The 72,089-nt window shown below is 37.3% G+C and overlaps 6 protein-coding genes and 1 non-coding gene across 7 annotated transcripts; 6 read left to right on the top strand and 1 right to left on the bottom strand.

Annotated features, from left to right (window-relative positions):
* The first annotated feature begins 15,891 nt into the window (after positions 1–15,891).
* LOC141680440 (uncharacterized) lies at positions 15,892–16,353 on the top strand. The gene has a single exon (XM_074486667.1). The coding sequence runs from the start codon at positions 15,892–15,894 to the stop codon at positions 16,351–16,353; it is 462 nt and encodes a 153-aa protein (XP_074342768.1).
* A 4,895-nt stretch (positions 16,354–21,248) lies between these two features.
* Positions 21,249–22,553, top strand: LOC141680442 (uncharacterized). Its single transcript, XM_074486668.1, has 2 exons — positions 21,249–21,296; positions 22,050–22,553. Exons 1-2 carry the CDS (start codon positions 21,249–21,251, stop codon positions 22,551–22,553), a joined length of 552 nt encoding a protein of 183 aa, XP_074342769.1.
* Positions 22,554–23,696: 1,143 nt separating this feature from the next.
* LOC141677239 (cullin-1-like) lies at positions 23,697–30,570 on the bottom strand. Its single transcript, XM_074483067.1, has 20 exons — positions 30,418–30,570; positions 29,793–29,950; positions 29,546–29,645; positions 28,412–28,597; positions 28,189–28,236; positions 27,899–28,102; positions 27,735–27,812; positions 27,383–27,472; positions 27,213–27,293; positions 27,035–27,097; positions 26,095–26,130; positions 25,931–26,017; positions 25,687–25,836; positions 25,554–25,609; positions 25,352–25,472; positions 25,106–25,267; positions 24,849–24,992; positions 24,549–24,767; positions 24,294–24,461; positions 23,697–24,105 (listed from the first exon to the last, which is right to left on the bottom strand). The coding sequence occupies exons 2-20, from the start codon at positions 29,924–29,926 to the stop codon at positions 24,004–24,006; spliced, it is 2,229 nt and encodes a 742-aa protein (XP_074339168.1). The 5' UTR covers positions 29,927–29,950; positions 30,418–30,570; the 3' UTR covers positions 23,697–24,003.
* An 846-nt stretch (positions 30,571–31,416) lies between these two features.
* On the top strand, positions 31,417–31,842 carry LOC141680443 (uncharacterized). Its single transcript, XM_074486669.1, has one exon. The coding sequence runs from the start codon at positions 31,417–31,419 to the stop codon at positions 31,840–31,842; it is 426 nt and encodes a 141-aa protein (XP_074342770.1).
* Positions 31,843–34,502: 2,660 nt separating this feature from the next.
* Positions 34,503–34,967, top strand: LOC141680444 (uncharacterized). Its single transcript, XM_074486670.1, has one exon. The coding sequence runs from the start codon at positions 34,503–34,505 to the stop codon at positions 34,965–34,967; it is 465 nt and encodes a 154-aa protein (XP_074342771.1).
* A 1,090-nt stretch (positions 34,968–36,057) lies between these two features.
* Positions 36,058–36,462, top strand: LOC141680445 (uncharacterized). Its single transcript, XM_074486671.1, has one exon. The coding sequence runs from the start codon at positions 36,058–36,060 to the stop codon at positions 36,460–36,462; it is 405 nt and encodes a 134-aa protein (XP_074342772.1).
* Positions 36,463–67,003: 30,541 nt separating this feature from the next.
* On the top strand, positions 67,004–67,110 carry LOC141681754 (small nucleolar RNA R71). Its single transcript, XR_012559177.1, has one exon. It is a non-coding gene; the product is annotated as a small nucleolar RNA R71 (small nucleolar RNA).
* The last annotated feature ends 4,979 nt before the right edge of the window (positions 67,111–72,089 follow it).

The following is a 72,089-nucleotide window of genomic DNA, read 5'->3' on the forward strand; positions in this document are numbered from 1 at the left end:
AGGATGGGATCTTAGATGAAAGCCATGGTTCGAGGAATAAGATTTAGGGCAAACCCTGAATATGATAGTCAGGGAGGTCGCCATCAGAAAAGAGGGAACCCATAACATAATGAAGTGGAAAACAAGGATTTTAACGTATAAGATAACCCTGATTATGGGAGAAGGATGAAACATTTCATATCGAGAATACAGTAGTCGGGCAAGATAGGGGAATCGGGACGGTACTCCTATGGGGCAATTCATGGACCTGCCTAAGAAAAACTTATACTTTATCTCCAACCACCACCCTGAGGGAACAATGCGATGGGAAATTTTTTCAGGACCTTTAAGTTGCTAAGCTCTCCGAGGTTCAAGGAACAAGCTGACCCAGTCGAGGCAAGAGCCTGGCTAAAGGAAAGAGAGTAATCATTTGAGATTTTAAATGATTGACAAAGTGCAAAAGACTATTTTTTTTGCCACTTACCTTTCTAAGAGAGAGGACACCCGCTGGTGGAAGGCTTAAGAAGATAGAGATATAGTGTAGAAGTTTTAGAACAAGACCAGAGGCGGATAAGTATGATGAATCATGAATCTAGGTTATGAAAGTCATTAAGGTTCGTCTAAAGGACACGAATCCAGATTGACGGGATGTTTGAAATCAATGCTTATGTTGTGTTGGTTCATGAAATGGTTGTAATAAAAATGAAAATAAAAAGACTAAAAGGGGAAGGAATATAAAGGAAATAGAGTTTGAGGAATGATAAGGGAGTTGGGTAAGTGGAAACCCTAAAGACCCGTAGCAATAGAGATAGAAAATTATGTAATCATCAGGATGAAAGTGATTAACCATGAGTTAAAGTTGATGGTTGAAGGCATAAGTGATACATATATTTTATCCCCTTTAAGTTGGGAGGATTCGAGGAAACCTTGAGATATTTTGAGGGATAAATAAGGAAACACGGATGGATTGAGACGATAGGAAAGTAAGAAATTAGGAAATTGGATGAAGGAAGTGACCTTCAAGAATGTGAAGTGTATGTAACACCTGTGACCTGATATCTAAAAAGGGAGACTCCAGGTATAAAGGATATCCCAATATTGAGATGACTGTTGAGATAAACAACAAAAGTAAATGAGGATTTAGTAAAAAGAAGTTCACGTTGAACATGACCAATATTTTCCATAACATCCATGTTATCATTACCAAATCAGGCAAGAAAAGTGGATAACCGTTGTTATCTTTTGGAGGCCATATGGATTGACCTCAGTTTGAATAAGGATGCTATTGTGGATTAGGTATAGACTGTCGAGGTGGGAATGATTGAATAAGATACCCTGATCAGGGATATATGACTTGATTTATCCATGGAAGGATGCAAGTACCTTTTTAAGGGTAGAATTAAGGATAAAACCTCGATAACTTGAGATGAACCATGGGGGAATGCATAAAGGTTGGCATTTCACCCTTAATAAGGACAGTATGAGTGTCGAAGTATGAATTGGGAAGAATTAAAGTAACAACAATCTTTAGAGATTAGTGGAGAAAGTTTTTCAGAACTATATAGACAATGGTTCTAGTATTAGTAAATGGTATCTTGATATGCCCTGTACCTAGGGAGTACAGGAGAAATGATTTAAGAATAACCTTGGAGAAGTTACAAAAAGAGTGGTGATATTTAAGTTTTTACAAATAGAAACTTTGGTAAAGGAAATATGACGTAATAATAATAATGCCAAGTGGGGCATGTGTTAAACCATGAGCAAGTATGGATCGAACCAGTAAAGGTCGAAATTGTTTGAGGCAGTTAGGACCCAAGATAAGAGATGTCCTAAGTATGATCGAGAGCCAGTCGTGACAATGTTAACCTCTAAAAAACCGAGACAATAACTTATGGAAGATATTTTTTTTCACCAAAGCGTAAGGAAGAGCATTTTCACATAAGTAGTAATTAGAAATGAGGTAGAAAATTTAGTTGAAGGTGGTTCAAAAGACATTGATTATAAGGAACTATTACTATCAGGAAAGGCCAATGAGGTGGCCGACACTCTAAGTGTAAGAGAGCAATTATAGGCGCTCGTGCCAGAGGAATACAGCATTGATGGTTAAAGCCGTGAAGGTTGTATTATGGTTTGAAAGATTGACATTCCTTCTGATGATTGTGTGATACTCGACCGTAATAGTAGTTTGGTAAAGATTTAATTCATGTTATCGCTGTGAGCGAGCTACCTATCTTAAAAGGTACTATCTTGAGATTAGCCAGGACCATGTTACGAAAGGACTATATGAACCTTTGAGCTTCATGTCTCCCAATAAAGACATATGGTTAATTATGGTATTAATCTGCTATCGTTGGTTTCATTGAAACTCTTCCTGCAATTTTATCTGCTTCATGTCATATATGTACGTCAGGATCAAGAGTGTTCTTCATGAATCGTGAATGGTGATTGTGTTACCTTCTTAGAAGAAATTTATATGACAGATATGGACTCCGTATGGTTAGCTATTAAGATTCCAAGGAAAATGAATGACTACCGTAGGTCCACGATGGACTATAGTAATGCAGCAATGATTCTGCGAATAATGAGATGATAATAACCGGGAGAGTTGTATTATAATGGATGTTGAGATTGAGTACCACTAATCGGGTCGTGGTGATGTATAAGTTATCACTGATAGACTAACTAGTGGATTATCTACCTATTAAATATTTATTCTTTCTTATCGACAGAGAATCGTATTACTATACGAGGAAGGTTGTGGGGAAAGCGTAGAATTTTAGTATCGATGATGTCTAGAATGAAATCCCAGATTCAATTTTTGTTGTCAAGGGAGTTTCAACGGTGATTGTTTATAAGCTCGAGCAAGAGCATGGGTCCATAGAATGATAGATGGAATAGCAAAAATATTTAGGCATGTGAAATGCGATGCTATAATACTTAATGTTGATATATATACATTTATTTTTGTTCTCCTATGACAAACCTCTATAGTTCAGAGGTAGATTCCAAGCCAGTTATTTTGTGACAGTATTTTTTTATACAATTCTCTTAAATTCGTTCTTTTCTCTCCTTTTCATTTCATGTAAGCTGAGAAGAACTACCCTTTCAGAAGGGGGGTATTGTCGAATGACTATCTATCTGTGTGATAGAAGCCTAGTAGGATACCACATGTTATTTAATTGCTTGTCAAGTACTAAAGGCTGGCCACCTTCTGTACTAACTATGCGATGTAACAAGTGTTCATAATCATAGTGATCTCTCAATAAATTCTTTTACTTCTATATGATGGATCAAGCTTTCGAAGATAGAAGCAGCTAGAAAGGAAGTAGTATCAGTACGGTGGTATTCCGAATCTAACGCGTTCGTGATACTAAGGTTGACGCGGTTATTAAAAGGTTATACAACGCTAACGAGCAAAAGTATAAGCAGTATAATATTAGGTACGGGAGATAGTACGATTACGAACTAGAAAAGAGTGGGTCTTGAGAAGCAAAAGCTATAACGCTGGAAGCTATGATGAGAGTCTTTGCAATAGACTTGAAAGAATTTGGAATGATCACTTAACACGGATTGAGTTTTCTTACGATAATAGATCGTATGTCAGTATCGAGATGTCGCCTTATGAGACCCTTGAGGGAAGACAATGTCGATCTCCCTTATGTTAGGATGAAGTTGTAGAGTGCAAGATGCTCGGATCAGCAGTGGTCCAAAGGACCAAGGATATAATAGATCTAATCAGTCTGATTAAATCAGAGGACGGATGGTAGTAGCCCAAGATGGACATAAGAAGTAAGCTGATTTGACAACGAAAGGATAAAGAGTATGAAGTAGGGAACCTATTATTGTTAAAGGTATTCCCTTGGAGAGGATTGATGAGGTTCGGAAAGGATGGAAAGTTAAGTCCACAATTTGTTGGACCCTTGGCTATATTAAGATGTATTGGGAAGCTGTCAAATAAACTGGCCCTACCCCGGAACCTGTAGGAAGTCCATAACATGTTCCACATATCAATATTAAGGACGGATAATCTAAATGTCAGACATATAAGGGAATACGAGCGCATAGGCATGCAACCAAACTTGACCTATATGGAGCAACCAATAAGGGTTATGGATTGAAAGGAGCAAGTGCTTAGCAACAGGGTTATCACACTAGTTAGGGTTTTTTTGGTAAAACCACAATGTAGGAAGAATTGACTTGAGCTAAAAAGTGTAATGCTAGAAAAGTATCCCTATTCATTTTCTATCTGATTCTGGGACATAATTCTTTTAAGGAGGGGAGACTGTAATAACCCCAAATTTTGGAATTTTTGAGATACTGATGAATAGTAACTTTTGTTGATTATGCTGATTAAGGAAAATTATCAGACCACGCTATATAGGAGTGCTGTTATGGAAATTCTAAGATCGTATTAGTATTCCATAAAGTAAATGAGTGTATGTAAAGGTCGTTAGAATTCGGATCTGGACACTTTGATTTTTCCCGAAAATCAACCAGATACCGAAAGAATTGAGTATAAGGTAAGATGATTAAAAAGATTTAAATTCAAGGATTATAAGAGAGGATAAAAAAGAGGAATTTAAGATATTGAGAGAGGTTTAGGGGAACCCAAGTAATAAGATCCCGGATATGATCCCTCAAATGATGAACGGAAACGAAAGTTAAGCGAACCATAAAATAAATGAACGATCAAGAGACAATCTTGTACAAGAAGCCAAGGAGTATGACATAATCAAACCACAAGGAAGAGACATGTGTTAAAAGATGACACAAACAAGATGACAAAATCAAGATGACATAAGCATGACAAATGGATATGTTTAGTTGGTTGAATGTGATCCAAGTATTATTTACCATGGTAAAATTTTAATTAACAAAGCAAGAGAAGCAACCAAGTAAAATCATAACACACAAAAATTGGAAGTTGACTTCGCCTTCCAAGAAGAAAGCTCTCGGCCAAAACAAACCCAGCAACTTCAAACTGCCATATCTCCTTAAATACTCACTCAAATGTTGTGTTCTATAGCTCGTTGGAAAGGTATTGAGATGGCCTACAACTCTTGTTCACAAGTCTTGTCCAAATAAGCATGGTAAGACCCTCATTTTTGCAGTTCTTTAAATCGGACTTTTAGAAACTTTAAAATCTAACTTTGTGTTTTCTTGATTGGTTGTGAGATCCAAGCTTGTATAAGGATTAATCAAGGTTTTAAGGCTTCCTAGCAATTTCCCCTCACAAATAAAGGTATAAAACTTCTGGACCTTTAAGTACTAATTTTGTTGCTTGAATTTTGGGATGGTTTGGATGGATAAGTAGTTGTTTGAATGATTAAGTTTGAATTTAACTTTGGTTGCTAAGTAGATTAGTTGATTATGGACATGGTATAATATTGAATTGGAATTATATTCTTGACCTTGTTTTGGCTAAGATCAGTATCCTAGGTTTGAATCTTGAAGTTGTGGATGGATTGTACTTGGAAGGGATTGATTTGGAGTGGTAAAAATATTGTAAATCGCTAAGTTCTAGCCGTCATAATGCCCGATTTTCCTTAACTGTTTCCATGATTAACTTTAGGACCCGTGAACTTACTGTAAGATTATGACCTTTGCCAAGTTTAGATAGTTCATATTACGAGCTTCGTTTTGATATGTCGTTCGCCTAAATCCGAGTTACGAGCGATGAGAAAGGACCATTTCAAGTAACGGTGTTTCGCGAGCGAACCACGAAACCTCGAGTAACTTTGAGACCATAATTGAGACCCTTAAATGATTAATCGAAACACGAGAGAATTATGTCAAGTAAATAAGGCAGTTAGTAAAGTTCTCGTAAAAGATTTTCCTTGAAATTTGTAACGGTTAATTTATTAAAATTAGTGGAGTCGAGGGTACGCGAGCGATTAACGCAAATCGTTAAGCGTATAAGCGACTGTAAGCGACCGTTAGGGTATGAGTGAGTTTTGACTAGTTTCTTAAGCGATCGTGGTCTAATTCCGGCTTATGTTGTTGTTAATAGGTTACTGGACCCACTCTAAGCTTAAGTCTATCCCGGAACACTCAGGCAAGTTTTCTACCCGTATAACTGTTGTTGTGATGTATATATGTATATGCATTGTCTTGAGATAAGTGCATGGTTATTATTAGCAAAGTCTTGCGATATATTGAAGCATGTGATATGACATTTATATGCATGCCTGTTTCGTAGTCTTGATATTCTATTATCAATTCAAATGTTTATAAACTGCATAATACCTATGCTAGAGATAAGCAGTAGTTGCGTATACCCTTAGTATAGGGGACCCAAAGGTGAACATTTTTCCAAACCGGGAGTCGATGTTCCCGAGTATGACATATATATATATATCTAATATATATATAGTTTCTATAACTATTAATTGAATACGTTATATTCGATAGTTTGAATACTAATCAAACTTATTTTCGATTATTCAAATAAAGATCGTACTTTCGTATAAGTATATCTTTGGTTATTTATTATTCATTTCAAGTAGGAGTTTTAAAACTTCTACTTCAATTATTTTTATAAAGATTATCCTTATGGGAATATTATTTAAATAATAATATTCAAATATTTTCTAATATATCGGGATTGATTTATTTTATTAAATCATCATTACTCTAACCATTCTTTAAAATGTTTTCGAGTCTTCAAAATGATTTTAAAAGTTAGAGTGGATCCCAAAACTCATTTTTAGATTTAATATCTTCCTTTCGAAGGGGATTTAAATACTCGCTCAAAACCTGAGGGATCCAACTCTGTGGTGTATTTTATATTCACAACGAGGTTGCTGTTTTGAGAAAACATTTTGATTACTTGCCCAATGTTCGGTAAGTAAGTCCATCTATTTGAGTCGGCATAAGCAACAAGGGCTCAGTGGGCGTCCATGAAAGTGTAAGTGCTCAGTGGGAGTCCATCAATGCGTAAGTGGCTGAGTGGCAATCCAGCATAGGTCTTAATGCGGCCAGGGTGATGACCAGTGGGGAATTCGTCCATCTACTAGTAGAAAAGGTGACTTAATTGGTATCTTTTCCTGATCAGCAAGATATCAGGCATATGCCAAGGTTTTCTCCTTTCCAAATTCATTAGATATTGCAACTCTGTTTATAATTTTCATAACTGAGGTTTTCAAGGAGTGTATGAAATGTATATATAGGTGTATATATATACCGGGACTTAATGAAGTATCTCGTAACTTCATTCTTTATAATGATATTTCAAAGATTGAATCTATTCAAGTCTTATCTTGTAGTCTCATCTATGTGATGAACTTTTGAAACTGATTATACCTTGAACAGTGGTAGTTCAAGTAGTATTCGGAAAAGATATAAGTATATTGGAGTATCTTGTAACTTCATCTTTTCAACTTATATCTGGTTAATGATTATCTTATGCATGACAAAGATTTTTAGAAAAACGTTGAGACAAGGTTAGATATATGAGATCACCTTGCAACGATATCTTTATACAGTTATAAACTGGAACTCTGTGTATATTATGCATGGAAGAGGATTTCCAAAATTTCGAAAAGTATATATATATACTGAATATTTTGCGACTTGGTCGCGTTAAGATATCAAAATTAGTTCATATCTGCTTGACTAAGACTTTCATGAGTACTATGAGAATGCTCACATATTGTAAATCATTATACATATTATTTTGAAGGGTTTGTTGCTCACCCTTGCTTTCTTCTTTCATCACACAACAACAGATAGACAAAATGAACATGACCAAGCTCCCAATTCATGAGCGGATAGGAAACATTCCGCAGTTTCCTGTAGGCGTTGATGTCATTGTAGCTGAGGTAGAAACTACCAATAGGCTAGGCTTTCAACTTTTGATGTACCAGACTTATGTATACTTATGAATTTTAATAATGGCAAAGAATATGTAAATTTATTCAGAAACCCTTTTGAGGTGTAATGACTTATCATTTTAGAATAAAATGACTTGTGTTATTTTTGGATATTCATCTCTGAGACTATAACTTGTGGTGTGTGTGTACATTATGGGGGTCACAGTACGCAGGAGTTAGTTGATTATTAAGATTAAGTATTATTAAGGGAAATGGAACTCGTGACAACCGGGATCCCTGACCCCGGATTTGGGGGTGTTACAAGAAGGATGCTTCTAAAGGATGAGTTTGATGATAAGGAGGAAGCACAGGTTCATGTATCAGAACCTGTGATAGTTGAAGCTGAAATCGTGGATTCTCATAAAGCAACTGCAGCTGAAGGTTCTGATACCTTAAAGAGAAAGAGAACTGTAAACTCTGATGATAAAGTAACTCCTTCATTTGTAAGGAGATTAAAGAAAATGAGGGCTAAGAGGCATTTGGCTAAGCCTCCATCATAGAATACTGAAGAAGCTGAGGAAAGGGATCAGGATTCTCTGATCTCAAATCCAGCTATGATTGAATCTCTACCACCTCCAGCTACAGCCCAAGACACTGTTCCTGATACAGTGGTTACACCTCCAGTCTCTCCTCTTCATGAAGATATTACAGTTGAAGATTCAGGCTTAAGTCCTGAAATTGACATCAATAGGCTGCACATTCCTACTATTCTGTATTTAGAAGCTCCTACAGCAGCTCAGACATCTCTAACTCATTCTCCAATTTTAAATGTTGATGTTGAGATACCATATACTCCAACAACACCTATTCTGGAGATAAATTCTGATGCTCAGAATCCAGATGAAGTCATTCCTCAATCTCCAGTTGCTTAACACACTCTTGTGTTGACAGAACATACTGAGTCTTCAACAAGTTCTGAAGACAGTGTTTCTGTTCATACTCCAGCTCCTGTACTAGGAAAGGAGGCACTAATTGAGAAGTTTATTGAGCAAGTTGCTCCTATTCCTGGGGAAGATACTCACAGAGGTGTAGAGTGGACCAAGAAGTGGAATGACACTGATTTCATTCCAAGCTTCAAAGTACTGACAGACCATACTGGTAAAGCTGATGAGTTGCTCACTAATGCTGATTTTAAGATACAACTCAAAGTCACAGCTCTATCCACCAAAAATCTTCAAGGTCTACACTATGATACTTAAGAAAAGGTTGACAAACTTCTAGAAAAGGCTGAAAAGCTGGATATGGAGACCAAGATTGATAAAAAGAGGTTTATCAGACCTATTTCTGAAAAGGTAGAAGCAATTGAGAAAGCTCAAGAGAAGCAACAGGCCCAAATCTCTGAGGTCCTGACTAATCAAGCTTCTCAACAGGCTCAATTGAATGATATTCAATCTTCAGTTGAACTTCTTCTCTCACTCCTACTATCAGATGATGCCAAAAAGGGGGAGAAGATAGTTAAGTCTAAATGCTCTAATGATCAAATACTGAAGAAGAAAGATGATGAAGCTGATGACCAGGGAAACCCTAGCAAGGGTAGAGGTCAAGTTCAAAGTAAAGGGCAAAGCAGCAAGGTTTCTTCAAGGAAACTAATTACTGAAGCAAGCAAATCTTCTACTCAAAAGAAGACAAGTTTTGAAGCTGCTCAAACTCAAAATCTGATAGCAAGTACTGAAACTCAAAATCTGATATCAAGTTCTGATGAGCAAAGTCTGATGACAAAGCCTAATGTTCTAAAACAAGGTGGAAGTCAAGATTCTCAAAGGTTTATGCAAACTCTGAAGCTCAAGGGAAAGCAGACTACTGTCTACTACAAGGATCCCAAGATTCAGACACTTGATGAGGAAATTGCTAGAAGATTATTTCTGAAGCATAATCCAGGAATGGATTTATAAAATCTCAAGGAGGAAGAAGCTAGATTTAAAGTTGAAAAGAAAAAATCTAAAGCCAAAAGCTTCTGTTGCAAAGAAACCTCCAAGGCCTAAGGTAAAAGGCATTGTGATCAAGGAGAAGTCACATACTGAGGCATCAAAGCCCAAGATAAGATCACAGTCTGAGATTGATCCCAAAGACAAAGGGAAAGGAAAAATTGATAAGCCAACCAAGCCACTGGAGATGAAAATTCCTCAAATTCTGATAAAGCCAGTGTGCAAAATGGTTCAAGTTACTGATGATAATCTTGTTGAAGATAAAGATGTTAAAACTATGAAAAGAAAGAAGATTTATGAAGAATCAAAGACAACCTCTGACAAGGCTCAAGTTATTCAGAGTGAAGAACAGCAAGCTAAACTGAAACAGCAAGTTCTGATAAAGTCATCAAGTCAACCTCTAACAGTGCTCAAGTTGATTTAGACAAGATGGAAGTAGCTGATAAAAAGAAACTTTTGTGGAAAAATGTCGAACCATCAGATCCAAAGAAAAGCCAATTGCTGTCTACTTTCATGACTATTGGGTTAAATGCTAGAGAACCAAGAGACAGAGCTGGACTAGGTTCTGATGAAGCTAAGATCAAAATAAGAGTTGAAGTTGCTACTAGATATCCTTTTCTATTGACTGACAAACCTCTTGAAGATGTTACACAGAAACACCTTGATAAGGTTATCTATGTTCAAGTGGTACTGGATGCTCATGACAAGCACAATGTCAAGGAAAATCTGATTCTATTTCTTGAATATGGAAGGACATATCAGATGTCAGAATCAGATGTGCTGAACAAATCATTGAAAGAACTTCAATTCTTTCATTACCTTTTAGAGGTAAAGTCTGATATTACCAGGAGATGGTCAAAGTTCATATTGAAGACCATCAGAGATAAAGCAAGAATTTCTGGTTCAAGGATTACAGAATTCATTCCTAATATTGTTGAAAATGATGGAAATGAAACTCCAATGAAGAAGGATTCTGCTAAGCTTGAAGTGTTACTGAATGAGAAATGTCTATGCTACAATGAAGATTCTTCTCATCCTAGGGTAATAAGACTGAATGATGATTTAGAAAGAAACCATATCTCTGCTTTAAGGACTGCAATCTATCAGATTTGGAGTCGGAATGAAGAGATAAAGCAAGTTAAGACTACACTCTCTCAAGTCCTGAGAATTAAAGAAGAAAAGTTAATATCAAGTTTTGTCAAAAATCATTATGGATTCAGATTGACTCAGTGAGATTGGTAAAAGCTACAAGGACTATAAGTTATAGTTAGTTATCTAGTTAAACTCTTATTGCATTTGTACTTAAATATTTTTGACATCATCAAATCTATTAACTTGTATATTTTGCATAATTTACAAGTTGGGGGAGATTGTTAGATATATTTGAGATGTCATGTCTAATATAATTCATGTTTAGTTTTCAGATCTTAACAAAAAGGACATATCAGGACTTACTGAAATCAGGACTTACTGGAAGTCAGAACTTAATATCAGAACTTAAGGTCATATCAGAACTTAAGTGCGGGAAGACTTTCATATAAGGAAGGAAGCTGATTTACAGTAGAAGATCGAGATTAAAACAAAAGAAGATATGCATGGAAAGAGTTAGAAGACTGGAAGACTTGTAGAAGATATCTGATTGATATATTTTAGGAGACAGAATTGTATTCCATATCAATTAGAAGTTATCTTGTAATTGTGTACTATATAAACACAGACTTAGGGTTTACACTATATGTATTATCATTATCGAGAAGATTATACATTGTAACCTAGAAGCTCTTAGTGATATTTATTCATCACTAAGAGAGAATAACAGTTCTTATTATAACAGAGTTTATTCAATATACTTGATATTTGTTACATACTTGTGTTAAATCGATTTTATTGTGAAAACACTGTATTCAACCCCCTTCTACAGTGTTGTGTGACCTAACAGGAACAGATTTCTGGAAGCACCTACAAGGGAAGGACCCTATGTCGTTAGCTGATGTACTTGCGTAGGCGGAATCGTTTAAAATGATTGAGCAGTCGCTTGCAGAAACAAAAAAGAATGATAACACCCACAACTCCAAGGGGCGAGCCAAGAGAAGAGATAGATCCGTGAGCCCGAATTATTGGCGGAATGCCAGAAGCCCTAATAGGGTGAACACCGTGAACACGCGGAGAGAATGGAGACTGCCATCAAACTATGAAAGGAGAGTAAGCAACTACACTCCACTGGCAGCGTCCATTGATCATATCTTCGAGGTTAATAAGGATAGAGGAATCTTCAAGAAACCATACCGTCTGACTTCATGGCAGAGTAGAGATAAGAAGAAGTATTGTGATTACCATGAGTCTACCAGTCATGACACCCATGAGTGTCGTCACCTGAAAGATGAGATTGAAAAATTGATCAAGGCGGGATACATGGGAGAATGGATTGACAGGTGAAACGACGCAGGGGAAATGATGACAAGGGGAAAGATGAAAGGCAGCCCCCGCGGGAAGAGGACGCTGAAAAGACAGCAGAGGTTAAGTTCCAAAGAGCTGGTAGTATCAGGGCAATTTTTGGAAGACACCCCTTTGTCGGTGATAGTAATCAGGCGTTGGAAAGAAATGCAAGAGAAGCACGACACCCGCCACTGACCAACATTCATAGTTTCGAAGATATACCTCCAAAAATATTCAAAGGGGAATCAGCTGATATTACGTTCAGGGAGAGAGATTCAAGATGGGTACATCATCCCCATAATGATGCACTGGTAATAACTATGATTATTGGGGCAATGAACGTGCATCGGGTCTTCTTGGACAATGGGAGCTCTGCGAACATCTTGTATTACAGCATGTACAAAAAATTGGGTTTCCCGGATAGCGACATGTATTTTAAAGATGCACACATCTATGTCTTTACTGGAGAAGCAGTGAGAGTTATAGGTTCAGTTAGGCTTCCCGTCACACTTGGGGAAGGAGCTCTGTATGTCACTCAAATGATAGATTTCAAAGTGTTGGATCAGGACTCTGCGCACAATGTGCTGGTGGGCAGACCTTGGTTGCGGGCGTTCAGGGTGATAACCTCAATACCTCACTTGATGATAAAGTTCCCAACACCTAACGGAGTGGGCAGTCTGAGAGGGTCGTAATACGATTTACGCGATTGCTATCACAAGGCTGTTAAGGAATTCCGCAGAAGAAGATATAAGGTAAAAAGTCTTCCATTTCAGGGTGCAGAGGACATTTATACAAAACCAAGTGGAGAGGTTCATGCCCTCCGAGAAGACGGGGCCGAGGACCCCCGTGACTTTGATTTTGATCTGGATCCCAGGATCCCTATGCTCGCCGAGAAAACGGGGCCGACTGAAGACACAATATATGTTCCAGTCGACAAGGGTGACCCGAGCAAGGTTTTAAAAGTGGGATCTCAGCTAAGTGATGAAATGAAAGAAAGACTTACTCATTTTCTGATTAAAAATCTCGATGTCTTCGCATGGAGTCATTCGGACATGGTGGGAATCGACCCCGGAGTAATGTGGCATCGGTTAGATATTCTCCCTAATTACACGGGCGTGCGACAAAAGTGTCGCCCAGTGAGCGGGGAATGGATGATAGCGTTAAAAGAAGAGGTTGACCGACTGTTGGAAGTGGGGTTGATCAAAGAATCTTACTACCCCGAGTGGCTTGCAAATCCAGTGCTCGTAAAAAAATCGAACGAAAAGTGGAGGACGTGTGTAGATTTCACAGATCTCAACAAGGCATGTCTGAAGGATAGTTTCCCGCTCCCACGAATTGATCAGTTGGTTGACGCGACGGCAAGGCATGCCTTGCTAAGTTTCATGGATGCATACTCTGGTTATAATCAGATTCCCATGTATGGTCCCGATCAAGAGCATACATCCTTCATCACTGACAGGGGGCTGTACTGCTACATATGAATATCGTTTGGATTGATTAACGTTGGCGCAACCTATCAGTGGTTGGTGAATATGATGTTCAAAAACCAGATTGGGAGAACCATGGAGGTATATGTGGATGATATGTTGGTAAAATCCAAGGAGGCGAATGACCATATCGAGCACTTTATGGAAATGTTTAACATTCTAAGGAGGTTTCGCATGAAGTTGAATCCATAAAAGTGCGTGTTTGGCGTGAAGTCGGGCAAGTTTCTTGGATTCATTGTCAACCATAGAGGAATTGAAGCTAACCCCGCAAAGATCAAGGCATTGTTGGATATGAAATCACCCACCAATGTAAAACAAGTGCAGAGCTTAACTGGAAGGATCGCCGTGCTAAATCGATTTATTTCCAAATCGTCCGACAGATGCAAGGAATTCTTTAAGGCGATTAAGTTGGTAGGGAAAGATTTTGTATGGACGTCAGAATTTGAAGAGACTTTTAGAAGGATCAAGGAACAACTGGGAAACCCTCCCATATTGTCAAAACCGTTAGATGGAGAATCACTAATACTGTACCTTGCAGTGTCGGAGTATTCAATCAGCGATGTTCTAGTAAGGGAGGAAGATGAGAAACAGTCACCAGTGTATTATGTGAGCAAGCGATTACACAACGCTGAGACTCGCTACACAAGTATGGAGAAACTGGTTTATGCCTTGATCCTTGCGTCAAGGAAGTTACGGCCGTACTTCCGGGCCCATAGAATCGAAGTCCCACGGCATATCCACTACGGCAAGTCCTTCACAAACCAAAATCATCGGGGAGGATGTTGAAATGGGCCGTAGAGTTGGGACAGTTTGACTTGGAATACATGCCCCGTGCAGTAATTAAAGGATAAGCCTTAGCCGATTTTTTGTTGGAATTTGATTCTGCTGTTGATGATAAGGCTTTGGTAGTGCTCCAGCCCCCACGTAATGAAGAAACTTTAGAAAAGTTCCCACATCCCTGGTGGATCTTACATGTAGATGGGGCAGTTAACAATGGAGGAGCAGGTGCAGACATAGTACTCGTGTCTCCATGAGTCCATCATCTGATGAGCGTAATTCACTTCAAATTTTATGCAACGAATAATGATGCGGAGTATGAAGAATTTGGAAATGGGGGTGCAAAACCTAATTGCAAGGAGTGATTCGGAGCTGTTGGTGAATCAGGTGAATGGGGGGTTTCAAGCGCGAGGCCCGCGAACAGAATTATACTTGAGATGCACGCAGCGCCTGATCGGAAAGTTCAAAGAGGTTAGGTTGGAATGTGTACCGTGGGAAAAGAACAGCAACGTTGATGCTTTAGCAAAAATGGGGTCGCAACAAGAGGCTGTGTTATTGGGATCCATACCTTTAGAGATCCAGGAAATTCCTAGTATCCCGGAGATCGAGGCAATGTAAGTAGATGAGGCTCCCAAGGAAACATGGGTGATGCCCCTCCTTGCTTACATTCACAAGGGAACACTCCCCGGAGATAAGTTCAAGGCTCGGCGACTCCGCTACCAGGCTGCGAGGTATGTGGTGTACGCTGAAGTTCTGTATAAGAGAGGCTTTAATCAACCGCTGCTCAGATGTGTTGATGAAGAAGAAGGAAATTACATCGTAAGGGAGGTGCATGAAGGAATTTATGGTAATCACTCGGGGGGTAACTCGCTAGCAATGAAAGTTTTGCGCCAAGGATATTACTGGCCTACGATGAAAGAAGATGCGGTGAATTTCGTCAGAGCATGCGATCGCTGCCAACGTTTTGCAAACTACTCATCTATGCCAGCGACGCTCTTGACATCTATGGTAAGCCCGTGGCCATTTACCATGTGGGGAATAGATCTTATTGGCGAGCTCCCCAAGGCTAAAGGGGATGTCAAGTATGCGGTAGTCGCGGTTGATTACTTTACTAAATGGGCGGAAGCAATGTCATTGGCAACTATCACTGCAAAGAAAATCAGAGACTTTGTTTTCAACTCCATCGTGTATAGGTTTGGAATCTCTTACAAGCTTGTGTCGGATAACGAAAAGCAGTTTGACAGCAAAGAATTGTGACAACTATGTGAGGAACTGAAAATAAAGAAGGAATTTGCAGCGGTCTATCATCCTCAAAACAATGGGCAGACAGAGGTCGTGAATAAAATAATAAAGCATACCCTCAAGGCCAAATTGGAAGATCGTAAAGGGAATTGTCCGGAAGAACTCCCAAAAGTAATGTGGTCCTACAACACTACTCCACAATCTACTACGGGAGAAACTCCATTTATGCTGACTTATGACTATGAAGCTATGGTTCCTGTGGAAGTTGGTTCGGGATCGCTTCACAGAGCTCGTTACATGGAAGAAGATGCAGAGGTTAATCAAAGGCTACATTTGGATCTCTTGGAAGAAACAAGGGAAAATTCTCAGTTGAGGCTTGCAGCGTATCAACAACGTGCCGCCAGATATTATAACAAGAAGGTGAAGGGACAGCTGCTGAAGGTAGGGGATTTGGTGCTTAGGAAGGTGATGTCAAACATGAAGAATTCCCAACATGGAGTTTTTGGAGCTAATTGGGAAGGACCATACAAGATAAAAGCAATATTGTGGAAAGGGACTTATCATCTTGAGGATATGGAAGGAAAGCTGGTTCCGCGAGCGTGGAACGCAGAACATCTCCGAAAGTATTATCAGTAAGGCGCGGCTTTGGCCCCTTACGTATCTCTTTTATTATATATTTAGGGTTATGCCCAGACTATAAACTAGAATTAAATAAATTCCTCCTAGCCTAGAGCATAGTAGCCGTGGGACTGGTGCACTTTTGACACCAGAGCGCATTATTAATGAAAACTTTGAAATTTTCCAAAGGCTATTTAACTTGCTTGGTTGTATGACACGTCCTAACCATAGGATGCGCCCTGAGTAGTAGTTATATACAGATGTTAATAGGAGCAGTAACTGTCAAAAGGAACAACAAAACTCAAGTAAAAATGGAACTAAGACGCGTACTATTTCCAAGGACACATCCAAGTTATCTTGGTTGATGCTCCTTTAGTTTTATATTTCTTTGGTTTCAACATTTCATAACTAAAAAGGAAGACACGTCCTTACTAAGGACGCGTCCAGTTTGAGGGGTTAAATATATCTTTAAAATAAAGGGTAGACGCGTCAAGACATTACGACGCGCCCCCTCGTGCTTTGTGCCTTATCTAAATACACAAGTGCAGCATGGTATCATGCTCGTTAAAAATATACTATCCGGATGATTCAAGGACGCGCCCAATTAAAGAGGACGCGCCCATTAGGAACAATTACTTAACATATAACAGTAGAGGGAATAACAACAAGATTCCAAAGGCGACGCGTCCTAATCATAGGACGCGCCCATATCCATGACAAAGCAAGATTAAGAAAGTAAAGCGATATGCATTAAAGTAATTAAAGAGAAATATCATAAAAAGTGCAAGCAAAAGGAGTTCAAAGATAATCATTACAATTTGCAAGGCTTGAAGGGGCCCGCGCCCTTAAAGTAGTTCAGATAAAATTGCATGAGTAAACATAAGACGCGTTCCTAAGCAGGAGGCGCGTCCTGTTTTTTTTCCTGGTCCTTTGCAGGAGAAGGCTGAGGTTGTACTTCCTGAGGCTGAGCTTGGTGTGGAGAAGGAGCAGGGGTTGCGCCATCTTCTTCTAGGCCAAGGAAGATCCTCTTGTTTTTTATGGAATCCGCAGCTCTGATCTTGAAGTCATTTACCCATTTCTGGGTATCTTCATCAAACTTGGGGAAACAATACCCTGGGTCATTTGTAATAAACCCAGAGCACCATTCCTCGAACCCAGCTGTGAAACCATTCTGATAGACTAGTTTCCTCTCATCTTTCTCTCCATGCAGTCTGTCATCGTTCAGAGTGTCAATCTCTAGCTGCATGGTGGAATTTAAAGTGATTGCACTCTCCATCGCTTTCTCCATAGAGGAGACATTACCTTCCAGCACAGCTTTCTCCCCCTCAAGACTCGTCCTGTCCTCCTGCAGGCGCTTGATCTCGGCATCTTTCTCTTGGCCAAGCAAGTTGATGTACTTTTCCAATAATTTGATCTTGTCTTCAGCTTGGGTTTTAGCAGTGTCAGTAACGGCAAGACGCGCCCTGAGTCTAGCAGCCATGTTGGCACTTTGTCTGGCGTGCAAATGAAGCTCAGCTGTAGCCCTCACCATGGCTTCTTCTGTCTGTTCCTCGGTCCTGAACGTCCAGCCTCGAACTTCATCTTCAGTGAAGTAACCAGCTGAGAACGCGCCCAGATATCGGAGAACAAAGGATTGTTCATCTGGCACTATTTTCTGACGCTTTGAGGGCGCGTCCTCCTTCTCAGGGATGTCCAGCACCGTAGTGTCAATGATTTTTGGTGGAGGGGAAGGAGTCACAACAGGGGTAGGGTTCTTAACCTTTGGATCAGGCTTCACAGGGGCCTGTTTCCTGGCTCTCAGCTTCTTGGAAGCCCCAATGGCAAATCCCTTGGGAAGGGAAGTCATATATGTGACATGAACAAAGAAAAAGGATTAGTCATGGATAGCAGAACGCGTCCTAATAGCAAGACGCGTCAAAAGAATAATATAAAGGCATGGAGATATGTTAAGTAAATGTATGCAAAGACAGGAAGAATGCATATATGACGCATCCAAAACATATGACGTGTCCTATGTAGAGGACACAACAGCTATAGCATGGATTATGAGAATAGTATAAGTGACAAACAAACAATAAAAGAGGACGCGCCCCAGGGATAAGACGCGTCCAAAGCCGTAAATTAGGATAGGGGAAACATCTACAAGTTAGATTAAGGTTATGCATGTAAGAGAAAGGGCGAACATAAGCATGACGCGTCATGAACGAAGGACGCGTCCAAATGATTCTTACCTTGTTCTAGATCCACTTGTCTACTAATGTCCAGTTGGACAAGTTCTGTTATATTGAGTCCTCTAGCTTTCTCAGAAGCAGTTAGGACAGGTTTGCCATTGTAAAAATCACGGTATTTATAAATGGAACCAACCCTTGCAGACAAAGCCCCAATCTTTTTGAGATTAGCCTCTGTGATCATATCCTTGAGGTAAAAATGCTTCTCAGCATACTTCAACACCTTCTCTGCTCTCTTTCTCTTTCTTCCTGTCATCTCTTTCTGGGTTCTTTTATCTAAGAAAGAGAAATGAAGGTTACAAAAGGAAAAAAGAGAAAGATTACGAAAGAGAAGACGCGCCCTGTAGGAGAGGACGCGTCATTGTACTTACTTGGCTCTAAGTTGAAACGAATGCGAGTCCTTTTGACATCATAGATATAGAAAAATGGCTCCTTCCAGTCTCATTCATGACTGATCTTGCCTTCATTAAATTCCTTATTGTTCAACCATTTGTTGACAACCAGGAAGTGGTAGTCAGGGATAGATTTTCTGATGCTGAAAAAATAACTGAATTCTTTCATGGAGGGCGCGCCCAACTCTAAGTTGTGGTACATGATGTATAAGGCCCAGGCCAGTTTGTATGAGTTGGGAGATAGTTGAATAGGGGAAACATCATACCACTTCAGTATTTTCTTGATATATTTGTGCAAGGGCACGCCCACACCCAGAGAGATGAGTTTTGGAGTTAGGACCATCCTTGGAATTCTCAGATTTTCTACATTAAAGATATGGGGCCTCATCATCCTAAGAGGACGCGCCCGGATCCCCTCCATATCGTAGTATTTCATGTTCCAGCCAATCTCCAATTCAGTGGTTGTGGAACTCATGCCAACACAGGCCAATTTATTTTCTCTTTTCCGCCAAACGTTCTTTTTTGTCTCAGGAAGGTCCTCGAGTTCCTTCCAGTCAAAATCAAGTTCCACGTCTTCTGGTTCCCAATGTTCGAGTGGAGTGTCAGATTTTTGGGGAGAAATGGGATATTTCTCGGGATCAGGAGCCCTTTGTTTAAAATCACCTTCACTATGAGGGGACGCGCCCTGAAAGGGTGACGTGTCCTGAGAAGGAGACGCGCCCTCGTCAGAAACAATCATGCGGGAGGGCTGTTGACTGGTTGTTGGGATGATTTCATCATCAGTCCAATCTTCAATAGCCCTCTGGAATTGAGAATTGGAGTTCTTTTACGTTTTGATCTTTCCTTTCCCATCCTAGAGATTATGGGGACATGATCCATAGAGTCGGAGCTGGAATCTGACATTATTGAAATCTTTGATTTGAGGGATTTTTGCTTCAAGGAAGGATCCCGTCCTGTGAAATTCAGGGAGCTCGGGTTTGAAAGAGATGGAATATGGGGAGTAAATCCCAAGGCATTTGTTGAGAATTTTGAATGGATGGAAAGGTGATTAGGATGACGCGTCCTCCAGTTCAAAAAAGAAAGAAGATCTTGAGGACGCGTCCATGTTTATAAGAAAATATGTACTGAAAATATGTAAAAGGAGACAAGGGAGAAGAAATGATGGTAACGACGCGTCCTAAAATTCTATCGAAGGAAACGTACTAAGGTGACGTGTCCTAGGTGGACAATGCGTCTAAACAACGGTTGGTTGAGAACTCAGAATAGAGATAAAAGTAAGTAGGGCGTGCCCTGACGGGAAGACGCGTCCAATATGGTTGCAATGCAGTGGAATTTTAATCGACTATAATCGATTTGGGGGGAATTCTCTAAAAACCTAAAAACATGTAATTAGAGAATCAAAAGAGCGAAATATGATGTTTTTACATAGACATACACTCATACATACAGAGGAAAATGAAGAACAGTAAAGTAAAAACAAGGCATATGAACAGTCTTTTGCTTATTACGGTGGGATTACTCGACCAAATAAAGAAATAAAAGATGATTTACGTACCTCGTAAGTTTGGGGTTTGATTAAGCTAGATAAATTGATTAATGGGCGGTTGAATCGTCGGAGTTTTTGACCAAAAGTTTAAGCGGCGGCGATGACGGTTTCCTGAGAGATAAAAGAGGAGAGTGACAATGATGTGATGTGATTAGGGTATTTATAGAAAAGTAGGTGGATGACGTGTGCACCAGCTGTTACGCAACAGTTAGTTGTAACCTTGGGCGTGTCTTGGTGTTAGGACGCGTACTAATGTTTTTGCAATGGGGCAATCCAATTGTTTTCAACGGCAAATGGAATTTGGGGGGTAGTTGTTATACCCAAAATTTGGCATTGGATTGACTCGGGTCAAATGCGGATTAAGTACGGTCAAACCCGGTATTGCGTTGTAAAAGGTGAGGACGCGTCCAGGCACAGAGGACGCGCCCAATCTAGAGGAGACGTTTTATGGAGGATGGTCTGATAATAAGGAAGTTTGGGAGCGCATGATTAGGGTAGAACGCGCCCAAGCGTTGTGGACGCATCCACCATGGTGAAAGTATTTGGCGAATGTGGTCTTTTGGCAATGGAAGCTGGAGGACGCGCCCGTCCTGCTTAGGACGCGTCCTGTCACTATGGCATACTGTGAGAAGCGGTCGTTGAGGAAACAATACAGGTTTTATGGAAGTTAAGGCGCGCCCAATGCTGAGGACGCGTCCTGTGTTTGGTCTATACACTCTCAATGGTGACCTCAAGACAAAAGTATACATGGAAAGGAGGAATGGATGGTTATCTTTACTAACGTATTTGTTGCAGGTACTATTTGAAGGATTCCCTCCTTGAAACGGTCAAGGAGGGGGATTTCCGTGAAAAGCTTGAAGGCCTCCAGGGGTATGCCTGATGATTGAAGGCCTCCTCCTGTATTCAACGGGTGTCCTCGTTGAGGATGCGGGGTTAATATTGGTGTGTGCTTTGGGAACTCTGTTCTTGTATTCAAAGGATGTCCTCGTTGGAGAACTTTGGAGTCATCCTGCACTTTGCACCCAAGAGCTTGGGATCACCTGTCCGGTTATCTGGTGGGTTATCCTCAATCGGGGGACAGGGATGCGTCCAGTACTTGGGGTGAACCGTGGGTATACCTGCGTCCGTAAATCAAGGGAAATAGCTGTAGCGGAGTGTTATCCTTGCGCAGGGAGATGCACTATCCGTGAAGTTCTGCGATTACGGACGAGTCTTGGGCCTTCGCGGTTGGGCCTCATAGTTGGACATTCCTAAAGCTAGCGGAAGATGGATTTTGGATGGGCTTCTACCGGGTCTAGGAATAAGAAGTCTAAGCCTACTAGATTTCTTGTTCCACAAGAACTACGTCAGGCTTGATCCCTATATAAAGGGTACGTAGGCACATTGAGAGGGTAAGAAGTTGAGAGCTAATAAGAGAGCCACCATTTACTCTGATCAATCTCAGCCTAAAACAACCACAAACTACCACAAACCGCTTGATTTTCCGGCAAAAAACCACCGTCATAGATCTTAATTCTAGTGAAAAACCTCAATCTTTGTTGTTATCAGATTCCTCCGTCAACAGCTGCCGCTAATTCAAAGAGACGGGATGATTCCTACGAAGTTGATGACTTGGTGTACTTGAAATTGCAACCGTATCAGCAGAAATCTCTCGCGAGACGACCATTTGAGAAACTAGCAGCCATATTTTATGGTCCTTTTCACATTTCGCAGAAAATAGGAAAGGTTGACTATCGTTTAGAGTTGCCAAGTGATGTGAAAATACACCCGGTGTTTCATATTTCTCAGTTAAAGAGATCTGTTAGCACCATGCCATATTCAGGTCCGTTGCCACCTCAAATGATTGCTGATTTAGAATTGAGGGTGGAGCCTGAAGAATTACTGGAAGTGCGACAAGTCAAGGACGGGTCAGCAACCAAATTGGAAGTACTCATTAAGTGGAAGGTGTTCCCTTATTCGAAGCAACATGGGAGGATCCTACAATTATCAACAATCAATTTCCAGCATTCCACCTTGAGGACAAGGTGGTTTTTTGGGGAGGGAGTAACGTGATGCACAGGAGTACCAAACCTCTGTTGACATTCACGTAAACAATTTAAGGGCGAGTAAAAGCACAAGACAACTCAGGGGCAAAAGAGTAAAAACAGGGATAGAAAAGGAGAGAGAAGTCAAGGGTTAAGTCGAAGGGACGACAGCTCATATAGGCACAAGCAGACTGCTAGGGTTTTCTTATCATATATTTTTCTTAGTTGTGACTTCAGACTAGAGGTGGCCACTTGTGCGGGTTTGAACCGCACATTCGGGACCGGCTCGTACGGAAATCCGATTTTATTCGGCCCGAAACGACCCGGCCCGAACCCGCACAGCTCGTTGAAACAGGAGTGCCGGTTACGAATCAGAAAGTTGATATTCGGACCCGGACCGGCCCGCACATGAACCGCACGACCAAGTGGAACTGCACGGACCGGCCCGCACAACCCGCCTGACTCGCGGGTTTCATATGAAATGATAGTTAGTTGTTTCATTTTATTTCTTCATACTGTTTACATATATTAATATGAACATTGTTATTTTATTTTTGAAGTTAACAAAACATCTACATGGGAGCATACACATACTTATATTATATTGTAATAATAAGATTAGAAATTAAGTAATTTAGTAAATAAAAAATGAAAGTTACTAAGAATTAAAAATTTATTTAAAATAAAAGTAATTTGGTAAAAATGAATTAAACAAATATTTGTAATAAATAATTAAAATTGTAGCCAAAAATCGAAAAACAATCAAGCAACTCGTTCAACCCGCGCGACTCGGCCCGCACGCTCGCACAAGCCCTTGAGCTCGCGAGTCACAGTGCCAATACGGTTTTCTCTTTTCATACTCGAACCCGGCCCGGCCCGACTCGTTTCCCCAGCGTGCCGGTTCAGTGTCCAAAATTAACGTACTCGACCTGTAGTCAGCCCGGCCCGGACCGCACGAATGGCCACCACTACTTCAGACTATGGAGAGCACTGGCCTCACGAATGCCAGATCTATACGTCTTTTGTTTCAGTAGTTTAATTGAGTTGTTAAACAATTGTCTGTAATATATCGCGAGTCCAGAAGCACTTGATTTAGTATCATCGAGTATAATACACACCGATGGCTACAAAAGTTCATACCCTAAGATATGATATATAACGAACTCAAAGAAAAAGTCAAAAACAACATATCATTGGTGCAACATGCTATATTCACCTTGTAGCACTGAGTAATCATTAACATACATAGGAGTTCTTTCAACATCAAACATAGTACTAGACTATTCTCAGTCGCCTAATGTTTAGGGATAAAAATATACAAGAACTCTCAACATTTTAGTTTCCTGAGCAATTGTCAAAAAAACACCGTGTATCCCTAACATATATAGCCCGCTCACTAATTTGTGCTGGTAAATGGAACGGCTACCAGCCACACTGAGTTGAATTATATATTTTGTTGGGATTTTAACTTCATGAAATCATGCCAGATATCTAAATAGGTTGGCATTGTCCTTGTCTCTTTCCAAATAATCACGTGTAATAAGATCTTCAATCCTCTTCTTGATTGCTTTCACATCAGGCTGCACATTCACATTTAAAAATGTCATTGTGGTTAAAAAAATGAGGGCAGTGAAGGATTAAAAAATAAGCAGGGAACTAGAAAATGTTATTTGCAGAGCAAATTGAATTATTAGAATTATACAATTCATGTTCACATAAGAGGGTTTAGTTCATTCTACTCTGTTGAGGAATAGGTGTTGGAACTTACCTTAAACATGCGTCCCAACTGCTCAACACACTCCATAACCAACTGCTGGTAGCCTAAGACTTTACGGCTCTTCATTATGCGGACAATAGAGGCGTCAATGGCGTATCGCCTGTCCTTGTCAACATCCTCTATCACCTTTTTCTTCTCATCAACTGGAGGCAGTGGAATCTGCATCCACACAAAGCAAATTACAAACCTCTATAGCATGACAGCGGAATTTGACTTAAAGAGTCCAACATGAAACAGATCCCATACCTTGATTCTCCTCATTTTGTCAGTAAACTTTGAATTGAACTCGAAGTAATCAGTTGGGGAAATTGTTTTGGTGTTTGGCTCCTTGGTAAGAATTTTATACTTTGCACATGAAAGAGAATGAAGCAGGCGAACAACATCATCATCAGACAAATTCAACTGACTCATGATTTCTTGATAACTCAATCTATCAGAAGAATTGAAAAGCAGAAGAGCAGAGGCCTAAGGGAAAAAAATATATCAGATGGATCCTACAAAATAATATCATAATATTAATAATATATAATTTGTAAGACATGTAACCTGGTAAGTCGTGACAATCAACTCAATAGTTTTGGGTTCAAACTTTCCAAGTACATTACAAGTACCCAGAGAATAAATCCATGTGAGTTTCCTGTGTTTCGTTTTTGTCTGATAAAATTCTTTAAATACTTCAACGCACTTGACCTGATTCATAGGTTTCAAAAAATAAAATGTCAGTAACAAGTTGCGACCAGTCCACCACTAGAGAAGAAATTATTCACACTGATCGTACTTAAGAATGATATCTAGAATTTTACCATCTCAGCGGGGAGGTTAAGATCAAAAGACTTGTAACTTGGCCAGAAACCAGTAGTTAGAACTGTAACAGTCAAGTCAATGCCAGGATTGACATTTGGATTATTTGCCAAGTACTCCTCGAAGCTAGATTGATTTTCCTTTGCTAAAGTCAAATCTGTGACCTGGAATGATGAGAAGAAGATTATTTTAGAATCCAAAGTAATTTGTAACACATATCATCCACCAAAATAGAGTACGATAATTACCATTCCCTCCATCTTAGAAGTAAATTGACCACCACACTGCTGCTTAAGTTTGGTCAAAATACTTCGCTCATGCTCATCATTAGCACTCTTGTCGAAAAGAAGCCTCCGCGCAAGCTTTTTTCTGCCATCAACCATTATAAGAATGAGACCAAATTTTTTTATATCCAGGCAACCAAAACTGAAACATTATTTTGAGAGTTACCTATAAAATTCAGCAAACAAATCCTTATCGCTAATGTAAGCAAGCAGCTTTACCACCTGAAATATAAGAAAAAATAGTCTGCAACAATTTAATTTTTTCAATCACACAACTCATAGTTGACAAAGAAACATACCTTCTCAAGTGTTTCTTCAATAGCTTCATCACTTAATTTCTCAGTACCACCCTTTTTGAGGATGTTATCACAGAAAGTAGCAAGTAGTTCGGCATTAGAGCTTCCAGCAACACCCTTGTTGCAGAAAATTTCAAAGGCCTCCTTCAGAGCCTAGAAAGAAATGACCAATATTACAAAAGAAAACAACCTCATAATGCAGTTACAGGATTATTATCTTTGCGGAAGAACTTGAAAATAATCATACCTTGTGAAAGAGAGTATGGTTTGTAAAGCAATCATTCACATAAGTAAGGTACTTATCGTGCAATTCAATTACTTTCCTGACAAAAACCTGAAAATTCCAAATTTCAGTCAGTGAGCATATGGCAAACATCTCAACCATGGAAAAAGTAAAACATTCAACAATACCTGCTCTTGTTGACCAACTATATCTCTCTTCTCTGCCTGTTTAGAGGTATATCTTAGTCAAAAATCAATGGAAAATAATACATAGTTCCTCAAGAAAATGCATAATAAGTAAATTTCTTTGTAAATGCTAAAATACCTCAAATCATGATTTACGAATAAGGAAAAGTACTCAAAATGACATGACATATTACTATGTTTGCATCCAAATGTAGACCATGTATATACAAAATACTTCTTGAAAAGTGTGCTAAGATTAGACACTTTCTTTAAGTATACAGATCCTCGGACACCCAAATGCAAAACAACATTTGAAAACTAGATTCTAAGAGGCACATTGTATAGAAATTGTAAATAGATGTGCACTTGTTCAAAATGGAAATAAAATAATCTAATAGTATCCGCATAGCTACACTAAAAGCATCTCCAGTAAATTTAGATTCATCCTACTCAAAGTTTAAAACATAAACTAAGATCATTGATAACAGATACTGTAAAACTATATCATCACCAACAGATCCAAGCAATAATATCTACAAAAACTGGAATCACTTATTAACACTTTTGATTGTAAATTTATTGGGCTTCTATGACAAAATCAGAATTTCTAAAACTTCTGCTACAAGTTCTCAAAATTAATGTATACATACACACATATATACATATTATATATTCAATAATAACACCCTCCAAAAGAAATAAGACAAACTCTTTCTACAAGGTGCTTATATCCAGCACACGTGACTAATAATATGGTACCATAATTTTTTTTCTTTCCCTTTAGTTATAACTAGAATTTCTTATACAGAAAATTCTCTATTAGTCGCATACTCACATAAATCAACAGTTAGAATGAGTTTAGAAAAATCCATTAACAGTCTAGCAAGATTTATTTCGAAGAATTTACATACACTACTACTACACATCCAAAGAAAGGACCAACCTTCTTGTTGCTTGCTGCATCCTCTGCTTGTTTCACCAATGTTGTTCCTTCATTTGTAACATGCTGTATCAAGAAACAAAAAACAATGACAAACCTTCAGGTAAGGTTCACTATAACTGCGTACACTTTGCTGAAACCTCACTTAAACTAAATTAAATCACTGTTTAAGCTTACTAACCTGCTTGAAAATGTTTGAAATCGGATCTAAGCCTTTAGGTATCTTGGAAAAGAGTCTGTACATCCTAGACAAATCCTCGACCTAAACATTGAAAAAATAATAAGTGCACCTAGCAATACACATATCATACAAACCCCCTCCAAAGCTTAACCATTAAGTCCTGGGAGTACCTTGTCATCCCTAAGCAATGCATGACAACCAGAATGCTCCTTCTCAAGCAATTGGGTTTCGTATACAGATAACAGCTCATTTTGGACTTTCTGGAATAGCATTAATGATTATAGAGGTTAATCAAAATAACAAACATATCAAAAAAGTTTTTAAAAATGTGAAAAAATTCAGGAAACACGGGTTCATTGCATTTGAAGCAATAAGCTTACAATAACAACTTCCGTTTTCTTAGACTTACATAAATATACATACATATATACATACATACTGATACATATATATATGTGTGTGTGTATATATATACAGATATATGGCTAGTGATTCCTAAGAAATTGGCTAAGAGAATCATACCTCAAGCAGCTTTGGTTCGCTACTGAAATGTAGGTAGTGAGAGACCCTGTCTTTCTCACGTCTCAAACACTCTTCTGCCTGAGGAAGCAAGAATTACATTTAATTATCGCATACATTTACATATGAAAGAATATTTGTAATTTTTGGGGGGAAACAATGCTTACCTTTAACATATAATCAGGGCAAGAATCTTCTAGGATCCAGTTTGAAGCTTTTCGAGAATAGTAATCAGCAGTATCTTTCAGCATGAATGCTTCGAAGTCATTCTCATACTGATCCATTTGACTCATTCCTATTTCTACAAATATATCTAAAACATTCTTTAATAAAGCCCGGTCAATCTGTTCCCCCTCACGCTCTTGATCAATCTGCATGACACATAACCATGTAACCTCAACTAAACAAACTAAAACTGATAAACCAGTGACCACGAGACAGAAAGAACAAACTATACCAGAGATATGACAGCATCCTTCACTTTCCCTTTCAACTCTTGATAAACCTGCAACATGGACGAAGATATAGAAATTTTAAAAACTTCAAAACTTTTTATTACCATTTGCTTTATCTAAATGCATCAGAAATATTAACAATCAAGTACAACACACTTTCACCGAAAGTATGTCAACCAACATAAGAATTAAGAGCTGAAAACAAAAGCGTCAAACTGCAGTTACCAGATCACGAAAGCATGTTAGTCCAACTTCATTAAGTCCAGGAAGTGACCTCCGGGCAATGAAGTACCGATCAAGATAGTGAAAGAATCGAGAAAGCCACCTGACCATGACTTTATGGTTTGCCCATCTTTTGACAAGCTCCCTCAACATAAACTCATCATGCTTCTCTCTTAAAGAAGGCAATACCTGGATCAGAAACGAATATTTTAAGTTTACCATAAATGAAAAATTAAAAAAAAATGACTTGACTAGCTAATTAAGCCATCGAGTCTTTAATTATGGTCTTAAGCAAAAAGAAAGGCATGCTAATTTATACGGGTAAAAGGGTCTATAAGGACACATTGTGCTCCAATACAAGTCAAGAATTGCAGTGTTGACGAGGCTGACGAAATATGAGAGGGCAAAGGGGTCTATAAGGACACATTGTGTCAAGAACTGGAGTGTCAAAGAGGCCGAGGGAATATAGGAGGGCAAGGATTAACACTAGGGGAACTTCCTTAGCATTATCGACCTCAACCTTCATGAAAGGGTGAACATAAAAAGAAAGGGGGCTGCGATTATTACATTTACACATTAACACTGATGTCATAGCAGGAAAAAATTCACTGCAATGATACTAGTTATTTACTACTCTCTAATATTGTGTTTATCATTAGCTCAATCCTGCATTCCTTTGCAAGATGATAAGCTTTCTGAATTTTCTCCCCACCTATCTCCATAAATGCATGTGTAGTTTCATATTAAAAGATTTCATATCTGATTCAATAACTTGAACTGCGGAGTTTCTTCTCAAGATAAGTAAAAAGCTACTAAAGCCTAACAGAAGACTTTGTTCCATATACTGACCTCACAAGAGAATTAGGACTCAAAACACCTTGCATAAAATAAAGATAACAATTTTTAATAAACGAAATTAATGATGCATTCACACAAACTTAAATTTGTACAGGTAAATGTAGTTTGCATTAAACAAAGTAAGATTGGCATTCACACTTTCATACAATCATGCCATACATATAACACGAGTTTTAAATGTACTTAAAAAGCAAAATATCAATCATGTTTTCATAACTACAATAAGGAGCATCACAACTACTTGATACAGTAATTGCCTATAATTAGGTAATAACTTACAGTTGAGGTTATGTACTCCTGGAAGGCCTCACGGTATTTGTCATACAGCTGCTGAGAATAATCATGTGGAGGCTTCTGGGTACACATATTATAGATGGTTCTGTCCACAAAAGAAAAACCAATATAATTTAAATATAACAAGAACATCTAACCAGAAGAGCACAATATAATATAGGAGTACATACACACACAGCACAGCACACACACGCACACTAAATATTGAATACAGGTAAGGCTATAAACATACGTGTACAGCATCATGTAGTCTTCGGAGCTAAACTGCGGCTCCGGAAGACCTTCAAGAATCCTCTTGAGCTTCGTGATCCCTCTCTGCATAAACTCCCATCCATGGTCCAAATCAACAGTCTTCCGATCATTCATTGTGCCCAAATTACAACTCAAAATCTAAAATTCATAAAAAAAATCACATTACATCAGTTTAAATCACAAACAATCCAGAAACCCCTATCAATACATCATTACTTCATTCCACAACACTCACAAACCAAAACATAAACCCTAGGTCCCTCAATCAAAAATCTCAATAATCAAATATCGAAAACAACGCAACAACAACTTCAATCAGAACTAATTCAATCGAAACGTATCATCAATAACATAATCATTGCATATATTAACCCTAAGCATTCAATCGGAAGTAAATACATACATATACGAACACAAAAACACACACAAACGCACATATACGATCACCACGCATATATAATCAAGTAACCAACCATAATCTCAAGCAATAGAGTAATTGGAAGTAATTCAATCGGAACTATATGCATATATGTTTGATTATACACAAACGCACATACAAATATAAATAAGAATTATATACGAGAGAGAGAGAGAGAGAGATCTACCTGTAAAGCGAGGATGATAAAAACCTAGAATCGAAGAAGAAGGGGGAGATTGATGAGTCTTTTTATTTTCCAACTCTAATTGTGCGTTTTCTATATATAATAATCCCAATCACTTTTTATTATTGTAATTGCCTGTATGTACAATTGCATTTATAGGTCTCCCTCCCAAGTCTCCCGTATAGTATATCGCAAGTTTCGGTTAGACTTCTTAGGAATTTATTTAATTATCACAATTATTTATTTATGATCTTTTGGCAAAAAAATAAATTATTCATGATCTATTACAAAAATAAATTTATTTATGATTATGGATATTAACTGATAAGAGCATTTCCAAGAGTAATATCTAAAATTGTTAGTTAAATAATAATTATCTAAAAATTTGTTAAATTTGTAAGAGTTTTTACTCCAATGATAGTAGTTATAATGATTAGCTATAAGTAACAAAATTATTTTATAACTATTTTCAAATCTCTTTCTATATATATATATATATAAATCTACATCTTAAAATAAATTTAATATATATTTAGTTAAATACAAGTAAAAATTTAAATAATATATTCAGTGAAAATATATTAAATATGATAGCAGATGAATAACAAACACTAACTGCCTAGTAATAGCAGTCAACAGAAAAAAAATATGAAAGATATTCCAGGTTTATACAACTAGATTATGAATGAATAGCTGCAAATAGAAGTCTTGCATGGGTTGCAAGGGTATGTTTTGTTCGTGTGACAAGGAATAGATTATTTAAAAGGGGGATTCAGTATTACTGTGTTATTTTATTTTGTTTCTGCTATTTTCTTTTTCATTCTTGTGTGGAGTGTGCGAGTATAGCGTCAAGTAAAGCTAATCTGGAGGTATGCAAGATTAGCCTTGGAAGATGAGGAGGACGAGGAAATTCTGGTGGAGGAATAAGATATAATCTGGAGAAAGGAGTCATTCATCTTGGTGGGCCGGTTTCTTACAGACAAGAAGATTAACTTTCCGGCGATGCAGAATGTACTGTCCTCATTATGGCGACCCAAGGAAGGAGTAGAGATACATGATTTGGGAAGTGGAAGGTATTCATTTATGTTTTATCATATATTGGATCTACAAAAAGTGATTGATGGTGCACCATGGACTTTTGAGCAAAACTTGTTGTTGTTTCACAAATTGAAGAATACAGAAGATCCTAATGTGGTTGTTTTAGATATAATGGATATATGGTTGCAGGTCTATGATATTCCATTGGGTATGCTAACGGAGAAGGTTGTGCAGTCGATAGGGAATTCAGTGGGTTCATTTATCATAATGGATCCTACAACGTTGGATGGCTTGTGGAAGCAATATATCAGAATTCGTGTAACAATGGATATTAATAAACCATTGAAGCGTCGAATGAAGTTGAAACGAGAAGGTGGGAGTGGGGGTTAGATCAACTTTAAATATGAAATGTTAAGCATGTTCTGTTTTGTATGTGGTCGGTTGGGTCATTCGGATAGAGACTGTGAAATAGTGTATGCGAATCCGGAGAAAACTGTGGAGCGAGCTTATGGGGTGTGGCTTTGAGCCCCTAATAAGAACATCAAAATGCAGAATATGGAATCGAAATGGCTGACAAACGGACCTGGTGGAGTACAGGCATGGCAGGCTGGTAACACTCATGGAGGAAGGGCTGATGTCACAGCGCAATTCATGGAGAGAGAGGGGATTGTTAGCGAAATTCCAGGGATTGTGCATGGAATTCAAATTTCCCACCGAAATCAAGGAGAATCACAGAGTCATACAGGTGTTCAAAAAGCTAAAAATAAGGAATAAATTGATATGGGGGGAGAGAATTTTGAAAATACGGTTACGATATTGGAGACCAAGAGAAAAAGGATAGACACAGAGAATAATCAGGAGATAACTGAGGAGAATGTACTGGATGCTATTAATACAATTACTAATGGGTCAAAAAACGGATTAGAGGCGGGTGTTGGACTCCAGGCCCGCCTAGCCCAATGAGTGTCTTAGCTTGGAATTGTCGTGGTTTGGGTAAGCCACGTACAATTCGGTTTTTGAAAGAAATTACCCAGAATAAAAAATCCAGTATTATTTTTTTGTGTGAGACATTAGCTAGGAAAAAAAAAGATAGAGGAGGTATGTCGTTTACTTCATTTTGCAGAGTATGTAGCTGTAGATGTGCAAGGACGTAGTGGGGGATTGGCGTTATTATGGAGAAATAAGGGAGGATGTAAAGTGTTAGAATCCACGAGAAACTATATTGACTTTGAGGTTGAACATGATCAAATAGGGCGATGGAGGTACACTGGCTTTTATGGCTTCCTAGAGCGAAATCGACGAAGGGAGTCATGGGATATATTAAGAGTTGAAGGACAAGTCTAGGCTACCGTGGTGTGTGTTGGGGGATTTTAATGACATGATGTATGTTCACGAGAAGAGAGGGGGGAGAAGCCAACCACTTAATCTATTAACGGGTTTTACTAATGCTCTCATTGACTATGGCCTGATGGATTTGGGATATGTAGGGGGGAAATACACTTGGGAAAAGTCTCGTGGGCAACAAAATTGGGTTCAGGAAAGATTGGATCGTGGAGTAGCAAATCAAGGATGAAGTGAGTTATTTTCGTTGGCAGAGGTGCAGGTGGAAGATATTGCAACATCTGACCCTCTACCATTATTCTTGAGCTTAAATAGACAAACTTATGTTACTAAGGGACGTAGGTTTTGTTTTGAAAATGTTTGGCTTCGAGAACAAGATTGTAAGGGCATAGTCCAGAATGCTTGGGAGTGTGCAGAGGGGTTAGGGATTCTTGATAAGATTCGAATTTGTGGGAATAAGTTATATGAATGGGGAGGAGGTATGAGTAATGATTATAAAAAGCAGATTCAAGAGTGTAGAAGTGTGTTTCGGAGGTTCAGGTCACGAAGAGATACATCAGGGGTTCAAAGATATAACAAAGCTCGGTGGGCATATTTGAATTTATTGGAAAAACAAGAAGTATATTGGAAGCAGAGGGCGAAACAGCATTGGTTACGGGAGGGAGATAAAAACACACGTTTTTTTATCGGTTTGCATCAACAAGAAGACAAAATAACAGGTTGGATCGAATAAAGGATGTAAATGGTGAGTGGCAAGAAACAACAATGGGGGTGCAAACTGTGATTGAGGGATATTATAAAAGTTTATTCATGTCGTCAAATGTAGATGGTAAGTTATCATAGAATGAGTCAGTGCAGCAAATATCGGAGTCTGCTAATGAGGAGCTTATGGCTGAAGTTACATGTGAAGAGGTCAAGGATGCGGTTTTCTCGATGCACCCAAACAAGGCATCGGGCCCAGATGGGTTTAACCCCGCATTTTATCAAGCTATTTGGGAGGTTGTTCAGAAGGATGTAGTCAAATTTTGTCATACGTTTATGAGTACAGGATCACTGCCTGAGGATGTTAATAATGCAATGGTTTGTTTAATTCCGAAGATTAAGAAGCCCCAGGTGATGGAAGATTTGAGACTCATCTCATTGTGTAACGTGCTGGTTAGAATTCTGTCCAAAGTATTATCGAATAGGTTGAAGAAATGTATGGGTTCTATAATTTCTGATAAACAAAGTGCGTTTATTGAAGGACGCTTGCTAACAGACAATGCACTTATAGCTTTTGAGATTAATCATTATATGAAATGGAAGACGCATGGAAATGTTGGAGTTGCAGGGCTTAAAATTGATGTCTCTAAAGCATATGATTGATTGGAATGGGCTTTTATTCGTAATATGATGCAACATTTTGGGTTTAATCAGGTATGGATTGATAGACTGATGCATTATATTACATCGGTTAAATACAGTTTTATTCATAACGGGGTGATTTTTGGTAATGTTACGCCTTAACGGGGACTGCGGCAAGGAGATCCCATTTCTCCGTATGATTATATATTGTGTGCAGAAGGGTTGAGCTCTATTTTACGGAGGAACGAAGAAGTGGGGTTGATACACGGGTGTCGAATTGCTAGGGGGCTCCAACAATCTCACATTTATTATTTGCAGACGACTGCTACTTATTTTTCAGAGCTACAAAGGTAGAGGATCAGACTATGAAGAGAATACTCCATAGATATGCTACTATCTCTGGGCAATTAATTAACTATGATAAGTCTGCAGTCACGTTTTTAGCAAACACAAGACAGGAAACCCGTATTGAAGTGTGCACTGAACTGGGGGTGCAACAGAAGATAGACCCAGGTAAATATTTGGGGATGCCAATGAGGATTGGAGCTAATAAAACGGCTGTATTCAGTTTCTTGGGGGACAGAATTGAACAAAAGCTGCAAGCTTGGAAGATGCAAAATATTTCGAAGGAAGGTAAAGTCACACTGTTAAAAACTGCAGCTCAATCCATCCCTAATTTTTGGATGAGCTTACTACGGGTGCCAGTGGAGATTTGTACCAAGATTGAAAGAAAAATGAATGGGTATTGGTGGGGTGGAGGGGATGATCAGAGGGGAATTAGATGGTTAAAATGGGATACACTATGTGATGTAAAGGAGGTAGGGGGTTAGGCTTTCGTAAACTGCAAGAGTTTAATGTGGCCATGTTAGCAAAACAAGCATGGCGGTTGATTAATAATATTAATCCGTTCGTTACAAGGTTGATTAAGGCCTGATATTATGCGGATACTGATTTCCTGGATGCTAGTTTGGGGGCAAATCTAAGTTTTATGTGGAGGAGTATTATGGCATCACAAGAGATTGTTAAACAGCATTGCAGGAGGAAAGTTGGCGATGGGATGAGTACTAAAGTGTGGAAGGTTCCTTGGTTACCAAGTAGTGAGAATGGATTTCTTACAACTGTACCTCATGAAGAACTAAGGGATATTGTGGTTCGTAACCTGATGAGTGAGGATCATAGGTCGTGGGATGTGGGTGTTTTGAATGATTTGTTTAATGAACGTGACAGAAATTTGATCAAGCAAATCCCCATACCTATTCGGAGTAAGTCTGATTCGTGGTACTGGTCATTGGATGATAAAGGTTTATTTACGGTCAAAAGCTTTTACAAAAGCATTCGCGGAGAGAATATGAATAATGAAGGTGGTTTCTGGAAGTAATTATGGGGTCTTAATTTGCCAGGTAAGATCGTTAACTTATTGTGGAGGGCCTGTAAAATGTGTTACCTACAGCCTCAGAGTTGATCAAGAAGCATATGAATATAGATCTTTTATGTCTATGGTGTCACTTACAGCCGGAAACTCCAGTACATACGTTGTTTACGTGTTCATTTGCTAAGGAAATGTGGTGTAAGGTGGGACTACAAGCTAGTATTCCTGTGGATGAGAGTGTAACAGTGCTACAGGTTCTGATAAATGCTTTCAGGGGTATTAATCGGGATAAACGGGTTATTATCGGAGTATTTTGTTGGAGCATCTGGTTTAAACGCAATGCATGAGTGTGGGACAAGTAGTCCATGTCAGCGTTTGGAGTGCACTCTATGGCGTTACAGATGTTGCAGGACTGGAGACGTAGTCGGGAGGGGAGGGAGGAAAGCGAACAACGAAGACAACAACCCATCAGACGTTGGTGTAGACCTCAGGAAGGATGGGTCAAGGTAAATGTAGATGCTGCTTTTCGAAGTTAGTCGGAGTTTATAGGAATGGGTTGTGTGGTTAGAGATGACAGGGGGGGATTTGTACGTGCTCGTACTGCGAAGACGAGAGGAGGAATGCCACCACGAGAAGCTGAGGCTTGGAGTTTTAGAGCGGCTTTGCTGTGGGTGAAAGAATGGAGGACGCAAAGGTTTATCTTTGAGTTAGATGCAAAATCAGTAGTGGATGCAGTGCATGAAGTTCGAGGAAATTCCAATTTTCATACTATAATTGAAGAGTGTGAAGACATCCTGAAACACTTTCAAGAAGTGTTAGTTGTGTTTAAGAATAGATCTACGAATCAAGTGGCCCATGTGTTAGCACAAGCGGCTTATTCCATGACAGGTCCTATGGAGTGGATAGATATTGCTCCTGAGTTTCTACTTTGTAACCTTATTTCTGATGAAAATTAATGCAAGTGCAATTTTCAAAAAAAAAAATAAATATATGATAGCAATTTAATATATATTACTATTGAAATATAGTAACATATTTAAATATAACTAAACATAATTAATAAACATTACTTAAATATCTATATTAAAATATATAATTATATGATATTATATTATATCTATTAGTATTTATACAAATATGCAATATACATTAAAATAAATATATTAATTTTAAAATATTGAATATAAAATAAGAATTTTAACATATATGCATCAAGTGTAATATAAATATATGTATATATTAATGTGTAGAGTAGGTTAACGTTTAAATAAGGCAGGACGTGGATGTTTTAGCTAATGGGTGCAGGATCAATAGATATAGAAGATGTGATAGTGGATATTTAAAATTATTGCTAAGATGTGTCATAGTTGGAGGGGTATATTTTTTAACTAATATTTATATTATGTTGCCACCTAGACTTTTTACCTAATAGGTGATCATGGTTGGAGTGGAGATGCTCTAAGGGTCATTATTGTTCGAGTTTGACAAAAATTAATACAATATCAAAATATTTTTATGAAATCAAACCTGAATCGAATGGAATTTGAAAATCAAAAACCAAATCAGAACGAGTGATTTTCAGTTCGATTCGGGTTTGAACCGAAACCCAAAAATTATATCCAAAATAAATTTTAAAAATAAAGTCATTAACAAATCTTTTGTCCAAAAGTTATGTATAAAATACCAATATATGTTTATATGTATATGTATATGTATATATTTATATAATCATTCATTAACAAGTCTTTCGTTGCTTAGCAATTGCATTAATGATCTATTTAAAAACATAATGATCTATTTAGAAATTTAGAAATTTAGAAATACACATGATTACGGTTCAGGTTTTGGTTCGGTTGGCCTAAAAATCAAACCCGAACCAAATTCAATCGATTTTTGAAAATAAAAACAGATCTGTAACCGAATCTTAAAAATCAGATTCGGTAAAAACCGTTCGGGTCAATTCGGTCGAATATCAGCCAGGTCGGAAAATTTTGCCAATCTATCTATGATCTATTTATTATTATACAAAATAATTGTTACTATTTTTCTTTTAATTTGTTTGGGATAATTGTTGGATTGAAATTGTGCAATAGTTAATAGCATATACATCGTTAGTACACCTGAAATATGTATATTTTATACTATCGAGATCCAGATCTAATTATTTGAAGTTCAATTATGATATTACTATTTTCAGGAAGACATTTATTGTTATTATGATTGTTCAGGAGACCATCGAATTCATTTTTTATTTAAAAAAAATATATATTCATTATGTTACGCGATCTATAAAAAAGTGGCTAATTGTATACTTAGATTTTTTTTATTTTGGTTGCAGGGTTTTTGCCCGAGTTAGTTACTTTCGTGTTAATGAAATTTGTTTTAAATTTGTTTAAAAATTAAAACTTTTTTACTTTCTTTCTTTAAAGTACACACACAAGCTTTTAATCAAAATATTTGTAATATATTATTATAAGCAAAATATCATTTATTTTGGTTGGTTAGTTAACAAGTATATTAATACCTTCCAAAACAAAGTTTAAACAAGTATAATTTTATTAAAAAAAATTAGATTATGTATCTAATACAACTAAAAACTCTATTAATTATTATCCAACTTAATTTCTAATTGCACTCAACTTTTTTCTTAACTCTTTTGTATGGAATCACATACTTTCAAAATTAATTTTAGTAAGTATAACAAAATAATTGATAAATCAATAAAGTTTTAAAAAATAATATTTTAAAAAATTAATACCAAGTCATCCACGTATACTACTCGACTCTCACTTTCCTATAGGCTCTGCACCCGTGCAGCGAATCGACCTATAGACTATAGACTGTAGTAGGAGGACATTTTAAGATTTTAATTACCTAAATTTTGAATTCTTCAATAAAATGATATATACGAAATCATACATAAATATTTTAACTTCATTAATCTCAATAATATATAATTATTATTTTTATAACTTATTTATATAAAATAATAGAATAATAAAATTGCAAATGTTATAATAAGTCCGTGTATCGCACGGGTTATAGGCTAGTAATATATATTTTTAGAATATTTGTATAATGGATGAAACAAACTTACCAATGACCTAGAACAACTAATATCACGTTCAATATTTTATTATTAATATATTTTGTTCCACTTAAATAGAGATTTTACTACTAACAATATATATATATATACTAAGTTTACAATTATTACAACCCCAATATTTAGATTCATGTCAGAATAAAATCGTCGAAAATAAAATATTGAGCAACTGTTGCTGAAAATTAACTCAAAGTCAAATCTATGTTTTTGCTAAGAAACTCAAACTCAAATCTGAATCATTAATCAACTTTAACAATCTTAATTATTCATCAACTCAAACAAACTTAACCAATTCCGAATTATTCTTATGAGTTCAACATTAAACCTTATACTTTCTTTTAGTATTCCTGCATATATGCGCATACAACTACAAATTTATAGTAATTTTATTTGTGAAATTACAAATATTTATCAAATATTAATAAAAATATAACTCCAAAAAAAAATTTAATAGTATGAACACATAATAAATTTAAAAAAGACTACTTATTTCGGTTGCCAATTGATGTTATCCATATTGATGATATGTATGCGAATAACACAACCGTCAAATATTTAGAATGTAAGAAAAAAAAGGAAAAATAACTTTGAAGACGCAACACTAATCCGTTGGGGAAATAAAATTTTATGATGCGTATCCAGAACACACATATGATAGATGTGTACTTAAGTAAATTTGTGGGGACTATATTAGCATAGATTATTATAATAAGGAAAATCTTTCTAATTCCTTAATATTAATAATGATAATAGTAATTATTATTATTATTATTATTATTATTATTATACTAATAATAATTAATATTATTATAAGGTAACTCTTATGTTATAGATGAATAAGAGTTGTTTGTTCATGTTTCAACCTTACGAGTGACCCATATGACTCATTTGTTGTTCAAATTATGTATTGAAAATATGTGTCCTAAGTAAGGAACTAGGTCCAATTTCTCTACTCAGGATGTGTTGGTTGTGTCTATGCTTTTGTCTGGTAGAAAGATTTGATTTAGCTGATTTAATCTTGAAAAATATGATTGACGTGTTATCTACAACTAATATAATAACCCGTGCGAGACACGAGTCATATTCTAGATTTTTTTGTACATCATATTATTATATTAGTATCACTTTTGATTGTTTTCTTATTGGTAAATATTGTGTAGCATCTAAGATATATCAAATATAAGTTGAGTGTTTATCAATGTGTATGATTTTTATGTAAGATATTAACAACGTACACAACGTTTCAAATATACCTCATTAATCTAATTATATATTATATTGTTTATATCATGTAATTTGTATTTACCGAATTAATACAAGCAGGGTAGTCACTGTACATTTAAAATGAGAAGATTTGAAATTAATTCATAGAATGTTGTGAGTAAGTTCATAAAGAAGTAAACTGAAAATTAACACATATGTTTAATGCAGAGTCGAACAAATATTTTGAGTTTTAGTTAAATAAACTCTTAATAATGAGCTATTTTATTAATAAAGTCACTACTAATTTACAGCTACCTTAATTAATTTAAAAGTTTAGTTATATATAACTAAAGTCGTCAATATCTGCAACCGTAATATTCAACAAAGTAGAATTTACACTACCGTTAATATAAGTTAATTTTTCATGAAAAAAATTATTTTATGAGATTCAACGTCTATGTTGATGTTATGTCATTGCTAATGTGTTAATTCATTAAGTAAAGTTGACCAAGTGTCCTTAGTTTTTCATCTATTGTACAAAGTTAATTTTATAAGATGTCAGATAATTGTCAATGTCATAATTTATCAATTAAAATTAGCATAATCCACCTAATATTTAACACGTTAAAAAAACTTAGATTCAATTGATCATTCTCATTTTCACATAAAAGACTTTTATTATTCTTTTCTACTGTATCAATAAATCTGAATCCAATATTAGCATTGAATCTTTTAAAATTAATAAAAATAAAGTCACATGTGCGTGTGTGTATGTAAATTATTATTTGTTATATTTTCAAGTAAATTATGTTGGTCTCATTTATTTATATGTTAAATATATTAGTTATGTATATGCATGTCTAATAATTAGCCAATAAATTACTCAAATAACATGCATTTATAATTATTCAAAACTTATAATTATCCAATAAATATATTACAATTATTTATATATTATAGTGGTAGTAGAACTCCCCAATAAATCTATATTCAATTTTACTCAACCGAGCATCAATCATGGATGCGTCATAAAAGTAATTTATATATCATAAAGATTAACTACTGGTATTCATGATTTTTTTTTCAAGAATCCGAAAAGAAATTTATACTAATATCGTCATTCAAATCATTTTTAAATTTCTTTCGTTTATGATTCTAAATTTATTTTTATAATAACTTTTTTTATCATACCTAACCCGCAGCCGCTACCATTTGGGTGTGCATTAGGTAATCCCTACGGGTTCACGCAATAGCCTGCAAACCAAACCACGTGAACCAAGGTAAACCGTATTTAAGCGACAGGTTCTTGCTCAGGAGGCATAATCATAATTTCTCCTCCCGTGAGATTCGAACATGTGACCAAGAGAATAGTTATCCCCTCTTTAACCAACTGAGTCAACCCTTGAGGACTATTTTTATAATAACTTGATAACATTGTATATTATTTTTCTATAATTAAATATTTTTTAATTTGACAAAAAAACTTAAATATTAGTTGAACTTGTTAAATCTTGATGAGCGTGCACTTTATCTTAATATTGTCATATATTTTGGTTATTTTATATTGATTTGGATTTTTATTCAATAAATATTAGTCTATTATTGTTGGTATCAAGGAGTTATAATAAAGTAAGGCTTGGAGTTTACAAAATCAATATTATGTTTAATTTGATTAAAAATCAGATATTTGGGGTCGCTTGCGCAGTCTACACTGTTTGGGTCATATCTGAAGTTCTATAATTTTGATTCAGACGATTCAACAATTCATGGAAAACTTATGAGAAGAGCTATAGTTTAGAATTGGTCTTGATTTTATATTCCAGTCGAAACAACCCAAAATCCGAGTCACAAGGTCAACTACAAATTTTCACTTTCTCGGAATTCAATTATAATTGGCACTACGCCGTAAGTGGGCTATTGTAATGCAAATATTTCAAGCAGCGTTAGATTAGCTAAGAAATTTTTGTCCTATTGTAACACCTCTCAATTAGTTTTACAGTAACTATAAAACTAGTGTTGCAGAGAAATGCCGGTGTTGCACAGTATGTAACACCAACAACTAGTGTTACATTAGATATTTTTTCAATTTTAAAAATATTAAAGTGAAAATTTTAACATAAATTACATTGAAACGGATATGATAAACTATATATTAAATATTTTTGCTAAAATTACATATACTGTATATAAGTATAAATATATTATTGTACTTTGAATTTTTAGGAATTAAAATTTATTAGAAAATTTAATAATAAATAAAATGATCTATTTGAAAGTAATTAAAAATTTAAATTAAAAATATAAATTTGATTATTTAGAAAGTATTAAATAATAAATCATAAGCTAATTTTATTTAGGTCAATTATTTTTTAAAAATAAAAGTAAATGTTAATTATCATGAATATCATATGGATAGTAGATTTGAACGTTATAGTATGTCAATATATTTCAAAGGCGGTGAAAATTCCCCCAATATGAAAATAAATATTAGATTTGCGCTTCTATACTCATAATTCCTCAACCTTATCCTCTCCCCCGCTCCATGTCTCCTTTTTTTTCTCTCCTTGACGGCCAATACGTACTTGCAGGAGTAAATTTCAAGGTTTCTCAGCCTTATTTTGTAAAAAAAAAAACCATTCAATTGGAGAACGAATTCATCGAATAGATTGGAAAGCAGATTTCTCCAGGTCCTTCCAAGTCTTCTTGTCACGTGGAGAAAATCAGATTGGGTAAATCCTTACTCGTCGAGCAAATCGAACACTGTAACGCCCCCAAATTAGGGGTCAAAGGATTTGGTCGTCACGATGAAACCTCAATCCAAATTAACCTGTTAAATTAATAAACAAATGCTAGCGGAAGATATTTAGCATCTATGACCCCAAACTAATCCAATATATTTTAAGGTTACAATTCTAGAAACAAGAATTCCAAATTCCACCAATAAATTTTTCTATTTCTTTTAAAACTCTTTTCAACAATTCTCAATCTCAACACTTAACCCGCTAGTATAACTTCGAAAAGAAGTATACTAGGCCCAACTATAAAATACACAACTATAATATAATATAATATAAATAACTTTATACAACAAAACTTACACTAGTCCGCAAACCCTGGACTAACCACCTTCCAAAAGCTTCTTATTTGCTTCCTCGAATTACGCGGCTAAACAGCGCAAGCTAATCCTCACTAGAGGTTAAATTTGAAAACAGGCAAGTATGAGCGAAAGAAATGATCAGCAAGATCATTATAACAAATATAGGGTCGTTTTGATATAAAACCAACATCTGCAATAACGCAGATCATTTTAGAATCATAATTGCAGAAACAGAAAATTTGTTAAAGAATTGGATCATTGTTTCTCACTATATTCAAAACTCTTTTTGATTTTTTTGAGCGAAATGCTTCAGCAATACTTTGAATCTCGACGAGAACAAAACTCGTAAAACAGTGTTTACGGAAATATCGTAAACAACAAGAACAAGAAGCATTGACTATGGATTGAATCATGAAGTTTATTCAAAACCGAATTCTTGATATTAATACTCATGTTGTTGTCATATCAAATTAAATATTGAAAGGATATCTTCGATATATTATTTATTTTGGTATTTGTACGATTAAACACAAAATTTAAGTACACTTAGATCCTCTCCATTAGGACATGATTTTAATTGATCCAGATCAAAGTCAAATAGTCAAACCAGCTAAATTATTTTCAAAGACTATTTATAAAAAAAACATTCCATTATTCTAAAAACAATCAAAATTATTTTTTATAGAATATATCTCTAAGGCAATTTGATCAAATAAGAAATATCAAGTTATGATATTTTTTAAAATTACAGTTGCAACATCAATAAGGCAACAAACTCGAATAAGGAATATATAAGAAATATTCTTTAGAGATCTCGTGCTAAATCAAAAATGTTTTACTCTTCGCTCCAAAATATATCTCTACATATAATCAAAGGAGTTTTTATCCAAAGATTATTAATATTTATGATTGGAATATCCAGCTCTGCAACTCATTTCTGTATACTTATAGTAATTTTCTTCCGGTTCGTAAAATCAACATCTCTCGAAGAAAATCATTCTAAAATACTCAAACACATTTCCTATCCTCCAAATATACCTCACATATTAGGAAATATATTCTAAGTATTTATACAAGTCAAAACTTTGGTCAAAAGATCCATTTCCTTTATTTTAAGACCAATGGTATTTTTACTCGGAAGAAAGACTAACAAAACAGTTTTATTTTTAGATAAAATATTTCCACATGCTAGAATGACTTGAAATTTAATATGGATCATTTAAATGGTATTTTCTAAGTATGGTAAAAATTTCGTAGGATTCAGAGAATTTTTGTCCGGGCACAAAAATCGAGGCAGTTGGTCCCACAGTTGACCACGTTTGACCTAGTTACTATTGACTAAAGTTGACCAAACTTTGCAGGACATCATTTTATAATATTTAGATAATTATAATATTTTTATGATATTTATTTAAGAGTTTTTGGGGTGGTCATAATTAATGGTGCTTAATCCTTAATTAAAGTGATTAAAGAATAATTAAAAGAAAAGGAAAATATATATTTAATATATATATTTCAGCTGGGATTTGAATGAATACTAGCTTGTGTTTCCTTCCCACTTACAAAGAAACACAACCTACTTGCCATGTCATCAATCTATGTGATACACTCCATCCACCATTCATTCATTCTCAAATCTCAACCATTCATTCCACCCAATTTCCTCTATAAATAAACCCCCACCCCAACCCATTTCAACCAATATAAAGAGACAAATACTTGTTGGGAATTTTTCAAGAAGTGCCTCTCTTCATCTCTTTCAAATTCTATACACACACTTTTTCTCAAAAACCTTATCTCTCTTAAATATATACACATATACTTAAGGTTTTTAATATCCAAGCTTAGCTTCACCCAACCAAGCTTGTTCCCACCAAGTGAGCTCATCCACCACCACTTTCCGGCCTCCCGAAGGGCTGCCCAAGTTCGTCCATAGTGCCAAAATCCGGCCGAACCTCCGGCGAATTTTTCCGGCGAACTTTTCCGACTGTTTTCCAAAAGTGGTGAGTTTTTAGCTTCTTCTTTGGTTTTCTTTATTTTGAGCTTTGTACTTAATTTCTATACTTCATCTCAAGCTCTAATATAAGATCTCCTATAAAGAAGGTTCTCTAAGAAAAGAGAACGAAGATTAGAACTCGGAATTCGAATAAGTACTTGATCTTCAAACCGAAGCTTTAAACGAAGAAGATCTATAATATACAAGTACTTAAATCTCTAAATAACTCCTCACGAGTGAGATTTCATAAATCTCTAAATAACTCCTCACGAGTGAGATTTCATATTTGACATCACGAGTTGGTCAATTACTTGCACTTCATTTATCTCGACCTTGACCAACATAATTCGTGAATATAGTATCATTACGAAAGGTATCGTCTTATAACCCCTTCTAGCATCTTCAGTGTTCCGGGGGATTATAAGTCGATCAACAGTGATGTTCGTAATTTTGTCAAATATAAGAGACGGATTAAATCACACGAGTTGGCCAATTACTCGCACTTCTATTATTTGGATCTTGGCCAACGCATAGTTCGTGTATATAGTCCAATTACGAAAGATATCGTATAATTCCCTTCTAGCACCTTAGTGTTCCGTGGGGTTTTTTTATTCAATATATATAAACTTCGTAATCATCCGTCTAAGCTTCAAAGGTGGATTTAATCACATGAGTTGACCAATTACTTTGCACTTTATTTATCTCGATCTTGGTCAACGCATAGTTCGTGTATATAGTATCATTACGAAAGGTATCACTTATAACCCCTTCTAGCATCTTCAGTGTTCCGGGGGATTATAAGTCGATCAATAGTAAACTTCGTAATCATCCACCTAAACTTCAAAAGCACAAATTCAAAGCCAATTACTCGCACTTCTATTATTTGGATCTTGGCTAAGAATCATTGAACATATAAAGTTGCTTGGAGTTAAAAGTATACTTTGACAGCATAATCGTCAAATCATAAGTATACTAAATCCATAATCCTAAGAGCTTAAAAGGATAGGTACAATTCCGAGATTTTAACCAAAGTATTCTTCGATCCATAAATACATAATCGAAAGAAGAAGAATACAAATGAAGTCGTAAGCCATAGTGCTTATACATATATATACAAGACTTCGTATTACTCCCATAAACATATATTTTACGGAGTAATCATACGTATACTTGACATATAAATATATATTCCGAGCTAAGTATACGTGTTGAGCTTGAAGATCAAAAGAAGTCATAATCCTTATTGATTATACATATAAAGGACTTCTTATATTACTCCGATTAACACATAATCCATAAAGACGGAGTAATCAAAAGTATACTTTATATAACATTTTATATCTCAAGTCAAGTATACATATAGAGTATTAATATTCTTATTTTGAATATTATACCATCTTTGGGCTAGTACCGTAACATACTAGTTCAACACATATTTTCTCTATACTTTGTGTTTTGTGGATTGTCTTATTAGTTTCGCAGTGAGGTGAGGTGACGTGAGGTGATCTTCATTCTAAGACCTAAGTCTCATACGCACCACCGGGGAGTTAGTCATATTTGCACCGTGAAGAAGAGGAAAGACCCAAGACCGGATACTAAGATCCGAGACCGGTGAAAGCTAAGGAAGCCAAGTCCACACAAGGGATCTATATCAACTTTGAAGAGATAACGGGGAGTTATTGTCTAAGATAAGTTGTGTAGGAACTACATTTATTTTGAGGTGGTGACCCTTGTGTTACGCACCAAGATAAATATTTGTAAGGGTGTAAAGGCTTCTCTGCCTATTAAAGGAGCGAGTTTATATTAAGGGAAAATCCCGAGTCCGGGAGAGGAGCTCGGGGACTGGAGTAGGGGTGAGCGGATCTATTAGAGGTTGCGCCATCGCGAACCATGATAAAATCCCCGTGTGGTATTTTCTTTTCTTGCACTTTATTTTCCGCACATATAAACTGCATAACCACTCGGTAAAGTTTTTAAAACGCCATAATAATTTTTAAATTGGTAAATAAGCTATTCAACCCCCTTCTAGCTTAACATAGCCCTCATACGGGACCTAACAATTGGTATCAGAGCAGTGCTTTTTAACGTGTTTGTTAAGTGATTTGCAGATTTACAGGCACAACAAAAAAGTGGTCCAAATGGCGTATATCAATCCCGTTGGTTGTGGTAAAGGATTGTCAAGCTCACGACCTCCTCTGTTCGATGGCACCAACTTTGCAACATGGAAAACTAGATTTCATATTTATGCAAGATCTCAAGGAGTCAAAGTTTGGATGGCTATCGAAGACGGTGTTCGCATACCTACCAAAATTGTTGATGACATCATCATCGAAAAGAAGGTTAGTGAATACAATCTCGAGGAAGAAGCCACAATGAATATAGCCGCCAAGGCGGAAATGGTTCTCACAAGTGCACTTGCGGAAAAAGAATACAAAATAGTAAATAATTGCAAGTCGGCACAAGAGATGTGGAACAAATTAGTGGTAACCTATGAAGGAACCACTGATATAAAAGATTCTCGGATGGAAACATTGATCCAAGATTATGAGAACTTTAAACTCCAAGATGGAGAAAATATCATCGACATGGAAACAAGATTTACTCGTATAATCGATGAATTATCTCAACTTGGAAAGAATTATATTCAAAATGAAAAGAATAAAAGAGTGCTTAAATCTCTACCTCCAAGTTGAAAAGTCAAAGTTACTACTATGAAAGAGATGCACAATCTAAATGAGTATAAGATTGATAACCTCTTCGGAAATCTTCGTGCTTACGAAGAAGATAATATTCCAGAAAGGTTGCTCCAAAAGTGGAGGACAAAAAGAAAAATATGGCACTAAAGGCCATATTAATAGATGAAGATGAAAACGACGAGGAGTTAAATGAGGAACTTCAAAATCTCAATGAGAGTGAAATTATTCTTCTCACGAGACAACTCCGTCGTGTGCTTCAAAGCAAAGCTCAAAGATACGGAAAGGGCTTCCTAAAATCAAATAATCAACAAAGAATTTTTAACTCTAACGGAAGGCCTAATTACCCCCAAAATTATTCCTCCAACAATAAGAATAATTTTCCGTCAACGAGTTACAACAAAGGCAAAGGCAATCAAAATATGAATACCTATAGTAATGCCAATGTCTCTACTACTCATCCCGTTTACATTCCTCCAAAACCAAAAGATGCATCTCTGGAGGAAACACAAGATGTGTGTTTTGAGTGTAAACAACCCGGTCACTATAAAAGAGAATGTCCTAAACTCTCAAAGGGACGAAGTCTCGTGGCTGAAAATAGTTGGGATTTGAGTGAAGATGAAGAAGCTCCAGAAGCTAGTGAAGAAGTGGTGAATCTATGCTTGATGGCTCTCGGAGAAGAAACTACATCTAGGGAAGTCTCCTCTACAAATGAAGTGGTAACATCTAACTACGTCTCAATTAAGTCATTATTAGATGAATCTAATTTATCACTTTTGGACATGAATAAGCATGATTTAATTGGACTTGTGGTAGAATATAAAAGTAAATACAAAGATGTTGATCAAAGGCTTCACTTAGTATGGTCTGAGAAAATGAAAATAGAAGAAATACATTATACTCAAAATAAAGAGTATACTCGGATGATGGACTCAAGAGTCCAAGATGAAAAAGAGATTACATCTCTAAAAGATCAAAACCATCTCATCAAGGTTGAAGTAAATAAACTTCAAGAAAATATAATCAACCTTGAAATAGAGAATATATCACTAATCCTCAAGGAGGAAGAGATGGTACATGAAAAGGTTCAATTGAATGAAAATATATGTGAACTTCACGTTGATCTATTGAACCTAAAGATTCAAATGGAATCAAGTGTTCAAAATGAAGAAACATCTTCTAAAGACAAACTTGATAAAGAAAATGAGCTAATAAAGATCAACGATCTTACAATTAAAGCTCAAAAGTTGAAAGAAGAAAATTACAAGCTCATAGCTCAAGTTAAGGATCAAGAAATAATCCTTAACAACAAGATTGATGCCTTACAAAAAGATAATGAAAGTCTTGAAAATTCTCTTCAAAGATTTACAAAAGGCAATAAGATGTTGGATCAAATGGTGCATACAAAAACCTCATACAATCATGAAGGTTTAGGATATAATAAGAATTCTCCTCCTAAAAATAATATTCGGAGATTTGTATCACCAACTAAGACTTCACCCGAATCACCATCGTATAAATTTTCCTATTGTAACAAGATTGGACACACTGTTCAATATTGTAAATTCAAGAATGGTGAAATTAAGGGGAAGCATGTATGGATTCACAAGGAATCATACAAGAAAGATGATAAGCGTGTGCCTTACAAAAATATGGAATATAAAGATCAAAGGCAACAAAGGTCTCATCAACCTAATATGTTTCCAAGAAGAAGCAACCAACATCATGTCAACCATAATGATTATGCACTTAAAAGACAACAATTTCTTAGATATGCATATCATCATGATAATAACATATATAATGCTTATCATGCTCAATCTAAATTCTATGGTACATCTAAAAATTACCCAACTAGGAATTATGTACTTAGAAAGGTTCATGTTTCTAAGGAAGATAATAACATGCCTAGCTATGCTTATCAACATACAAATGCTTTTTATGATGTACTAACCCCAGGACCCTCAAGACAAAGGGGTACCTATAAATTTAATTAACTTGTTTTATAGGTTTGTCTTGCCGCGAAACAAGATTTATGGTACCTTGATAGTGGGTGTTCAAGACACATGACCGGCAACAAGTCACTCTTGAACAACATTAAAAAGGTTACTACGGGGAGCGTAACATTTGGAGATAATAGCAAAGGAAACCTTGTTGGCATCGGGGATATCGGAAATGGAAAGGTTAGAATTTCTGACGTACAACTAGTCACCGGACTAAGGTACAATCTTCTCTCCATTAGTCAACTATGTGACAATGAATACAAGGTAATCTTCTACACTACTCATTGTTCAATTTTAGATAAATCCGAAAAATTGGTTCTCACTTGCCCCAGAAATAAAAATGTTTATATATGCGACATGAGCATGAGCGTATGCCTAATCACTATAAATGATGATCAATGGCTATGGCATCGAAGATTAGGACATGCCAACATGAAGTTAATAAAAAATTTATCAACTAAAGACCATGTACGAGGTATACCAAAGTTAAACTATCAAAAAGATCATACTTGTGAAGCTTACAAAATAGGAAAACAAATTCGAGCCTCTCACAAAGCAAAATTTATGGTATCTACCTCAAGACCTCTCGAGTTATTACATATGGATCTTATTGGTCCGGTTCCTATACAAAGTCTCAGAGGTTGTTCATATACGTTGGTAATCGTAGATGATTATTCACGATTTACGTGGACGGAATTTCTCAAAGCAAAAGCGATGCTTTTGAATCCTTTTCCTCTTTATGCAAAAGGATTCAAAATCAACAAAATACGACCATAGTCTATATAAGAACTGATCATGGTAAAGAATTTGAGAATTCCAATTTTACTAACTTTTGTGATGAACATGGCATCACACATAATTTTTCCGCTCCATATACCCCACAATCAAATGGAGTTGTTGAAAGGAAAATTAGAACACTCCAAGAAATGGCTAACACAATGCTAAATGAATATCGTCGACCAAAATATTTTTGGGCCGAGGCCATGTCGGCGGCTTGCCATATTCTTAATCGGGTTTTGCTACGACCTATAAAATAAAAGACTCCTTACGAGCTCTATTTTGGCAAAACTCCAAAGTTAAGCTACTTTCAAGTATTCGAAAGCAAATGCTTCATATTAAATTCAAAAGAATACCTTACAAAATTTGATCCTAAGTCAGACGAAGGTATATTTCTTGGATACTCGAATAATAGTAAAGCTTACCGAGTGTTTAATCTAAAGTCTCTTGTGGTGGAAGAATCAATGAATGTAGCATTTGATGAAAGTAAACAACATGCGAAATATAAAGATCTTGTTGATCAAGAAAATGTCGAGAAAGATGATATTGAAATTATCATTCGACAATTTGAGAATATGGATCTCGGGAGTCCTATCAATAAGAATCCATTAGAAATAGACGAAAAAGAGGATGAACTACCCAAAGCCATTCCTACTATAAGAAGTCATCCACTTGAAAATGTTCTTGAAGACTTAAGGAAGAGAGTTCAAACGCGGTCACAAGTTCCAAATGTTGTGAATCATCTTAGCTTTTTTATCTCAAATAGAACCTAAGACCGCTAAAGAGGCTTTATTAGACGAGGATTGGATCTCTGCAATGCAAGAGGAACTACTCCAATTTACTCGAAGTAAAGTTTGGGAACTTGTCCTAAAGCCTCGTGATACCTCTATAATTGGCACCAAATGGGTATTTCGAAATAAATTAGATGAAAATGGAACGGTAGTTCGAAATAAAGCGAGATTAGTCGCACAAGGATATACCCAAATGGAAGGCATAGACTTTGATGAAACATATGCGCCGGTAGCAAGAATAGAAGCAATAAGAATGCTACTAGCCTATGCATGTCATAAAAATATCAAAGTATATCAAATGGATGTGAAATCTGCATTCTTAAACGGGATATTAGAAGAAGAAGTTTATGTCAAACAACCTCTCGGATTTGAAGATGCAAACCATCCAGATTACGTTTATAAATTATATAAAGCCCTATATGGGTTAAAACAAGCTCCAAGAGCTTGGTGTGAAAGGTTGAGCAAGTTTCTCTTAGAAAATAAATTTAGAATGGGAACAACCGATAAAACCTTATTTACGAGGCAAGAAAATGATGATATATTGCTTGTACAAATTTACGTAGATGACATCATCTTTGGTTCAACAAATGATGCACTATGCAAAGAATTCTCAGAAAATATGAGTAAATTCGAGATGAGTATGATGGGAGAATTAAACTTCTTTTTAGGATTGCAAATAAGGCAATCAGATGAAGGCATCCATATCTCTCAATCAAAATATTGTAAAGAGATGTTGAAAAAGTTCGAAATGGAAAATGCCAAACCCATCTCTACTCCTATGTCTACATCCGATAAATTAATGGAAGATCCAAAAGGAATTCCTGTAGACACAAAGAAATATCGAGGAATGATAGGTAGCTTGCTCTATATCACGGCAAGTCGTCCCAATATTCAATATAGTGTTTGTAAATGTGCTAGATTTCAAGTCGCACCAAAAGAATCTCACTTATCAGCAGTAAAAAGGATATTGAGATATCTTAAAGGAACCACTGATGTTGGTTTTTGGTATCCTAAGGGTATACCATGTAATAACCCCAATTTTTGGGAAATTTTGAAACCCTTAGGAATAGTGTTTTTGCTGAATGAGAAAACTTTTCATGCCACACTATGTAGGGGTTCTGATATGGATATTCTGAGATTTTATTAGTACTTTATATGGGATATAAGTGTATGTAAAGATCGTCAGAATCCAAATCCGAACACTTTGATTTTTCCCGGAAATCCAATAGATACGGAAAGAATTGAGTATAAGGTAACAGGATAAAAGGATTTAAATTAAAGGATTATAATAGAGGATCATAAAAAGGAATATAATGTATTGAGAAAGGTTAAGGGAACCTAAGTAATAAGATCCCGGGTATGATCCCTCAAACGATAAACGAAAATGAAAGTTAAGCGAACCGTATAACAGATCAGCGGTCATTAGGCAAATAATTAGGAAGTTAATCAAAGGGATTAGAGAGGATGATGTCACCCAACCAATGAGAAGAGGACAAGGAGGGGAGGATGACATCATGAGGATGACACAAGCATGACATGGGAAGGAAGGAGATGTGGTGGCTTTTTAACCACACAAAATCAAGGGCAACTAGGTAATTAACTAAATCAAACACAAAAACAAGTCAACCAAGCCAAGCAAATTCATTCTTCATCAAAATCAAAAAGAAACCAAGGCATTGTTCATCTTTGCTCTCGGCTTTTTATCATTTTAAAGGGCAAGAAATTCAAAACTCAAGATCCAAGCCTCCTAAATTGGTAAGATAATTCCCTAATCATCTTTATGCTTAGTTAGGGCTATATCATGAGTTTAAGCCATCAATTCCTTCTCAATCTTCTTCATTTAATCAAAGAAGAAGACTATGAATAGTGTTTTCAAGTTTTTAACTTGAAATTTTTCTTGTTTTCCTTGAAGATCCAAGCATTCCTAAGACTTCTCAAAGCTTCTTAAGGCTTCCTAGCTCCTCCCACCACTTCAAGGAAGGTATATCATCTCCAAACCCTAGATTCCTATGTATTATAAGATGATTTTGATTAGTAGGGTGATATTGTAGCTTAATGTTTGTGATTTAGAGTTTGGGATTGAAATGGTATTGAAATGGAATGGTAAATGTTGTTGTTTTGGTTAAAAGAATGTAGTATAGTTAAATTCAAGCTTAGGCATAAGTATGAATGTTAAAATTGAATTGGTTGGGGTTGTTATGATGTGATAAGGATGGATGTTGGTTGTATGTTGGATTGAGGTTGAATTGGGTTGGTTTTGAATGGTTTTAAATTGGGAAATCGCGTAAACATAGCCGTCGTAATGTCCGATTTTCTTTAGACTGTTTTTGTGCATAACATTAGGACCCGAGAACCCCCTGCTAGATTATGACCATTGCCATGTTTAGATAGCTCATGTTACGAGCTTCGTTTTGATATGTAGTTCGTTCGATTCCGATGCACGGTTTAGGAGAAACGACCGTTTCAAGTAACGGTGTTTCGCGAACGAAACTTTTCCCCTCGCCTTACTTTGAAACCTTGGTTAAGGACCTTAAATGATTAATTAAGGTATGAAACATTTATGGTAAGTGTGTTAGGCAGTTGGTAAGACACTTGCGAAGGAATCGCCTTAAAACTCGTAAAGGTTAAATTATTAAAAATGGTGGAGCCGAGGGTACTCGAGTGACTTAAGCGAATCAGTAAGCGCAAAACAAGCGTTAGAGTCTAAGTTAGTTAAAGTATAGATTTACAAGTGACTTTGGTTTAATTCCAACTTACTTGTTGTTTATAGGTTACCAGACTCATCCCGAGCCTTTTATCACCCCAAGTCGCTCAGGCAAGTTTTCTACCCGTTATACTGTTGTGGTGATGTATATGTGTATATGCATTATCTTGTGATAGTGCATGATTGTTATTAGCAAATTTTGCGATATATTGGAGCATGCTGATATGGTATATATGCATGTCTGTTTCGTAATCTGGTTATCTATCTGTTGATTTCAATGCTTATAGTTGCATAATACCTATGCTAGAAATAAGCAAGTAGTTGCGTATACCCTTAGTATAGGGGATAAAAGGTGAACATATTTCTAAACCGGGAGTCGATGTTCCCGAGTATATATATATATATATATTTATATATATATATATATATGGATATAGTTTTTAAAACTATTGATCGAATAAGGTTTATTCGATACCTTTATTTTACTTAATTGAATATTAATTTGAGTATTCATACGAGGGCTTATGACTCAGTTTATTTTATTATTTGAATATTATTTGAATATTCATACGAGGGCTTATGACTCAGTTTATTTTATTATTTGAATATTATTTGAATATTCATACGAGGGATTATGACTCAGTTTATTTTATTATTTGAATATTCATACGAGGGCTTATGACTCAGCTTATTTTATTATTGAATATTACTTGGATATTCATTTGAGGATGTATGACTCCTTTATTTTATGAATATTATTTATAGTATTCATTCGAGGTATTATGACTCCGCTTATTACTTAACAATATTCTTTATTGTATTAAAGAATAAGGTGTCGATAATTAAACTTATTTTTGATTATTCAAATAAAGATATTACTTTCGTATAAGTATATCTTTGATTATTTGCTATTCATTCGAGTATAAGTTTTCCAACTTCTACCTCCATTATTCTTTATGGGAATATTATTTAAATAATAATATTCAGACATTTTCTAAATATATGGGGACTGATTTACTTCATTAAATCAGCTTTACTCCAAACACTCTTTAAAGTGTTTTCGAGTCTTCAAAATGATTTTTAAAAGTTAGAGCGGATCCCAAAACTCATTTTTATATTTAAGATCTTCCTTTTAAAGGGGATTTAAATACTCGCTCAAAACCTGAGGGATCCAGCTCTGTGGTGTATTTTATATTCGCAACAAGGTTGCAGTTTTGGTAAATGAATTGATTACTTACCCAACGTTCGGGAAGTAAGTCCATCTATTGAGCCGGCATAAGCAACATGGGCTCAGTGGGCGTCCATGATAGTGTAAGTGGCTCAGTGGGAGTCCATCAAATGCATAAGTGGCTGAGTGGCAGTCCAGCATAAGGTCCTATTACGACCAGGGTGATGACCAGTGGGGAATTCGTCCATCTACTAGTAGAAAAGGTTACTTATGGGTATCTTTGCCTGATCAGCAAGATATCTGGTTTATGCCAAAATTCTTTTCCTTTCCAAATTTATTGGATGTTTCAAACCCTGTTCATACTTAACATGACAGAGGTTTTCAGGAAATGTATAAAGGAAGATGTATATGTGGATATATATATATATATATCAAAACTTAATGAAGTATATCATAACTTCATTTCCTTCAAAATATTTCAAAGATTTAATCTATTCAAATCTTATCTTGCAGTCTCATCAATGTGATGGACTGTTGAAAGCTCATTATACTTTGAACAATGGTAGTTCAAGTAGCTTTATAAATGATATAAGTGTAGTGAAGTATTTGGTAACTTCCTCTTTTAAACTTATATCTAGTTAATAATTGTCTTATGAATGACAAAGATTTTCAGAAAAACGTTGAGACAAGGTTAGATATATGAGATCACCTTGCAATGATATTTTTTTATACAGTTATACACTGGAACTCTGTGTGTATTATGCATGGAAGAGGACTTCCAATATTTTGAAAAGTATATATGTATATATACTAAATATTTTGCGACTTCATCGCATTAAGATATCAAACTTGGTTCATTTCTTTTGACCAAGACTTTCATGAGTACTATGAGAAGGCTCATATACTATTAATCATTATACATATTATTTTGGTGGGCTTGCTGCTCACCCTTGCTTTCTTCTTTCATCACACAACAACAGATAGAAAAGATAAACAGGACCAAGCTCCCGATTCGCAAGCGATTGGGAGACGTTCCGCAGTTTACTAGAAGCATTGATGCCGCCGTAGCTGAGGTAGGAACTACCAATAGGCTAGGCTTTCAACTTCTGATGTACCAGATTTATGTATATTTATTAATTGTAATAATGGCAAAGAAATGTAAATTTATTCAGAAAACCTTTTAAGGTGTATTGGCAGATAATTGTGGAATAAAATGATTTGTGGTTATTTTTGGATGTTCATCTCTGAGACTATAACGTGTGGTGTGTGTGTTTATTGTGGGGTCACAGTACAGAGTAGTTGAGTAATTATTAAGATTGGGTGTTATTAAGGGAAATGGAACTCGTGACAACCCGGATCCCCGACCCCGGATTTGGGGGTGTTACAGAAGTGGTATCAGAGCTAAGCGTTATAAACCTCAGAGATGATGGGACGTTAAGATAATAAGTTCACTAAGATAATAAGAACTCTTGCCAAGTTCATAGTCGGGCTACCTAACGTAGCACTGACAGTTAAAACCCTTATGGGAACCCTTATAAATATCGTGATAGAAGCGTAGTTCGTTATCGTAGATGGTAGCGGGACTCCGAACCCTGAGGTTGAGGAGCAACAGCGCTATGATGTTTATTACTAATTGGAGATCGGATTGTGGATCCGATAGAGTGTCCTAATGCAGGACCGGATGATGTTGATATTGAGGATGTAGCGGTTGAGAATGTTGTCCTAGAAGGGATAGTTGCTGAGGAGGATCCCATGGAGGATCCTGACAAGAATGAATAAAGGACCACTAATGAATTGATGACCATGGTTAGGTCGACTACCAGAGGTAGGATTGGTCGGTCACTACCGGAGGTTCGTTCAAGTTTGTAAAGATAGTAACCCCTTGAACGCGGCTTACTCATAAGACTGAGAAGTTCGAATAGACAGAGAAATGCGAGAACAGCTTTTAAGAATTGAAGCAAAGGTTGGTGATGGCCCCTATGCTGGCGTTGCCGGATGGAAAAGGAGATTTTGTGAAGTGTAGTGACGCTTCGCACAAGGGCTTAGGGTGCGTGCTTATGCAGCACGGTAAGGTAATCGCGTACATGTCAAGACAATTAAGTTAATATGAAATTCGATATCCCCACCCATGAGCTTGGGCTCGTGGCAATAGTTTTGCCCTAAAGATTTGAGGCACTACTTGTATGGAGAGAAGTGTGAGATTCACAAACCATAGGAGCTCTAGTACATTTTTACGTAGAAAGAGCTTAACATACGCCCGAGGAGGCGGTTAGAGCTAATCAAGAATTATGATTGGAAGATTCTGTATCATTCGGGGAAAGCCAATGTGGTGGATGATGCCCTTAGTAAAAAGGAGAGACTCAAGATGATAATGTCTTTGGGAGAATTGATAAGAGATTTTGAGAGAATGGAAATAGTAGTGAAGGTAACCGGAGCCGGTACCGAAAAGCTGTTTGAGATTGCAATAGAGACCGAATTATTGGAAAAGAGCATATTGTGCCAGAAAAAGGTGATGAATGAAGGCAGAGAGCCAACAAATAAATATGAGATTAATACCGAGAAAGATGATAAGGGAATAATGAGGTATTCCTATAGAATTTGGGTTCCGAAAGTTCAAGAGCTTAAGGATGAGAACTTAGATGAGAGCCATAGTTTGAGGAATAGGATTTAGGGCAAACCCAGAATGTGATAGTCAGGGAGATTGCCATCAAGAAAGAAAGAACCCATAACATAATAGAGTCGAAAACAAGGTTTTTAATGTATAAGATAACCCCGATTATGGGAGAAGGTTGAAACATTTCATACTAAGGAAATAGAAAGTCGAGTAAGGAAAGGAGACCCGAGACGGTACTCCTATACGGCAATTTATGGACCTGTCTAGACAGAACTTAGACTATTATTGTTAGGGCAAAATCACGCACTAATATTCACGCAAGTATACGCGTTCACAAGTAATATAGAATACTTTCTAATTCGTTCCCTCAGAGACTCAGACTAAGTTATTGTCTAATTTAATTCACTCACCAATGTATGATTACTTCTCAATGTTAAGATAATAACACTTAAAATTGTTGGTTGAATATTAACTATAATTAACTACTTAATTAACCACTTAACTAACACTGCAATTTATCAATAATAAAACACTCATGAGATCACAACTTCATTATTACTTCCTTCTATAGCCATAATTATTACCTTTAGCATGTGACAGTGATGATATTAATCGAATAACACAAAACTGATAAAAGCCAACTTTCATTGTACTAATACCATTCTACCAAACATCCACAATTAAGATAGAAGTTGAATAGTCATCAATTATGTTGAGTTCCTATATGTCTACAGAAATTGACAACACAACGATTTAAGCACAAGTTATTCCTTTTGATTACATAGGACAAATAAAACTGTTAGAGTTACCCACTAATCATGCACAACATACATGAACCTATGCTAGCATGGCAAGTTCTAAATCTCAAGATCCACTGTCGCTTCACAAGAGATTAACACCCTATCTTATATGTTCGTGACGCACATAAGACGAATACGCACAACCAATACTAGATATCATGCAATCATCACACACTAAAGTATTAAACAATTAACTAAAGAATTCCATAATAAATCCGTTGCAACCCCACGATCACGATTAGCCCATAATAGAACTTATCGCCATCATGGGTTCATATGAAATCATGACAAACGAACACAAGAAAATAAAAACTAAACTAATTATATTAAAACAGAGTACGTCACAAGAGTAAATAAGTCAAAGCAAGAAAACTAGCATCCAACGTTACAACGAAACAAGAATCACAAGAATATATGCTTCCTCTTCGTTGCTGTGTGCTAAATCGGTCTTCTTCCTTATCTCCTTCGCTTCTTGCAAAACACAATCTAAAACATAATCCTCTCTTAATACCCTGTGAAAAACGTCTCAAATCTACTTATATAATAGTCCCATAAAACTCAGATTACATAGAAGTTGGAAGCCAAACAGAAGTAGAAGTCTAAAACAATATATTATTTTCCCCGACCCTGCGCGGCCGCTCAGCATTTCTGCGCGGGCGCGCAAGGCTGCTGCGCGGCCGCTCAGCATTGCTGCGCGGGCGCGCAGGACCCTACTGGAAAATTTCCAGGTTTGCTCCGTTTCTTCGCCGTAATCTGCCCGTTCTTTTCCTCTCGCAATGGTGAACACATGCCAAGGCTTATTCTTGATGATTCCTCCTCCGAAATGCAACTAATACCCTGAAATGCATAAACACTAGAAAAACGCATCAAATACACAAAATACTTGATTTCAAGACACCAATTTAAGCCATTTTAAGACGTTCTAAGTGGTATAAAATGCCACTTATCACACCCCCAAACTTAAATCAATGCTTGTCCTCAAGCGTCACAGATTCAAAAACAAATAAAAATATGCATGAATGCAATCTATATAAAAATGCAACGATCCCCCTTACTACAATTAACCAACCAAATTGTCACGTCTCAACGAATGCAGTTAGCCACTAAAGATCAAGAAACTCATGCAAACGGATATACCGCCAGAAACGTGGTGTGTGCAAATGCTTAACAGATATGCTTCGGAACTAGACCAATTACTATGACTAGACTCCCCTCAAGGCAATCCTACGATTATACAAAGAATAAAAATTCTAGGCACAAAGTGATATACAACACTACAAGAACTTTAGAGCTTACTACGGAATCGTGCTTTTTATTCACAACGCAAATGCTTATTTGACCGTGCAGTGAGTGAGATCCACAAAAGACTTATACAATGGTATCCATGTAACGAGCGTAAGGTTAGCGGATCCCAGACTCTAAAAGCCTTAGGTCACTAGGCACAAAGTCCCCTAAGAACTTAATAACTCGAATACCAAAGAGCCCACTCTTGATCAATTACGCAATTTTTTTTTTTTTTTTACTCTGAGCAAGTGCATTTCACTCCATCTTGCTCAACCTTAGACTACTCGCATAACATGCGAGCCGGCTACTAGCCATTTGACGCCTAGCCACAACTAGCAACAAATTCCATTTTTACTCCATTTTTTTCTTTTTCATGCCTTTACCACTAAGAACCTATTATCAAATTCTAAGCATAATAAATAGATTATCCTCGAAAATAATCAGATCATAACAATAATCTAGTCCTTCAGCATTCTCTAAGACTTAGTGTCAATACAAGTGCTTCTAGCATGCATATCAACCTACACAACTTACTATCACTTTAATGCTATCACTACACTCGCATCAATATCACAATTCAGTCGATAAATTATTGCAAAAGGGATCATGGTATATGCATGAGCTATATGATATGACAACAAATAAAGCTATAAAAAAAACTATATGGCAAAAATTATGCAACTATATGAACTAACTATCATGAATATACAACTATATGACACACACAAAATATTCCTTAACTACCACCCCCAAACTTAAAATCTTCACTGTCCCCAGTGAAGGTAGTAGAAAGGAATACAGGGTATACCTACTCGGAGTCATCATCATCATCACCCTCAGTGGGTGGAGTATCAGGCGGCGGGTATGCAGAGTCCTCACCAAAAACTGGCCACTGGATATCAGCTCCAAGGCCTCGAAAAGCAGTCCCTAACGCAAGGGTGAGCTCCTGAGCAAACCTGCTCTGCGTCTCATACATGGCATCCATCCGCCGTGAAAGCCTCCTATACTGGGCATCACCCATCCCAGCACCCTCCTGAGCTCTCGAAGAACTAGCCTCACCACGCCCTGGCCTGGCCATAGTAGCACCTCGTGCTGGACGCCCTCCTGGAAGACGATAACCCAGCCCATGCTCCTCAGGCTCACCACCGGTCCACTCCTGCATCCCATTCAGAGTGCCAGAATCTATAGGAGCTGCTGGCAACTGCAACTGCTCATGAGCCGGCCAGTTCACTCCTACTGCACGGCATAGCTTTGTAACCGTGGATGCATAAGGGATGTTCATATGCTTTGCTCCCCTCAAAAACTTCAGAATTCCTTGGTAGATAAACTCACCAAGGTCCACATAGTATTCCTCATTCAGAATTCCCCACAACAACTGTGCTCTCTCAACTGTGACTTCGTGTGCATGTGAAGAAGGCAAAATATTAGCACATATAAATGCGTTCCATGCACGGGCATACCTGTTCATGGCGATTGCCGGAAAGTGACGATACTCATTATTGGCTGGACTGCGGTTCCAAACTGTGCCCGGTCGACAGAGAGTCGCACAAATCAAATCCAAGTCAAAATCCTCAGCAGTCTTTTCATTCCAGTTCTCCTCCTCGGGCTTCCTCTCTCGCTGTCCAATCACTCGGCGAATCGCCGCAGGATGATAATCAACCGTCAGCCCCCGAACTACAGAAAACCCATTCTTTTCAGCCTTCGCGTTCGCGTAGAACTCGCGAACAACACTCATTGGTACTGCTTCGGGTGACTCACAAAAAGCTATCCACCCCTTCTCTGCAATCATGGGCAACAACTCACCATCCCTCCCTGATGGTAAAAACCCCCTCTCCTTCAGAATCGGCTTCCCCAACAGCCTAGTGTACTCCTCCTCCGCGGCTCTGTCAGTTAACCGAGGCCTCGCAACAGTACCCCTTGATGAATCAGCAGTAGGAACTGTGCTGCTGCTGTCAATAGTGCGTGCTCTCTTGGGTGCCATTGATTTGTGAATAAAAGTGTGTTAGAACTGATTTTTGATGTTTATGAGAGGGTTTAAGTGTAGGAAGTTGTGGGAGATATGTAGGATAGGTGTATGTATATATAGGGTGTGGAGTAGGTTAAATTAGATTAGGAGTGGGGTTGAGGTATAAAATCATGGGGTAATGGGAAAAGAATTCGTGGGTTTATGGGCTGTAATGGGTTTTTGTGTTTTTGTTTTTGTTTTTTTTTTTTTCTGAACTGTAAAAAAAAAATTCTGGAACTCGACCCCTGCGCGGCCGCTCAGCATTTCTGCGCGGGCGCGCAGCAAGCTGCGCGGCCGCTCAGCATTTCTGCGCGGGCGCGCAGCAAGCTGCGCGGCCGCTCAACATAGCTGCGCGGGCGCGCAGAGGGTCTCTGGAATTTTTTTTTTCAGCCCCTGTTTTCTGATTTTTTTGTGTTTTTGGATAGGTTATTAACTTCTAAGGGTTCCTGTAACAACAATTCATGGGTTGCCTCCCACGCAGCGCTTCTTTTTCGTCATTAGCTTGACGTTCCGTTCCTTTCTCACGTAGTCAACAAAATGGCACTAACCACCTCTCGGTTTGCCATGTCCCCATAGTAGTTCTTCAACCGCTGACCGTTAACCTTGAATGCTTGGTCCGAATCATTCTCAAAAATTTCCACCGCTCCATGTGGAAACACAGTTTTGACAATAAAAGGTCCAGACCACCTTGATTTCAACTTCCCAGGAAAAAGTCGGAGCCGAGAGTTGAATAACAGAACTTGTTGCCCTGGCACAAACAACTTAGGATGTAGCTTCCTATCGTGCCACCTTTTCACCTTTTCCTTATACATTTTGTTATTCTGGTACGCTTGAAGTCGAAATTCATCAAGTTCATTAAGCTGAAGCATTCTTTTCTTACCAGCTGCATCTAAATCCAGGTTCAATTTCTTCAATGCCCAGTAGGCCTTATGCTCAAGCTCCGCCGGTAGATGACATCCCTTACCGTACACCAACTGAAACAGTGACATCCCAAGTGGAGTTTTGTATGCTGTTCTGTAAGCCCAAACAGCTTCATCGAGCTTTAAAGACCAATCCTTCCTTGATGGACAAACAACCTTCTCTAGAATGTGCTTTATCTCTCTGTTAGACACTTCCGCTTGACCATTTGTTTGCGGATGATAGGCAGTAGCTACTCGATGATTCACATTATAACGCTGCATTATAGAAGTGAACTTACGGTTGCAAAAATGCGATCCTTCATCACTTATGATTACCCGAGGTGTTCCAAACCTTGTGAAAATTTGCTTATGAAGAAAATTTAGCACTGCCTTTACATCATTTGTTGGTAAAGCTTTAACTTCGACCCATTTGGAGACATAATCGACTGCCAGCAAAATGTACTGATTATTGGAAGACGAGATAAAAGGCCCCATGAAATCGATTCCCCATACATCAAAGACCTCGACTTCAAGCATCACATTTAATGGCATCTCATCCTTCCTTGACAAATTTCCCACTCTTTGGCAACGATCACACCTTAAAACAAACTGATGAGCATCCTTGAACAAGGTGGGCCAGAAAAAACCTGCTTGCAGAATACGAGCTGCCGTTTTCTCACCTCCATAGTGTCCACCATAAACCGTGGCATGGCAGTCTCGTAATATCCCCTCCGTCTCACAGAACGGGATACATCTCCTGATGATCTGGTCAGCTCCCTGTCTAAACAAATATGGTTCATCCCACATATACCACTTCACCTCATGCAGAAACTTCTTCTTTTGCGCGGATGTCAAATTGGGAGGCATTATATTGCTGACAAGATAGTTTACAATATCTGCAAACCATGGTTCTTCCTCCTGAATTGCAAACAACTGCTCATCCGGAAAATATTCATTGATTAACGTCCTATCTTGTGAAGTAGAATCGGGATTCTCCAACCTAGAGAGATGGTCAGCTACTTGATTCTCGGTACCTTTTCTATCTTTGATCTCTAACTCAAATTCCTGAAGTAAAAGCACCCAACGAATGAGTCTCGGCTTCGAATCCTTCTTAGAAACCAGATAGCGAATAGCTGCATGATCAGTGAATACTGTCACTTTCGTACCAAGCAGATAAGATCGAAATTTCTCAAAGCCAAAGACTATAGCCAAAAGCTCCTTCTCAGTAGTGGTGTAGTTCAATTGGGCCCCATTTAAAGTCTTACTCGCATAGTAGACCACATGGAAGAGATTTTTCTTGCGCTGTCCCAGAACTGCACCTACAACATAGTCACTCGCATCACACATCATCTCAAACGGTTCTGTCCAATCTGGTGCTGTAATAACTGGTGCCGTGATCAAACTCTTCTTGAGAGTCTCGAATGCTGCCAAACATTCATCATCAAATTTGAAAGGCACATCTTTCTCAAGTAAATTGCACAACGGCTTAGATATCTTTGAAAAGTCCTTGATGAATTGCCGATAAAAACCCGCATGACCGAGAAAACTACGGATTCCTTTCACTAAATTAGGTGGGGGAAGATTTTCAATGACTCCCACCTTGGCCTTGTCCACCTCCAGACCTTTGCTAGAGACCTTATGCCCAAGGATAATGCCTTCACGCACCATAAAATGACATTTCTCCCAATTAAGCATCAAATTAGTTTCCACGCATCTTTTGAGTACGGCGCGCAGATTATTCAAGCATTCATCATATGAGTGTCCAAAGACGGAGAAGTCATCCATGAACACTTCGACGTTATTTCCAATCATGTAAGAGAATATAGCCATCATACATCTCTGAAAGGTGGCCGGGGCGCTACATAACCCAAACGAAACTCTACGAAAAGCAAATGTGCCAAATGGACAAGTGAAGGTAGTCTTTTCCTGATCCTCTGGTGCAATACAAATCTGATTATACCCGGAATACCCATCCAGAAGACAAAAATACTCATGTCCCGCCAATCTGTCCAGCATTTGATCAATGAATGGGAGAGGGAAGTGATCCTTTCTTGTGGCTTTGTTCAATTTTCTATAATCCATGCATACTCTCCATCCTGTAACTGTTCGAGTAGGGATGAGCTCATTCTTTTCATTTGCAACCACAGTGATACCTCCCTTCTTAGGAACACATTGTACAGGGCTCACCCACGAGCTGTCAGAAATAGGATAAATGATGCCTGCATCTAGCCATTTCAGAATTTCTTTCTTCACCACCTCCTTCATGATTGGGTTCAGTCTTCGCTGCTGTTCCACAGTTGGCTTACTACCTTCCTCTAACAGAATTTTATGCATACAATATGAGGGACTTATCCCCTTGATGTCTGCTATAGTCCATCCTATAGCCGATTTGAATTCTCTCAAAATCCTTAAGAGCTTGTCTTCCTCACTACCTGAAAGGTCAGCTGAAATAATAACAGGTAACGTAGATGAATCACCTAAAAAGGCATACCTCAAGTGTTCAGGTAATGGTTTGAGCTCTAAGGTAGGCGCTTCCTCTATTGATGGTTTGAGCTTCCCTTCAGCGTTCTTGAGGTCAGAAGTACCAAGAGATTCAAATGGTATATCTAGCTTTCGCTTCCAGGGAGAAGCGTTCAGATATTGTAATTGCTCGTTGCTATCTTCATCATCACTGTCAAATTCCCCCACTAAGGCCTTTTCCAATGCATCAGACATTAGCATGTGATCGAGTTCCGAAGTAACCGCAGAATCAATCACATCCACTTTTAAGCACTCCTCATCTTCTGTAGGGAATTTCATTGCCTTGAATACGTTGAAGGTCACATCCTGATCTTGAACCCGCATAGTAAGTTCTCCTTTTTGCACATCTATCAAGGTACGGCCAGTTGCCAAGAAAGGCCTCCTCAAGATTATGGGAATCTTTTTATCTTCCTCAAAATCCAGAATAACAAAATCAGCAGGAAAGAAGAGCTTATCCACCTTGACGAGCACATCCTCAACTATGCCCCTTGGGTAAGTAATGGAACGGTCCGCCAATTGTAGCGACATGTATGTGGGTTTTGGATCAGGTAGATCCAGCTTTTTAAAGATCGACAACGGCATCAGATTAATGCTTGCTCCCAAATCACAAAGGCACTTGTCAAAAGTTAGATTGCCAATGGTGCAAGGAATGGTGAAGCTTCCTGGATCTTTCAGTTTTGGTGGTAACTTTTGTTACAGAACCGCGCTGCATTCTTCCGTGAGAGCAACGGTTTCAAGGTCATCCAGTTTCACCTTCCTTGAAAGAATAGTCTTCTTAAACTTCGCATAACTAGGCATTTGTTCCAGAGCCTCAGCGAAAGGTATATTGATGTGAAGTTTCTTGAACACCTCCAGAAACTTCCCGAACTGTTTATCCAGCTTTTGTTGCTGCAATCTCTTAGGAAAAGGTGGTGGAGGATAGAGCTGTTTCTCCCCTGTATTAGCCTCAGGAAGAGTGTGTTCAATAGTAGTCTTCCTTGGTTCCGCCGCTTTCTCCCTTTGCTTAGATTCTTCATCTCGAACTTCAGCTTCGACTTCTTTTGCCTTTTCAGCATCAGCTACTTTTCCAGACCTTAACGTAATAGCCTTGACTTGCTCTTTAGCTTCCTTCCTGCCTGGTACTTCCGTGTCACTGGGAAGAGTGCCAGGTTGACGATTGAGCACTGTATTGGCTAATTGACCGATTTGATTTTCCAAGGTCTTGATAGAAACCGCCTGACTCTTGCACAACAGCTTAAGTTCCTCAAAATCAGCACTAGTAGGTGCAGCTGCACTTCCCTGTTGAGGATATGATTGTCTTGTAGCATACTGCTGTGGTTGCTGGAATCCAGGTGGGTTAAACTGTTTACTCACTCCTTGCTGATATGGTGGCTGAATAGCATTCTGATTATTTCCCCAGCTGAAATTTGGATGATTTCTGTTGTTAGGATGATAGGTTGCTGGCACAGGCTGCTGTTGTCGCTGATAATTATTCACATACTGAACAGATTCATTGACAAGAGAACACTGATCTGTAGCATGAGAACCTGCACAAAGCTCACAAACCATAGCTATTTGATTAACTCCATACGTAGCCAAAGAATCAACCTTCATTGATAGCGCTTGGAGCTGGGCTGCAATAGCGGTGGCTGCATCAACTTCCAGAATACCTGCTACCTTGCCTGATGTCATCCTCTGAGTTGGGTTTTGATGCTCATTTGCAGCCATCGTCTCAATAAGATTGTACGCCTCAGTATAGCTTTTAGCCCATAAGGCGCCTCCAGCTGCTGCATCGAGCATGGGCCGAGATTGAGCCCCCAAACCATTATAAAAACCAGTGATTACCATCCAATCCGGCATTCCATGATGTGGACATTTTCTCAACATTTCCTTGTAGCGTTCCCAAGCCTCGCACATAGATTCTGTAGGTTGCTACGCAAACTGAGTAAGAGCACTCCTCATAGCAGCAGTCTTTGCCATTGGATAAAACTTCACCAGAAACTTTTGCGCAAGATCTTGCCACGTAGTGATTGACCCAGCTGGTTCAGAATGTAACCAGTCTTTAGCCTTATCCCTCAGTGAGAATGGGAAAAGCCTCAACTTGATAGCCTCATCAGTCACTCCATTATACTTAAAAGTGCTGCAGATCTCGACAAAATTCCTTATGTGCATGTTGGGGTCTTCAGTTGCCGCTCCTCCAAAAGAAACAGAATCCTGCACCATCTGAATAGTGCCCGGCTTGATTTCAAAGGTGTTAGCTTGAATAGCCGGCAGCGGCGCCAAAAACTTGTTAGGGCGAAATCACGCACTAATATTCACGCAAGTATACGCGTTCGCAAGTAATATAGAATACTTTCTAATTCGTTCCCTCAGAGACTCAGACTAAGTTATTGTCTAATTTAACTCACTCACCAATGTATGATTACTTCTCAATGTTAAGATAATAACACTTAAAATTGTTGGTTGAATATTAACTATAATTAACTACTTAATTGACCACTTAACTAACACTGCAATTTATCAATAATAAAACACTCATGAGATCACAACTTCATTATTACTTCCTTCTATAGCCATAGTTATTACCTTTAGCATGTGACAGTGATGATATTAATCGAATAACACAAAACTGATAAAAGCCAACTTTCATTGTACGAATACCATTCTACCAAACATCCACAATTAAGATAGAAGTTGAATAGTCATCAATTATGTTGAGTTCCTATATGTCTACAGAAATTGACAACACAACGATTTAAGCACAAGTTATTCCTTTTGATTACATAGGGCAAATAAAACTGTTAGAGTTACCCACTAATCATGCACAACGTACATGAACCTATGCTAGCATGGCAAGTTCTAAATCTCAAGATCCACTGTCGCTTCACAAGAGATTAACACCCTATCTTATATGTTCGCGACGCACATAAGACGAATACGCACAACCAATACTAGATATAATGCAATTATCACACACTAAAGTATTAAACAATTAACTAAAGAATTCCATAATAAATCCGTTGCAACCCCACGATCACGATTATCCCATAATAGAACTTATCGCCATCATGGGTTCATATGAAATCATGACAAACGAACACAAGAAAATAACAACTAAACTAATTATATTAAAACAGAGTACGTCACAAGAGTAAATAAGTCAAAGCAAGAAAACTAGCATCCAACGTTACAACGAAACAAGAATCACAAGAATATATGCTTCCTCTTCGTTGCTGTGTGCTAAATCGGTCTTCTTCCTTATCTCCTTTGCTTCTTGCAAAACACAATCTAAAACATAATCCTCTCTTAATACCCTGTGAAAAACGTCTCAAATCTACTTATATAATAGTCCCATAAAACTCAGATTACATAGAAGTTGGAAGCCAAACAGAAGTAGAAGTCTAAAACAATATATTATTTTCCCCGACCCTGCGCGGCCGCTCAGCATTTCTGCGCGGGCGCGCAAGGCTGCTGCGCGGCCGCTCAGCATTGCTGCGCGGGCGCGCAGGACCCTACTGGAAAATTTCCAGGTTTGCTCCGTTTCTTCGCCGTAATCTGCCCGTTCTTTTCCTCTCGCAATGGTGAACACATGCCAAGGCTTATTCTTGATGATTCCTCCTCCGAAATGCAACTAATACCCTGAAATGCATAAACACTAGAAAAACGCATCAAATACACAAAATACTTGATTTCAAGACACCAATTTAAGCCATTTTAAGACGTTCTAAGTGGTATAAAATGCCACTTATCAATTATCCCCAACCACCACCTTGAGGAAACAATGCGATAGGAAATTCTTTCAGGACCTTTAAGTCTCTAAGCTCTCAGAGTTCCAAGGAACAGGTTGACCTAGTCGAGGCAAGAGCCTGGCTAAAGGAAATAGAGGAATCATTTGAGATTCTGAATGATTGACGAACCACAAAAGACTGTTTTGTCACTTACCCTCCTAAGAAAGAGACCACCCGCTGGTGAAAGACCAAGGAAGGCACGGAGCAAGAGATTATAATAAACTGATTTAAGTCCAGTCAATTGTTTTCGGGAAAGTAATTCCCAAAGATAAGGAGATAGTGTAAAAGCTTTAGAGCCAGAACAAAGGCAGACGAGTATGATGAATTATGAATCTAAGATGTAAAAGTTGTCAAGATTCGTTCTGAAGACACGAATCCAGAATGACGGGATGTTTGAAATCAATGCTTATGTTGTGTTGGTTCATGAAATAATGATAAGAGAAAGGAAAATAAAAAGAAATTGAAGTGGAAAGGAATATAACGGCAATCGAGTTTGAGGAATGATAAGGGAGTTGGGTATGAGGAAACCCTAAAGACTCGTAGCAATAGACATAGAAAAGTATGCATTCGTCAGGATGAGGGTGATTCACCATGAGTTAAAGTTGATGGTTGAAGGCATAAGAGATATATATAGTTTACCCCCTGTAAGTTGGGAGGATTTGAGGAAACCTTGAGATAGTTTGAAGGATAAATAATGAGACGCGGATAGACTGAGGAGACAAGGAAGTAAGAAATTAGGAAAATTGGATGAAGGAAGTGACCTTCAAGAATGTGAAGTGTAAGACCGGTGGCTTGATACCCAGAAAGGGAGACGCCAGGTATGAAAGATATCCCAACATTGAGGTGACTGTTGAGATAAACAACAAAAGTAACTAAGGAATTATTAAGAAGAAGTTCACGTTGAACACGACCAATATCTTCCAGAACATCCTTGTTATCGTTACCAAATTAGGCAAGACAAGCGGATAACCATTGTTATCTTATGGAAGCCATATTGATTGACCCCATTTTGAATATAGATGTTATTGTGAAATTAGACATATACTATCGAGGTGGGAATGATTGAATAAGACACCCTTGTCAGGGATATATCACTTGATTTATCCATGGAAGGATGCAGGTACCTTTTAAAGGTGGAATTAAGGATAGAACATCGGTAACTTAAAATGAATCCTAGGGGAATGCATAAAGGTTGGCATTTCACCCTTAATAGGGACATCATGAGTTTTGACAGTATGATTTGGAAAGGGGTTAAGGTAACAACAACCTTTAAGAATCAGTGGAGAAATTTTTCAGAAGTATATAGACAATGGTTCTAGTAATAGTAAATGGTATTTTGATATGCCCTGTATCTAGGGAATACAGGAGGAACGATTGAAGGATAACCTTAGAGGTTTTACAAGGAGAAAGGTAATATTCAAAATTCTCAAGAATAGAAATGTTGATAAAGGAAATATGACGTAATTATAATGTTGCCAAGTGGGGCACGTGTTAAACCACGAGAAAGTATGGATCGAACCAGTAATGGTCGAAATTGTTCAGGGCAATTAGGGCCTAGGATAAAAGATGTTCTAAGTATGATTGAGAGTCAGTCTTGACAGTGATTAGCCTCTAAAGACTGAGGCAATAACTTATGGAAAAATGGTGATATTTTTTTTACCCATCTGATTTTAAGGAAAACATCTTCACTCAAGCAGTGATCGGAAATAGGGTAGAAAATTAGTGAAAGTGGTTAAGACGACATTGATTGTAAGGAAATATTACTATCAGGAAAGGCCAAAGAGGTGGCCGACACTTTAAATGTAAGAGGATAATTATAGGCGCTCGTGCGAGAGGGATACAGTGATGATGGTTAAAGCTGTGATGGTTGTATTTTGGGTTGGAAGATTGTCATTCCTTCTGATGACTGTGCAATACCCAACCGTAATAGTAGTTGGTAAAGGTTTAATTCGTGTAATCGCCATGAGCGGGCTATCTATCTCAGAAGATACTATCTTGAGATAAGCCAGGACCATATTTCAAAAAGGACTAAACAAACCTTTGAGTTAAGTCTTCTATTGAAGGCATATGATTAAGAATGGTATTAACCTGCTATCATTGCTTTGAGAGAAACTCTTCTGCAAATTTTATCTGCTTCATGTCATGTATGTATGTCAGAATCAGGAGTGTACTCCATGAATCATGAATGGTGATTATGTTACCTCCTTAGAAGGATTTGATACGACATGTATGGACTCCGTATGGTTAGCTATTAAGACTTCATGGAAAATGAATGACTACAGTAGTTCAGTGGTGGACCATGGTAAGGCAGCAATGATTCTGCGAGTATTGAGCTGATTACAACCGTGAGAGTTGTATTGGAATGGGTGTTGAGATTGAGTACCACTAATCGGGTCGTGGTAGTGTATAAGTTATCATTGATAGACTAATTAAGTAGAGTATCTACCTATTGTATATTTATTCTTTCTTATCAATAGAGAGTCGTATTATTATACGAGGAAGGTTGCGGTGCAAGCATAGAACTCTAGTAACGATGATGTCTAGAATGAGATCCCAGGTTCGATTTTTGAAATCGAGGGAGTTTTAAAGGTGATTGTATATAAGCTCGAGGAAGATCATGGGTCCATAGAATGATGGACGGAATAGCAAATATTTAGGCATGTGAAATACGATGCTATAATACTTGATGATGATATAAATACGTTATGTTTTGTTCTCCTATGACAAACCTCTATAGTTCAGAGGTAGGTTCCAAGACAGATATTTTGTGGCAGTATATATTTTTTTTATATATATACAATTCTCTTCAGTTCGTTCTTTTCTCTTCTTTTCATTTCATGTAAGCTGAGAAGAACAACCCTTCCAGAAGGGGAGGTATTGCCGAATGACTATCTATCTTTGTGATAGAAGCCTAGTAGGATACCACATGTTGTTTAATTGCTTGTCAAGTACTAAAGGCTGGCCACCTTCTGTACTAACTATGCGATATAACAAGTGTTCATGATCATAGTGATCTCTCAACAAGTTCCTTTACTTCTATTTGATTGATCAAATTTTGGAAAATAGAAACAACTGAAAAAGGAGTAATAAAGTGGTGGTAGTATGCGGAATGGAAACACATTCGTGATACTAAGGTTGACGTGGTTATTAAAAGGT

The sequence above is a fragment of the Apium graveolens genome, chromosome 8 (genome assembly GCF_009905375.1).
Source record: "Apium graveolens cultivar Ventura chromosome 8, ASM990537v1, whole genome shotgun sequence".
Classification (NCBI taxonomy): domain Eukaryota; kingdom Viridiplantae; phylum Streptophyta; class Magnoliopsida; order Apiales; family Apiaceae; genus Apium; species Apium graveolens.

Excerpts from the sequence above, each read along its gene's own strand:
- LOC141680442 (XM_074486668.1), top strand. The coding sequence starts at position 21,249 with ATGGAAAGGAGGAATGGATGGTTATCTTTACTAACGTATTTGTTGCAG. Across the intron at positions 21,297-22,049 it reads TACTAACGTATTTGTTGCAG|ATTCCTCCGTCAACAGCTGC; the intron begins GTACTATTTGAA and ends TGTTGTTATCAG.
- LOC141680440 (XM_074486667.1), top strand. The coding sequence starts at position 15,892 with ATGTGGTCCTACAACACTACTCCACAATCTACTACGGGAGAAACTCCA.
- LOC141677239 (XM_074483067.1), bottom strand. The coding sequence starts at position 29,926 with ATGAATGATCGGAAGACTGTTGATTTGGACCATGGATGGGAGTTTATG. Across the intron at positions 28,237-28,411 it reads TAACATGCTTTCGTGATCTG|GTTTATCAAGAGTTGAAAGG; the intron begins GTAACTGCAGTT and ends TCCATGTTGCAG. Across the intron at positions 26,131-27,034 it reads ATGCAGCAAGCAACAAGAAG|GCAGAGAAGAGAGATATAGT; the intron begins GTTGGTCCTTTC and ends ACCTCTAAACAG.
- LOC141680445 (XM_074486671.1), top strand. The coding sequence starts at position 36,058 with ATGGGTTGTGTGGTTAGAGATGACAGGGGGGGATTTGTACGTGCTCGT.
- LOC141680443 (XM_074486669.1), top strand. The coding sequence starts at position 31,417 with ATGCAGAATGTACTGTCCTCATTATGGCGACCCAAGGAAGGAGTAGAG.
- LOC141680444 (XM_074486670.1), top strand. The coding sequence starts at position 34,503 with ATGAAGAGAATACTCCATAGATATGCTACTATCTCTGGGCAATTAATT.